The 72,089-nt window shown below is 34.3% G+C and overlaps 3 protein-coding genes across 3 annotated transcripts; 2 read left to right on the forward strand and 1 right to left on the reverse strand.

Annotated features, from left to right (window-relative positions):
• Window positions 1-25,919: 25,919 nt before the first annotated feature.
• LOC139844875 (F-box protein SKIP16) lies at window positions 25,920-33,422 on the forward strand. The gene is made up of 5 exons (XM_071835096.1): window positions 25,920-26,211; window positions 31,249-31,938; window positions 32,032-32,250; window positions 32,855-32,961; window positions 33,059-33,422. The coding sequence occupies exons 1-5, from the start codon at window positions 25,987-25,989 to the stop codon at window positions 33,135-33,137; spliced, it is 1,320 nt and encodes a 439-aa protein (XP_071691197.1). The 5' UTR covers window positions 25,920-25,986; the 3' UTR covers window positions 33,138-33,422.
• Window positions 33,423-35,259: 1,837 nt separating this feature from the next.
• Window positions 35,260-36,192, forward strand: LOC139844876 (metalloendoproteinase 3-MMP-like). The gene has a single exon (XM_071835097.1). It carries the CDS (start codon window positions 35,260-35,262, stop codon window positions 36,190-36,192), a length of 933 nt encoding a protein of 310 aa, XP_071691198.1.
• A 1,087-nt stretch (window positions 36,193-37,279) lies between these two features.
• On the reverse strand, window positions 37,280-40,233 carry LOC139842511 (uncharacterized). Its single transcript, XM_071832643.1, has 5 exons — window positions 40,165-40,233; window positions 40,039-40,078; window positions 39,505-39,934; window positions 38,326-38,926; window positions 37,280-37,741 (listed from the first exon to the last, which is right to left on the reverse strand). The coding sequence occupies exons 1-5, from the start codon at window positions 40,231-40,233 to the stop codon at window positions 37,280-37,282; spliced, it is 1,602 nt and encodes a 533-aa protein (XP_071688744.1).
• Between the last annotated feature and the right edge of the window lie 31,856 nt (window positions 40,234-72,089).

Below are 72,089 nucleotides of genomic sequence, written 5' to 3' on the forward strand. Positions count from 1 at the left end.
ACGCAAACAATTCAATTTTGTTTTTTATTAATGAGAGTATTTTTAGTTTATATAATTATGTTATTATTTATTAAAGATAAATAAAAAAATGACGAAGTATGTCATGGTTGAGAGTGTTTAGTGTTGAGTTAGTCCCGATGAGAAAATGTTGATGTGACAATGTGATGACCCGGAAATTTCCGACCAAATTTAAACTTAATCCTTAAATGATTTAATGTTCCGAAACGATAAACAAAGTCTGTAAAACTGAATCTCAATATTTTAAACTACTTTCATATGTTCAAATACCCTTCGTTTGTTCTAGACGATTCGCGAACAATTATATGTAAATAGATACATATATGCACTATAACTTAAAAACGTTAACAAAGTATTAAGTATATGATACTGTGCATTAAACGTATTGGTTTAAATATCTATTTGGATATATACGATAAGTTAGAATTTTGTTGTTAAGAATTAATTGTATGAAGAACTTGCAACGTGTATTTAAAACGTGTTCATTAAATATATATGTTTTCAAATTTGTTATACACACGATAGTAACACTCGCTTAGTGATGCGATTGATATTTAAAACGCTAGTACATAAATAAACTATATCTATTAAATTGAAAACGTTATATGATATAATATTTTCTATTACGTAAATGATCTAATTTATATTTTGAAATATAATTGTTTTTGAAAAACTAAATATTTTAAATATTTCAACTATATATAAATGTACAATTTTTATTTTTAATATATATATATATATATATATATATATATATATATATATATATATATATATATATATATATATATATATATATGATTTTAATTGGATACAAAAACGTTTTGGATTTTAATTAATATTATCACTTTAAGGAATATCGAGATCTTGATTTATAGAAGCAAATGACCACAACACTTAAATGTAAAGATTATACTTTGAGTAATATAATCTATCAGTGATTGGGTCGAATTATTAATAAAGGTACACGTCGCATAACGTAATGCGCTAGTTTTCTTAGCATACGAAAGGACGTTCGAAAAACCGGAACAGGGACATAAGTCGAGCGTCAACGTACAAGTTATCGGAACTAAAATTGCAGGACATCTATACACGAGAATATAATATAATATATAATTAATTAAAATAAATTATATATATTATATATAAATATAATAATATGTCGACGAGGTAGCAAACAAAAGTTTATGAGCTGTAAGTTGTGGCCATGCGATCGCATGAAGACCACACACAACATCCATGCGATCTCATGGATTGGAATCTCAGGACACATCTATAAATCTAACTAGTTCGTTCACATATACACACACATATTTACCTCTGTCTCTCAATCTCTCTTTATATTATTATTATTATTATTATTATTATTATTATTATTATTATTATTATTATTATTATTATTATTATTATTATTATTATTATTATTATTATTAAGATTAATATTATTATTAATCTTAACTAGTAGTGTAGGTATTATTATTATTAGTAATATACATAAAATACTACGACGGAGTCATGAGCGAATTATTTCAATACAAGCTTTTCGAACGGGATAGAGCTAAGGAAATAATGGGTTATAGCAATTGTTAAGACCCCGAAGTTGTATAGTGTTAATGTGAATTAAGCTTAAATGAAGGTTCCTTAGAAGAGGGCTATATACGGAACCTAAGTAGTCCTAATTAGATAGCCATTGTATTGTAACTGAGTTCTAGAAGCTGTGGAATGTAATTTGTACTAATTCTCTCTCATACCGAGTCTTCTTCCTACATACCGAATCTCACTCTATCTTATCATTTCTCTCAATCTCAACATGATCTGACCTATCATTTGGTATCAGAGCTTCCAGGAAGTGATTCTACATCACTATATCGATCCAGAGATTGTAGATTACAGAATCTGAATACTCTCGGTAAAATGAATCAGATTCGATATTATCGAATTTGATAATCTGACGTTCAGATTCTTGTGATAAGTTCAGCGAAGGTGTATTAGGTCTATTAGAAAGAGTTTCGATCATCATTATAGCTTATTAACTTCAATTATGGAGAATCAAGTTGATTTTTAGAGTTTGTGGCTAAAACTCTCGGTATTGCTTAATTCAAGCTTGATTCTGGATTTTTGTGAAGATTTAAAGATTCAGTTGTGTTCGTGAGGTGTTAAATCACATTTCTGTTGGTTCAATTTCTTCAATTCTTCAAGTTTTGAAGATTTGATCAACATTCGGTATCATAACCGTCATACCGAGTCTGCTTCATTACTGAAAATTCATCTTAAGTGTTGCAGATTGTGGTGTGTTTGTGATTCTATCACATTCAGTTTGATTATATGCAGCTAATTGGTGTGGTTTGAGAAAGGATTCTATTATATTTCTAAGTTTTAGACTTAGACTCGGTATTGTCAACTGCTACAGTTGACATTCGGTATCCTGAATCTTCGGTATCATTGATATTTTGTTTGTTACTAACTTGTTTTCTTGTGCAGCAAGGTTACCGAATCTAATTCAAGGGAATTGAATTGAGTTTACACATAATATTTTACAGAATTTGACTACCGAGTCATTTACCGAATCAGAATCTCGGTTTCATTTAATTCTTTAGTTTTAAGTATTCTGAGGCTTCAAGTTGTGTGGTTACCGAATCCATACCGAATTTGGGTGTGTTACTTGTGATTCTTATCAGTTTCTGATACAGAATCTAGTTTACCGAATTGTTACCGAATCTGCTACAGTACCGAACCACTTACCGAATCTGCTACTGTACAGAATCTTTACCGAATCTGACATTCTTGTTAGATTTTATACTGAACCCTGATCATAGATTGTGTTTATTACCGAATCTATACCGAATCTACCTCAATTTAAGATGTCTACTCAGGACACTCTTATCATTGGATCATATTCCCGACATCCAGTGTTGTTTGATGGCAAGTACACTCAGTGGCTTCATCGTATCACTCAGTACATAGACTATAAGGGTGAGAAAGCTAAACATATATGGGCTTCTCTGAGAGATGGTCCAGTTGTTGATTTTCATCCAGATACTGGTATGCCAATTCCAGTCTATGAACTTTCTGGTGATAAACGTGAAAGAGCTCAGGGTGACATAGAGGCTAAGAATATTGTCATGCAAGCTATCCCATATGAGCTATTTGAAAATGTTGATAGCAACACTACTGCAAAATATATATGGGATGAGATCAAACAACAACAAGAAGGTTATGACATGTCAGATGTTACTAAATTGAATAAGGCTCTGGGATTGTATGAAGATTTCAAGCAGGAACCAGAAGAACTACTCAAGGACACCTACCGTCGTTTTAATGGTGTTCTCAATGAGTTGAAAAGGTGTAAGATTGTAAAAGTACATACTGAAGTCAACATGAAATTCCTCAAAAAGCTCAATGCTGATTGGCTTCCTTATGGAACCATTGTTCAATCTACCAAAGAGATTGACAAGTTGACTATTCATGAGCTTGTTGGTGTTCTTATGCATTACCAACCAGAGGTGTCTAAACTTCAAGAAGGAAGGAAAGAGTCTTCTCCGGGTCATCCTCTTGCTCTAATTGCCAAAAAGAAGAGCAAATCATTTTCCAAAAGCTTGTCCAAGAAAGTGCTTGTTGAAGAATCAACTGATTCTGAAGAGTTGAATCTTTCTGATGTTGATGATTCTCACCTTGAATTAGTCAAGATGGCAGCCATGTTCACAAACGCCGGTCAAACACAAGTTTAAAGGCAAATCAAGCAATCAACGCAAACACTTATCATCTTCCTCGTACTACAAGAAAGCTGATCAATCCAAACAACAACGTGCTGATGATTCCAAGAAGGAAGATTCAATCTGTTTCAATTGTGGCAAAGCTGGTCATTACTCTCGTGAGTGCAAGATGCCTAAGAAGAAGGACGCAGCTTACTACAAGAAGAAAATGTTGATGGCTAAGATTGTGGAAAATGGGGGAGAGCTGAAACCGGTTGATGATACTTGGTTTAACTGAACTAATGATTCAGACTCAGAGGTGGAACATGCAAATGTTTGCAAGGTGACTAAACTCATCAAAGCTAAGGAAGCATTGGAGAATTCTGACTCAACATCTGATGATGATGAGGTACAATCAACTGAAATCTCACCTGATTTTATAAAAATGTAAAATGACTTGATGAAGAATCTGGTCTCAATGTCAAAAGAAGTCAAAGGCTTAAAATCTGAAAACAAGATTTTAAAAGATAAAATCAAACTAAATGAGACCAGACCTTCCTCATCCAAATTGCAAACGGATGTGCAATGATTGACTCTCCAACTCAACTCTACGAAAACTGAGTTGGAAGATCTTAAGAAGACAATTCATCCGATTAAAGTCGAACGAACTGATTATCGTTTAAAATCTAAACGACTTGCAGAAAAAGTTCAATTCTTAGAAAAAGATCTTTCTGATTTAAAAAACCAACATGAACCCACACTTTTAAAGCTAAACAAGAAAATTATTCATTTGGAAAATGCCATAATTGAAAAAGACACTGAAATTTCTTCGTTGTCAAAAGAGTCTGTTATAATGAAAGCTCAACTTGCTCGATATGAGGAAAAACTCTATCGTACAGAGCAATCTAAAGCTATCATTGATTTAGAACTTTCAAAACAAACAATTTTCATGAACAGACCAAAAACGATTCATGGTGAAAAGTGGGGGTTGGGTTTTGAAGATCCTAAGATCTTAGATGGAGCTTCCAAAAAGATTCCAGGATTATATCATTCTGATTACTTTCAAGCTGGTTTACCACTGCATTTTTTGCATTCTTCTGATGCTGATTTTGATGATATTATTGTTAATCGTAAATCTAAAAAATACCATCAAATTAGCTTAATGTATGAGAAAATTAATGCAAAAATGGGTAAATCATTCCTGATTTCTTGAAGGAACTTGTTGAAACTGAAAAGAATGTGCAATGTGCTAATTATGTGTCGACACGTAGATTGGTTTACATTCCTACACTCATGCTAGAGAAATACATTTTAATGCTTGAGAATGAAGTGTTTAACAAACCTAGTTCCAGCATTGTTAACATAGATGAGGTGTTTGATGAATCAACTTTTGATGTGAAACCAATTCTACCTGCTTTACCTGCATGTTCTGATAATGTTTTCCGTGAAGATCTAGCACATGAACTAATTGTTTTCTTTGAGACAGAATCTCTAGGTCAAAATTCTTTAGATGAAAAAATAGAACCTCATAATGAACCGATCATTGAACCTTTGATATATTTTAAAAGTCAACTTGATCCTTTGCACGATTATTATTTGCATTTATCTGCTGTACGTAATTTGAATCCTATAGTAGCTCAACTAGAAAAGGAGAATATTGACTTGCAACTTAAGTGCCAATCATTAGAATAAATGCTTACTTTGTTTGATAAATTGCCTTCACTACCTAAGAAAGAATGTACTTATGCTTTTAAGGAGGGTGAAGTGATAGTTTCTGCTGAAGAATTATGTCTTGAGGTTAAAAACTTAAAACAAAAGATAATTCAACTGAAACAGGCTAACACACTTAAGCAATCGTCTAATGTTGAAACCAATGTGCTTGAATGTATTGGTGGGATTACTAAGAAGGGGAAGGGAACAACAACATCTAAGGATGTAAAACCCATTACTATTCTTAAAAATCCTCTACGTTCTTAATTTGGCAATCGTGGTTCAAAAGTTGTTTCTATAACTCAATTTGTTGTCAAAAAGGTTCATTCTCCCGATGGTTCTGTGTCAACTGAAAAGATTCCTATGATTCCAATGACAAAAACTTCAAAAGCGAGTCTTTTAACGACATCAGTTAAGTCCACACAACACACAAGTCCTAAACCTGATTTAAGTGAGTATGATGCAAAAGAACGTAAAATCAAATTGGAAATTTTGCAAAATCAATCATCTCATGTGTCAACTGAAAAGTTTGGACGTCTAACTAACAAAGGTGTTTTTCGTGTCACAGGTCATAATCCAAACTTGAATTACAAATCTGTATGGGTTCCTAAGTCCACGACTAAGAAAGTAGCAAACAAACCAACGCAATCTGCTAGTCGGCCTAGGAAATCATCTCATGTTTTTCAATTTTCATCTGTGAACAAAACATCTACTTGGAATAAGTTGTGTGTTAAGACTTCTGATAACGATGTACAACTTGATATTGCGTATGTTGCTTCATGTAATGTGGTTTTAAATGATGCTTTATTGTCTAAACTGCATGATGCTTTACGTGATTATCTTGTCGTTGATCCAAAGTTTATTGTTGGTACTAACCGTAGAGGACCCAAGAAACTTTGGGTACCTAAACTCTAGGAAATTTACATTTACAGGGTTTTAATGTCTGTGTTTAGTATATCAATTTTGGTTGTTCTCGACACATGACGGGCGATAAATCCTTGCTTGTCAACTTCATTGACAAATTCCTAGGAACGTTTACTTTTGGAAATGATGAAATTGCAGTGATAACGGGTTACAAAGATTATGTGCAAAATGGCATAACAATCAAACGGGTTTCATATGTTGAAGGTTTGGGGTGCAGTTTATTTAGTGTGAGTCAATTCTGCGATGGAGATCTTAAAGTTCTGTTTGAACGTCAACAATGCTCGGTGCAATCCACCGAAGGAAATGATCTTCTTGTTGGTAAACGTTGTGCTTCACTATACACTATTGACCTCAATGATGCACCTTCTCATGCAACCATGTGTTTGGCTACTCGTTCTACCAAAAAAAAAAAACTCATGGTTATGGCATCATCGGATGTCACACCTGAATTACAAGGGTATCAATCGACTAGTCTCTAAAGACTTAGTTGATGGTATTCCAACCTTTCACTATGATAAGCATCATGTGTGTCCATCATGTGCGATGGGTAAGCTGAAACGGACTAATCATCCGCTTAAGCAAAACCCTAGTACTTCATCGTCTTTGCAATTATTGCATATGGACTTATGTGGACCCATGCGTATTTCTAGCCTCGGTGGCAAGAAATATGTGCTTGTTATTATCGATGACTATACCCGGTTTACATGGATTTTTGTTTTGCGAACTAAGTCAGAAACCCCCGCCATTATCATTGAGTTCATTAAAAAGACTGAACGCTCTTTTAACAAACATGTTAAGAGCATTAGAACTGATAATGGGACGGAATTTAAGAATGCCCTGCTTGATAGTTATTTGAAATACCAAGGCATTGAACATCAGTTCTCTGCTGCTCGGACCCCCCAACAGAATGGAGTAGTCGAACGACGTAATCGTACGTTGTGCGAAGCAGCTCGAACGATGCTTGCTTACTCCAAACTACCTCCAAAAATGTGGGGGGAGGCCATTTCAACTGCACGCTATACCCAAAATCGTTGTATTGTTAATAAACATTTTGATAAAATTCCATATGAGTTATTATATGGTAGACGCTCGAATGTCAAATATTTCCGTGTCTTTGGTTGTATATGCTATGTGCTTAACGATTTTGACAGCCTCGGAAAGTTTGATCCAAATGGCGATCAAGCCATATTTCTCGTTTATTCTTCGAACAAAGTTGCTTATCGGGTTTATCACAAACGGACAAAATCGATTAAAGAGAGCATAAATGTCAAGTTCGATGAATTTTCGGGAATGGCTGTTGAACAACTCAGTTCAAAACCCGATCCTAACCTGGCTAATTCTTCTTCCGCGCAAAACTCAATTTTCTTGACGAAGGATGTTCCTATGGTTACATCAGATGAACTGGATATCTTGTTTGATAGTCTTTATGCTCCTCAATGGAATTCAAATGTTCAAGCCGTAACGGTTACACCGTCACAATCAACTACTGTAGAGACTCAACAAAGTCTTTTTGATGAAGATACAACACCAACTGATTCACCTGTTACTTCTTCATCCTCCCTATCACCTCCTGTTACTGATAATCTTGAACCAATTCAAGATTCATCAGTTGATACAACTCCAGTTGTTTCTCCAGATACTCAATTGAATCCATTAGATAATGTTACATCAGATCAAGCGGATCAAGGCTCAACGTCAACAACGGTTGATGTTTCAATGGATACCACTGATGTACAACCTCTTCCACACAACCGATGGACTAAAAGTCATCCAATAGATCTTATTATTGGTGATGCATCTGCTCCAGTCTCAACTCGAAGGGCTACTTGGAATATGTGTCTATACACTGCCTTTCTTAGTAAGATTTAACCAACAACAGTTGCTCAAGATTTACTAGATCCGAACTGGGTGGTTGCAATGCAAGAAGAGATCAATCAATTTGAACGATTGAAAGTATGGCGATTAGTTCCAAGACCAACGGGTCAACGACCAATAGGGGTTAAGTGGATTTTTAAGAACAAGAAGGATTCTGATGGAATTGTGGTTCGGAATAAGGCACGTCTTGTGGCCAAGGGATATCGACAACAAGAGGGTATTGATTATGATGAAACGTTTGCTCCGGTTGCTAGGATTGAGGCTATTCGTCTTTTCCTTACCTTTGCTTCTTTTATGAAGTTTACGGTATTTCAAATGGACGTCAAAACTATTTTTCTGAACGATCATCTTCAAGAGGAAGTCTATGTCGATTAACCAGAAGGCTTTGTCGATCCCATTCATCTAAATCACGTATACTACTTGGAAAAGGCTTTGTATGGTCTGAAGCAAGCACCGCGTGCATGGTACGAGACCTTAACAAAGTATTTGCTGGATAATGGCTTTTCTCGTGGAATGATTGATACAACGCTATTCATCCGTAAAAACCACGGTCACATTCTCTTAGTTCAAATTTATGTTGATGACATTATTTTTGGTTCCACGTCCCCGGCCTTATGCAAAGAATTTGGTGACCTTATGGCAACAAATTCGAAATGAGCATGCTTGACCAGTTAAATTTATTTTTGGGGTTACAAGTAAAACAATTACCAAACGGGATTTTTCTCAGTCAAACAAAGTATATCAATGATATGCTAAAACGTTTTAAAATGACTGCTTTAAAACCAATGACAACCCCAATGAGGACTTTACTGGATGCTGATACTAATGGGGAACCCTTTGATATTACACTTTATCAAAGCATGGTTGGTTCTTTAATGTATCTGACTGCAAGTCGACCTGACATTACACTTGCTGTAACTGTCTGTGCCCGCTTTCATTCAAACCCTAAGAAATCTCATTCCAAAGCGGTTGTTAGGATTTTTCAGTACCTTAAAGGTACACCTAACCTTGGGATCTGGTATCCTCATGGATCCGATTTCAATCTCACTGCTTACACTGATGCGGATCATGGTGGTTGCCATGTTGATAGAAAAAGCACATCTGGATCAATTCAGATGTTGGGGAATAGGCTAGTTGGTTGGTCATCCAAAAAGCAGAACTGTGTGTCTTTATCAACAGCTGAGTCTGAGTACATTGCTGCAGCTCATTGTTGTTCACAAGTTTTGTGGATGCAAATTCAACTTTCAGACTATGGCTTTAAGTTTTCTAAGACCCCGATTTACTGTGATTCACAAAGTGCTATTGCAATTACAAGCAACCCGGTCCAGCATTCTAAGATCAAACACATAGATATTCGCTATCATTTCATTAAGGACCATGTAGAAAAAGGGGATGTAGAGTTATACTTTGTGCCTACAAAAGTGCAATTAGCTGACATGTTCACTAAGCCCTTAGATGAACTTAGGTTAAAGTTCTTGATCAAAGAGATTGGCATGGTAGAGTATAGTGCTTGATATTCCTTAGATCTATTGGGACTTATTCTTGGGATCTTGTGTTTAGGGGGAGTAGATACTTTCTAGGGGGAGCAACTACTTTTATATGCTTTGGATATCATCTTTTAAGGGGGAGCCTTTAGACTTATGATATAATTGTTCAATGGTTACGTAAGGGGGAGGTAACTCATTGATATCATATTTCAAGGGGGAGTTAATTCATTTTCTTGGAAATTTTATCAAAATGCTGATTTACATTCTTGTATATCACATTTTGAGGGGGAGAAAATGGGAGAAAATTTACTAAAAAAAAAATTGTTTTTCAAAAGTGAATTCATAAATTCTTTGTTTTATATCTGAAATAATTCACTAAGGCTTGTATACATCTCAGTATGCAACTCGTTTTAACAATTGTATCACTGAAGATTTGTACTTTGTTCACAAATTCAAAGTTCTTTTAAGTACAAATCTTATTTTGAAAAATTCATAAAAATTGGAAAAGATAAAATCCAAAAATATTTGTTTTTTTACTGAATAAATGCTATTTTAAGCATTATACCGAATCTGATATCCAACAGTACAGATTCGGTAAGTTCAAAGTTTTCAAAAATTGTCTCAGAATTGTTTACCATGAAAAGATTGAAATGAATTTTAATAGGAAAAATTAATTTGTCAAGATTTTGAAGTTAAATTGATAAAGTTTTGAAAAGTGGACTGTATTCGGTAAAATAGGCCCATTCGGTAAAGCCCATTCGGTATTTTATCTTCGGTATCTATATAAGGAGGGTCAAAGTCAAACTAACTCTCTTACTGTGCTTAATTACCTACCGAGTCTAATTGAACATACCGAATCTGCCTAATCTACCAAATCCGTTCTTCTGTTTCTTCAAATCTTTGGTATAATTTCATTTTAATCATTGCTTTAGATACATTCGTGTAGATCTGAGATAATTAAATATTTTTTCAACCAGAAAAGATCAAAAAAACTGGATTGCGACTCTCAATTTTGAAATTTTGTTGATTATACTGAGTCTGAGTCGTATTCTACTAATCTTTGATTAAACTCAATTGATTTGGTTAATTAACATGAATTCTTGTCTACTCTGAGTTATATTAATTGATCTATCATTTGACCAAGTTTGATTACATGTTTAATTGATTGTTTGATGGATTCTGTATCTACCGAATATGTTCTGTCTACTGTACCGAGTCTGTTCATACGATTAACATGTTGATCTGCTTCTAATTGAGTGGTTAATTGATTATGGTTGTGATTTTACATGATAGAATATGCATGTTTGAGTGACTTTATGCTAATTTTGGAGATACCGAATCTGTTCTTCTCTTGATACCGGGTCTGACTTTTGGTACCTTGAAACTTTCTGATTTTTATCTTCAAACACTTAACATGTTTATTCTATATCTTTCTGATCTGAAAACTCAAGCTTATTTGGTTACAGAATCTCAAGTTTTCATGACTACCGAATCTGCTTGAATTGTGTTTAAAAATTGACTAAGTGTTGTTCTGATTCTTTGTGTTATATAATTGATTTTGCATGATGAATTTGTATTGTGATGAATATCATATGAATGTCATGATTGTCAATTACTTGTTCATATTTGAGAATAAAGGATTTTTATATCTTTGAAAAACCATAAAAATCATAAAATATAAAAGATAAAACATATACAAAGGATTTCAAAGGCAAATAAGAATAGAGATATATGCTTTATGTTAAATATCTTGTGGTCTTCTATTTCTTATTTATACAGCTAAATGACGAACAATCAATTCATCAACTCTGAAACCAACATTCCCTACAACTACTGGACTGCAATTCTAGAGAGACACACTCTGTGGCCTGCTCTAAACTCTACAGTCAGTGTACCTATAACAGATCTGGAGCTACTTAACAGAACAATTAGGTTTGTGGAAGCTACACAACCTACTGCTGAAAATCCAGATGGAACACAAGCTCGTTTTGAATTTCAACTGAGAGGAGTTCAAGGGAGGAGGAGAATCACTAAGGCTGATTTCAGGAGGATATTCAGACTTCCTGTTGTGCAGAATGCTCCTGCTTTTCCTGCTACTCAGCAGATGATGTCATCTGTCTTCGATCTTGGTTATGTTGAAGCCCGCAATGTTCCTCCGGCTAAGTTTCAGAAGAAATATCTGCACTCAAGGTGGTATGTGATCTTGTCAATCATCAACAGATGCTTGCTGATGATAAGGAGTGGATCCGATAGCCTGACTGTGCCTATGCTGAAGTTGTTCTACTCTTTCATAAGAGTAGAAGCTCCTAACTATGCAGAACTAATATGGGATTTGGTTCAAGCTCAAGTTGATAAACCAAGTGGTTCATACATCCTTTGCGAAAGGTTTTTCTGTATCTTTATCCATGATGCTATAAATGCTTGCAGAAATGCAAATATATTTGTACCAGGTACACATGGATTACAGATGAAACGATTTGGGGAGCTGAAGATGAATACCCCGATGGTATCTGATAATCAATTCACTGCGCCGATTCCAAATTGGCTAGTGAGGCTAGCTGAACCCCAAGACGCTTGTATGCGTTCTTATTTTGAGGCTGTAGGAATACCTCTTCCGAACCCGGTACAACAAGAACAAGTTGAACCCGCAGCGATTCCAGTCCCAGAGGTTGTAGAGGAACCTGTAGTACAACCACCTGGACCAGCTAATCCTCCACTTAGGGTGAACCTTAAACGATCTAGGGCAGCACACCAAGCTCAACCCGTGAGGATCAGGGAACCTAGTCCAACTAGGATTGAATCAACCCTTTCCACAACACCTGAAGTGAGCAGTGACACCGATACTTCAGCAACAGCATCTGAATCGTCTCCCGAACATTCTCCTAAGAGAACTTGATATATACCTGATGAGATGATTCAGACTCCACCAACCCAACGAGTAATTAGATCTAGGACTTCGACACCTATCGTCCGCCAAACAGTTACTACAACCATTGGTGATACGGACCAAGACCTAGAGCCAATTAGGTCACCCTCACCCATCTCCGTATCACATCCAATAATAACAGTAAGCCCTACGCTAAATGAAGCGCAAGCTTCGGTAGGCAAGAGATTTAAAACGCACGGATGGTACAAAGACCACTAAGCCCATCCAATCTAAACAGGACTTAAGAATAAATCCTACAAAGCAAGGTGCTTCGGCATCTAAGGAAGTAAAGTCTTCCTCTGCAGTAAAGTCTACGTTGACTCAATCAATTGAGGAAACTCAATCATTGAAGTCCAGAACAGCCGAAGGGGAGCCAAAAAAATCTTGAAAAGGCACCCTGCGTATCGGCCGGAAATCCTCCTGTGCCTCAACGTACAACAGGGTCTCGAGGTCCGGCTTATCTTGATGAGGGAGATCTGCCGCGTCCCATGGAAACGAGTCAACATGACAATCCTTCGGGATATTTATCAAACTTTCAGCAGACTAATCCCTTGGTTCATGAAAGTGATCCATTGGATCAAACCACTTCTCTTCCGAATTCTGAATTTCAGGGTCTGGAGGAAGAGTCCTTAACTAAAAGAGATTTGCCACTCATGGTATATCAATGATTTCGGGAGTCAGAGATAGCAATATTTCTGTGAGAGCTAAACCGACGGGTAGTTCTGCTACTCTGTCAGAGTCCCATGAGACTCAAGTCATGGAGGCGGATGCTTCGAAAGAAACTTCGCCGGTGACAACTCTGGTTGTTACCCAACCTCCATCAGAAGGGGATATCACGAATCTGACTAGTAGTATGTCCAGCCCTACATATAAGAATAATACCGTACAATCATCCTTACCTGCCCTCACGGCAACTCAAACACTTCCATCGACATCGCCTTCAACAGATGCTGCTGCTTTTGTTCATGGTTACACCATTGTTTCACCAACTGGGTCACCTTCTCGTATTTCAAATAGATATGGATTACAGTATCTCTCTGACAATGAGGTGGAGGAGCTCTATCTTGCTGAGTTTGCTAAACGGATTGATCTTGATGAAGTTCGTGAGACTATGATGATTTATCTTGAACAAGCAAGGATAGTGTATCCTTTCTCTCCATGCAAGTCACCTGGACCAATTCACATGCCTGATCATGATAATTTCGATCCCGACAATCTTCATGAGGGGGAGAATAGACAAAGTGGTCATCGGTCCAGTGGTTATGAAGCTGGTACATCTAGTCAACAGAAGGATAAAGATGTTGTTGATATATCTGATTCCGGTAGTGATGAAATTGAGGAAATCCAGTGTGAAAGTTTTTTAGATGAATCAGAAAGTCAGAGAGAGGGTGACGCAGTGATGTTAATGATTATGGATACAGATGATCAATCAGAGAATAAGTCATCTCAAGAGAACAATCAAAATTTTGACAACATTGAAGATATTTTGAAGGGGTCATTGAGTGTCGCCAATGAATTCAATGATCATCAATTTGTTAACTTGACATCTCCAACTGATGAATTTGGAATACACTTCGAAAAGGAGATTTTCTCTAATGGCAAAGAAGATACTACGACTCCTCCTGATTTGAATGTTCCATTTCAAACTGCAGAGATTGTTCTTGAGCGTGATGCTGATTACCAACTAAGTGAGGATGAAGAGAAAAAGATTCTTCATTCACCATTCATTGAACAACAAGCGTATAGAATTTATGGTGATTCTGATCTCGTCCTTTCTGCATCAATGAGTGTTCTGGGTGCATGGAAATATCATAAGAAACCAGAATATCTCAAAGCTTATCTGAGTGTTCGCAATAAATTCAAATTGAAGAATGAAGAGAAACTTCAAATTCAGCGGAATTCAGAGATCAAAAGCATAAATAAGATTTTGATAATTAATAAGGATGAAGTGAAGATGCCATTGTTTCAAGTTACAAGAATGGATGATGAGGATTATCAGTTTTCAGAAGCGGATTTTGATAAACTGAAGATGGACGACATTATTTTCATTTACAATTATTTGATTAACTTGAATGAATCTGCAACAACTTATCATGCTACTGCAATGAAGGCAGTCTACAGGTTTATTCTTGATTCGATGAGATGGATGTCTGTTCATGATTTTCAAATGGGATTGGAATCTGGACACAAAAAGCTCGGAATCAAACCGCCAAATCAAGTGATTGAAGAGCTAAGATACATGTCCTTACTTGAAGTGAGCGACTGTCCATATGGGTTTGCATTTGTCAATTCTCACTATACAAAGATCTTCATCAGAGTCTCAGATTTCAGAAGATACTCTCAGACGAAACGTTGATGTATGCTTTCAAATACATGAGATGGAGACTGATCAATAACTGCTATTCAACTGAAGATAATGAGATTTTCAAGTACATTCTCACAAGATTGAAAAGTCGTCTCAAAACAAGAGTGAATATACGAATATATGAGAATCTCAAGGGATTCAAATCTAAAGTTCACTTCAGAGGAACAAAGTTCCTTTAGATGTTTTCGATAGGATTATATTGTAAATTTCACATTTAACACTAAGGGTGAGATTGTTAGGACCCCAAAGTTGTATAGTGTTAATGTGAATTAAGCTTAAATGAAGGTTCCTTAGAAGAGGGCTATATAAAGAACCTAAGTAGTCCTAATTAGATAGCCATTGTATTGTAACTGAGTTCTAGAAGCTGTGGAATGTAATTTGTACCGATTCTCTCTCATATCGAGTCTTCTTCCTACATACCGAATCTCACTCTATCTTATCATTTCTCTCAATCTCAACATGATCTAACCTATCAGCTATGGAGGTTATGGGTATAGTTCGGGAGTATAGCTCGTGAGTCAAACTAGTGTTTATCATCTCCATTGCGTCTACGTACTTTTCTGCAATATTGAATCTCAATATTGATACGTGAGCACTCATATTTTATCTTTTATATATTAATAGTGTATCCCTGACTAGTGCTCGAGTATATTTGATTATCCATGCTTGTATATTTAATTTCGTCATTATATAGTATATGTTGAATCACGAATTTAATACGTATATTAATGATATAAGGTATATGATATGCATGTCGTTGGAAAGCTGTAGAAAAATTTATAACTTTTCATTTAGAAATCGCGTGATTTCGATGAACGGATTAAAAGATATGATCAACTGAATTATGGTTGACGTTAATTGAAATTGTGTTTGAAACTGTAAATTAATATTTAAACAACTTGTCTGTGAAATTGATAAATTGGATTTTCAAATACTACTAATCGAGTAAATGAATTTCTATATAAGACACGTCTCGTCTTATTGAGCAATTGTCAAAGTTGACTGTCTTATCATGTTTTAAAGCTTTATAAACACTATAATCTGATTTTACAAGTATTGGAAAGCTATGTGAAATAGTAAATTATGTTCGATTGTCATGATAATTCAAGTATAATATAGCTCCTGAAATAAATAATATTTTGAGTTTGATAAACTATAAATTCGTTCAATTATCAAGACTTATAATATGTTAATAAACATGTATAGATTTAAAGACCATATTGGTGTAACGACCCGACCAAAACCGTTATTGACGGCGCCGTTAACTTAGGTCCCGTTGCGTGGTCGTAGTCCCTATATGAGACTCGTTTGACCAAAATTATGTCGCATTCATTTGAAAGGTACAAGACTTGCAAGTTTAGTTTACAAAACCGTTCGACAACAAGTCTAAGTTTACAAAAGTCATAAAGTATAAATGAAATAACTTGCGACATAATATAAGTTGAAAAACACAGCTGCTATAAATAGCGTAAGTATGTATGCTTGACCCCAAGCAAGAAATCAGAGTGTATGCATGTATGCTCGACTCCAAGCAAGTATGAGTGTACGCGGAAGCATGTATCAAATAGCCAAGTATGAACCTGAGAAAACATGTAGAAAACTGTCAACGAAAAACGTTGGTGAGATCATAAATGTATTTGTAAAAGTATATTTTGAACCACAATAGTTTGTATAGATGATTATCCAAATCGTATTTATTCCGAAGAATGTAGTTTGTATTGCGAGCACCCAATTACCAAAGCTTAACTGAATCTTCCCTCTGAATTTTGAATATAGTGTTAGAACATACACTATGCACGTTGAAATTATATTTCATCCACTAACGGTAGCGAACCGTCTGAATGAGGGTTCGTTAAACCCGTATGGCCACACAACATAATCACTCGCTTACACTTACACCCTGCAAGTGGAACTAATGATAATTGGATTGAGGACTTTTGTTCTAACTCGCCTGTATCTTTGTATTCGTATTTGTGTTCAAAGTATAAAAGTATGAAAAGTATATATACATGTGAAATGTATATAAGTATGTAATGTATATGTTTCTCAGCCCACGATTTAAAAGAATAAAAGTTGTTGAAAAGGGTGGGACTATGATCTCACCTCGAGTGCACGAGTATAAAAGTACTTCACAAAGTAACGTATGCATGAACGTTGCTTAGCCTTGACCTAAACAAGTAAGTTGTATCAATTAACCGGTTACGACACAAGGTCGGGTGAAATGTGTTCAATTAGTCCTATGGCTCGTTACGACTCGATTAAGTATAGCATGTGAATCACGTTGTCAAGTTTCATACAAGAAACAAGTGTAAAAGCATGTTAGAATGGTTGTATAAAAGTTTGGTTAAGTTTGACTAAAAGTCAAAATTGGTCAAAGTCAAAGTCAACGATGTCGGGTCGGGTATCCGACAATTTTTCTAAGTTATATAATCATATATGAGCATGTTGGCCAAGTTTCATGTTAATCGGAGGTCCGTAGCATATCAAACATTTTACGTCAAATGACCAAGCAAAACAGCCAGTTTTAGTACAATGGGACGGCGTCCCAAATGGCTAGACGGCGTCCCACATTGAAGGGTGGGACGGCGTCCTGATAACCTAGACGGCGTCTAGGTTCAAAAGGTGGGACGGCGTCTAGGAGGTTGGGACGGCGTCCCAAGAGGCTTACAGGTCCTGTTTGCAGAAAACACAAGGCACGAGCCAAACTTCAATCAATCTTAGTTTATGATCCGCAAACAATCAAGACATGTATTTTATATCACCGGAAAGCTCTTTCGACAAGGAACACAACTAGATACATTTCCTAAATCAAATTTATCATTTTAGACAACAAAAATCTCGTCGAAAGTTCGTTAAACGTTCCAAAACAAGGTTTCAAGTTCATCAATTGCAATTCAAGTTTCGGGAATCCGATTTATACATATGATATGCCGTTTTGAAGGTAATGAAACATGTAATACAACTAAACACTTATCAATAACATTAATAAGCATTCAACGCATCAAAAGTTCGTTTTAAGAGTTGTCAAACCCTAACCAAACCTCAAAATCACTAATCATGTTAATGTAAGGTTTTCATGTCAATCAACACACCAAAACGAAGCTATTGAAGTAACTAACACTTTGAACACACAAACATTAACATCTAAACACATTTCATCATCCAAAATCAAAGATTAAGCATACACTTTTCATTTTCAAGCTAGTTACACCAAAACATCAAGATCGAGCATACAAATCATATAATCATGCTAGACACGAGCCATAGACACTAACTAACAACATTTCAAGTCAAAAACACGAATTTAAAGAAATTTAGTGTTTTAGAAATGTTACCCAAAATGGATGAAATTGGTACCAAATCGAAGAGGATGATGAGAGGATCACGAATATGTAATTTGTTTTGAAGTTTGCTTCCCGATCCGAATTTAGATGATGAATTATGTTTGTGTTCTTGAGAGAAAAAGAAAGAAAGAGAGAGATGGAGGGATTGAATGGTGGTGATTGGGGTGGACTAGTTGACCTAGTCAACTAGTTTGCCCCGTGTCAATTTTAGTCCCTCGAGTTTAGAAGCGGGTGCGGGATTTAACCAAACGAATATTTTAAAAACGCTCGAGTAGACGAGTGATGTTATAATTAAATAACGGGAATATTATAAACGTTAGTCAACGGAAATTGGGAATTTAAATAGCGAAAGATATTATTTAAAAAAAAGACGGTGTTAAAAATAAATTTAACGGAAAAACGCGGGATGTTACATTATCCACACCTCAAAAGAAATTTCGTCCCGAAATTTAGTTGGAAGTAGTAGTTGTTGAATCTTACTCGAGATCTTGCGTTGTAAATTCTACGAATAAGTGAAGGTACGTCCTTGAGTATTTCCACGAATTTTGACGGTCGGGATCATATGTTGTTTTAAGGTTTGGCTTCCATGATTCATGGTTTCAATCGGTCCTCCTAGGAAGTGAGGTTTATCGTCGATAGTGAGTTCATCAAAGGAGATAACAAGTTCTCGTTTCGCAAAACACGTCTTTGAGTTGATACATCGAATGTAGGATAAACGAAGACTCAAAATGGGTCGGAAAATCTAAACGGTTAGCAACGGGTCCAAAACACCCCAAGAATTTAAAGGATCAAAATATCGCGGATTTAGCTTCCTACGTTTCCCGAAACGGATTAAACCTTTCCAAGGTGCGACTCTTAACGTGACGCGGTTTCCCACGTGGAATTTGAAATGTTTACGTCTAAATCGGCGTAGCTCATTTGGCGACAACGAGTCGTGTTGGGTCTTTCTTGGATATGGATAAGTTTTCTCGGTCGCTCATGCATAATCCCGGTCCCGGTGAATTGGTCATCGTTTACTTGGTTCGACAAAAGAGAATGACGTTTCCGGTCACATGTGGTTTCAAAAGGAGTGACGCTAAAACTCGAATGAAAATCATTGTAGTACGAGGATTCGGTTAAAGGAAAATACTTTTCTCAAGTAAATTTGAAGTTAGTAATACAACTCGTATTATGGTTTCCAAGGTTTAAATCGCATGTTTGTTCGGTCCGTCGGGTTGTGGATGGTACGCGGTACTCATGTCTAAACGCGGTCCCGAGGCTTTTTGTAAGGTACTCCAAAATCTAGAAGTGAAACGAGGATCTCGATCCGAAACGGGGTACATTTCCCTAAGGCATATTGAACAAGTTTGCTAGGAATTGAAAACGTTAGCTAGGACAAGTTTCTCAAGAAAATTCGCGTCGCAGAAGATTTATCGGTTTCCAAAAACGTTCGTCGGGGCAAGTTCTTATCGGGTTTTGAAAACGATTGTTAGGACTATCCACCCTCGCGGCGAATACTTGTATGACGTGAAGAGTCGCTCTCCATTGAGAATTTAGAATAAGGACCTCCTGAACCGGAAGTACGAGGGTGATGCAAGAGAAGTTCCCGCCCCGATGTGAGCATAACGAGTAAATTGTAGTTAGTCAATAAGACTGCGCGAGAACGAGCTAGTATACCCGTGTGACATACGGTTGAAGTCGAATGGAATCGGTAATTCATTCGGAAGCATAAATATAATTTGACAATAATTGAAGGTGTGTCCCAGGTATGGTTGTTATAAATATTCTCGGAGTTTTCGGATGTCCAACCATGAAAAGATGAAGTCATGTACATGGCACATGGTGGTGTTTAGGTTGATCGAGTCTAACCACCATCACGTGTCACTAGAACTTTGGTATGTCTTACCGTAATATAACCACGTTGATCGAGTGTCGTTATATTACGCTAACTCATACCTCCATTCCCACATCACTCTATAGATTCAAGTTCGTGTCATCGCGAAAATCTAAAATGAACAAAATGTAACGACGTCTCAAACGTGACTTGTATTAAATCGAAATAGTTTCTACAACTCTAAAGAAGCGTTTCCCCGCGGGAAGGGTATAAACGATTCAAACAATAATGTATTTAGGTATGAAAAGAGTAACAAGTCATGATAACAAGTACTACGCAACCGTAGCGATAAATGGTGATGACGATACTCATCTAGAGTAGTGACAGTGACTTTACAATATTCATGGATAGTAAGATGAGACGGGGGAAATAACAACCAAGGAGTCAGAGTTCCCGAACTAAAGTGGCAGGATACGAGTTCGTATAATGAAGGTTGGGTACCATTAAAAAGTTTGCCTAAGAATGATTCAAGTATAATGCACAAGTAGTCAAGTAAGTGCTATCTATAGCAAATGTATGTCAGAATGCAATGGCTAACTATCCGGTTGTAGTCTAGACTCACTAATGCGTCCTAACGACTCTGTTAGACACACTAATGCATCCTAGTTCTCTACAACCAACGCTCTGATACCATATGTAACGACCCGACCAAAACCGTTATTGACGGCGCCGTTAACTTAGGTCCCGTTGCGTGGTCGTAGTCCCTATATGAGACTCGTTTGACCAAAATTATGTCGCATTCATTTGAAAGGTACAAGACTTGCAAGTTTAGTTTACAAAACCGTTCGACAACAAGTCTAAGTTTACAAAAGTCATAAAGTATAAATGAAATAACTTGCGACATAATATAAGTTGAAAAACACAGCTGCTATAAATAGCGTAAGTATGTATGCTTGACCCCAAGCAAGAAATCAGAGTGTATGCATGTATGCTCGACTCCAAGCAAGTATGAGTGTACGCGGAAGCATGTATCAAATAGCCAAGTATGAACCTGAGAAAACATGTAGAAAACTGTCAACGAAAAACGTTGGTGAGATCATAAATGTATTTGTAAAAGTATATTTTGAACCACAATAGTTTGTATAGATGATTATCCAAATCGTATTTATTCCGAAGAATGTAGTTTGTATTGCGAGCACCCAATTACCAAAGCTTAACTGAATCTTCCCTCTGAATTTTGAATATAGTGTTAGAACATACACTATGCACGTTGAAATTATATTTCATCCACTAACGGTAGCGAACCGTCTGAATGAGGGTTCGTTAAACCCGTATGGCCACACAACATAATCACTCGCTTACACTTACACCCTGCAAGTGGAACTAATGATAATTGGATTGAGGACTTTTGTTCTAACTCGCCTGTATCTTTGTATTCGTATTTGTGTTCAAAGTATAAAAGTATGAAAAGTATATATACATGTGAAATGTATATAAGTATGTAATGTATATGTTTCTCAGCCCACGATTTAAAAGAATAAAAGTTGTTGAAAAGGGTGGGACTATGATCTCACCTCGAGTGCACGAGTATAAAAGTACTTCACAAAGTAACGTATGCATGAACGTTGCTTAGCCTTGACCTAAACAAGTAAGTTGTATCAATTAACCGGTTACGACACAAGGTCGGGTGAAATGTGTTCAATTAGTCCTATGGCTCGTTACGACTCGATTAAGTATAGCATGTGAATCACGTTGTCAAGTTTCATACAAGAAACAAGTGTAAAAGCATGTTAGAATGGTTGTATAAAAGTTTGGTTAAGTTTGACTAAAAGTCAAACTTGGTCAAAGTCAAAGTCAACGATGTCGGGTCGGGTATCCGACAATTTTTCTAAGTTATATAATCATATATGAGCATGTTGGCCAAGTTTCATGTTAATCGGAGGTCCGTAGCATATCAAACATTTTACGTCAAATGACCAAGCAAAACAGCCAGTTTTAGTACAATGGGACGGCGTCCCAAATGGCTAGACGGCGTCCCACATTGAAGGGTGGGACGGCGTCCTGATAACCTAGACGGCGTCTAGGTTCAAAAGGTGGGACGGCGTCTAGGAGGTTGGGACGGCGTCCCAAGAGGCTTACAGGTCCTGTTTGCAGAAAACACAAGGCACGAGCCAAACTTCAATCAATCTTAGTTTATGATCCGCAAACAATCAAGACATGTATTTTATATCACCGGAAAGCTCTTTCGACAAGGAACACAACTAGATACATTTCCTAAATCAAATTTATCATTTTAGACAACAAAAATCTCGTCGAAAGTTCGTTAAACGTTCCAAAACAAGGTTTCAAGTTCATCAATTGCAATTCAAGTTTCGGGAATCCGATTTATACATATGATATGCCGTTTTGAAGGTAATGAAACATGTAATACAACTAAACACTTATCAATAACATTAATAAGCATTCAACGCATCAAAAGTTCGTTTTAAGAGTTGTCAAACCCTAACCAAACCTCAAAATCACTAATCATGTTAATGTAAGGTTTTCATGTCAATCAACACACCAAAACGAAGCTATTGAAGTAACTAACACTTTGAACACACAAACATTAACATCTAAACACATTTCATCATCCAAAATCAAAGATTAAGCATACACTTTTCATTTTCAAGCTAGTTACACCAAAACATCAAGATCGAGCATACAAATCATATAATCATGCTAGACACGAGCCATAGACACTAACTAACAACATTTCAAGTCAAAAACACGAATTTAAAGAAATTTAGTGTTTTAGAAATGTTACCCAAAATGGATGAAATTGGTACCAAATCGAAGAGGATGATGAGAGGATCACGAATATGTAATTTGTTTTGAAGTTTGCTTCCCGATCCGAATTTAGATGATGAATTATGTTTGTGTTCTTGAGAGAAAAAGAAAGAAAGAGAGAGATGGAGGGATTGAATGGTGGTGATTGGGGTGGACTAGTTGACCTAGTCAACTAGTTTGCCCCGTGTCAATTTTAGTCCCTCGAGTTTAGAAGCGGGTGCGGGATTTAACCAAACGAATATTTTAAAAACGCTCGAGTAGACGAGTGATGTTATAATTAAATAACGGGAATATTATAAACGTTAGTCAACGGAAATTGGGAATTTAAATAGCGAAAGATATTATTTAAAAAAAAAGACGGTGTTAAAAATAAATTTAACGGAAAAACGCGGGATGTTACAATTGGGTCAGGTTGACTTTTGAGATGACTTTTGTTAACTTCTGCATGTCGGTCTCGAGCATTAGGATTGTGATACACTATGACCCAACCTAGCTTGTTAAACATCTATTGACCAACATATATTCTCTAGGTTGAGATCTATGGTTACTTTGCATTCCGAGTTTTGGTCACATTTCGATGAATGAATTTATGTGCTGCTAAGGTGAGTTTCATTACTCCCTTTTTATATATATTTTTGGGCTGAGAATACATGCACTTTATTTTAAACACAATGGATACAAGTACATACTTAATTCTACACTGAGTTTGAACCGAAAATCCCTTAGCTTTGGTAACTAGTAACTGCCGGTTATAAGAACTGGTGGGCGCGGGTAGTTATATATGGATCCATAGGGCCTGACATCCCCGTCTGTTCCAGGTATAGAAACCCTAGCCTGAACTATAAAACAGATGTATGCTATTTGAGTTTAGTACACGTTGGTTTGCGTGTATTGTACATGTTGGTTGCATGTATGTTAAAACAGGGGTACTTATTATATATACGTTAAGGTTAGTTACCAGGGTGCTCAATTTCGTAGAATATTTTGATAAACATTTTGGATGAAACTACTGAAATCTTGTGGTCCACCTTTATATACAGATTATGCGAAACATTAAAACTATGAACTCACCAACCTTTGTGTTGACACTTTCAAGCATGTTTATTCTCAGGTTCCTAGAAGTCTTCCGCTGTTTGTTTATATGTTAGACAAGCTTTGTGCATGGAGTCATACATGTTTTATTCAAGAAAACGTTGCATTCACAAAACCATCATCATGTATCTATTTTGACTGCATTGTCAACGGATGTATTATTGTAAACTATTATTTACGATGATTGTCTATATATAAAAATCATCAGATGTCGAAAACCTTGGATTAAAATATTTATTTATGGTATACCTTTTCAAAAGAATGCAATGTTTATAAAACGTATCATATAGAGGTCAAATACCTCGCAATGAAATCGATGAATGACGTATTCGTCCATATGGATTTGGTGCGATCGTCACAGACAATTAATCCTGAGAGGAAGTATGTCATGGTTGAAAATGACCTTATCAAATTTGATTTATCATTTTAACTCATCACACTTTTTATTATTTTAATTCTTTTCTCAACATTTTTTAATCTTTCTTTAATAATTTTTTTTCTCTCTATTTTCAGAATTTTTCAAATTTTTAACAAGATTTTACTATTATTTGATTAAAGTTATTCAAATTACATCAGTTTAATTACATTAATTGCTTACAATTAAATTATGTGTTAATCTATTAAAGTGGATTACAATCTTATTGATATCGTTAAAAGTAGTTCAATCGAAAATATATACTTATGTAAAAAAGAACTTTCGCCAGCAGAGCACGTTGACCTATGTCAATCATAAATTCTTAAACTTATTAAGCCCCGTTGTCAAAAGAAGTCTTTCAATACCACTCATTTTCCTATGACTTAGGAATTAGGATTTTTTGAATCCCACTTCTCACGCTCCTCTACCACCATAACACTTATCTCCTCTGCCACACTCCACCACTTTAAACAACCGTCCACCTCCCTCGTGACACTCACATCTACCTTTCTTTTCCTACTTTTCAATTTCTCACTTCAATCGTTGCCCTATTTTTCCGCCATGCCTTTTCTTGTAGCCGTCCCCTTCCTCCATTCCCCATCGATATCAGGGTTATTTTGTAACTGGTGGTGCCCGTTGTTCTCCAACTATCGGCATCTCGCCGGTGCTCAGTTTGTTAGCCGCCATGTCTTGGCTTTGCCACAACGTAGTCTCATTGTCGGTGGTGGTTGGAGGTGAGGTTCTTGTTTACCGGTTTCTTAGCCGACTTTATTCAGTTGTTAGTTTCAGGAGGCTTCACCTTCGAACAGATATGGGTTATGGTTATTCCGTCGTGTTTAGCTTTGTACTGAATCTATTTTTCATCGCTAACGGAGCTTCTTACGACATACTTTCTCCTTGGAAATCAGGCGGCGAGTATCTATATTGATGGCGTTGGTTTGTTGGTTTTTTGGTGTGGCTCCGGTTCTGTAGGCAATAATGTCATGGTGGCTTTGGTTCTATCTCCCGCTGGGTGAGTTTGATGGTTTTTTTCGATCGGTACTTTCTGTCCGGATTGTTACTGGTTGTTATGTTGGCGGTTGGATTTATTTTCCGGCTGTTATTCTAGTGATTTTCCGACGGGTGCCCCGTTGTTTTGTTTACTGTTTCTTTATTAGTGTAGCCGTTTTTAAGTTACAGTTAGTTATTGCCTTGGTTTTGCTTTGTTTACTGCATTAGACATACTAACTGCATTGGTTTTGCTAGTTTACTACATTAAACAGGTTTGTTCACGAGCCGTTTTATAACGGTCGTACTGTATGATGACTATGATCTCCAAATTCATTTAACGTAATCGATTTTTAAACAAAAAAATAAAAATAAAAAATAAAATAAATAAGCCCCGTTGTCACCACCGACGAACATTGCTCCTTGCCCTTGGTCTATTTTTCATTTCATTCTTTAAATAAACTTAAAACTCATGACAACAAACTGATATTACTTTTTTACAGATTAGTATGGCGACGAAACCACCGAATTTAGGGTTAGAAAGCGTGGGAGGATTAGCTATTCACATCATCGTAGCTAAACTCGGTCCGTCTGAAGCAGCAACTATCGCATGTGTCAATAAACGCTTTAAAGATTGGGCTTCTGATGAATCACTTTGGTCCAGTTTCTGTAATCAAGACCTCAATATCACTTCCCCTATTGATCCTAACGGCAATCCATGTCCTTCTTTTAAGGTCACCAATTCAATTTTACCCTTATTACTGTAATTCTTTTATTTTCACTTTTTGTGCCCTAGCTAGGGTTTCTACGGTATCTGAATTTCTAAGGCTTAAGTTATTATTATTTTTTGTATATTATTGGTCAATTAGTGAAAAATAGTGATATCTGTGGGAAAATGATGCCTACTTTTAAGGCTGCAAGACACTTGAAGAGTCCAGCTATGTGTAATTTTTTGAGCGTCATTGATATGGACTTCTTGGATTTGTAAGAATCAAAGTTGTTCAAGAATCAAACTTGAAGTCGTCAAATTAAGAATCGGACTAAAAAAATGAATTGATTATAGTTTTTTGATAAACAAACGATTTAGTTACAATGCTAGAGAATAAGAGGAAGGATATGGTGTTTACATACATATATACAACCTGCTATTTATAGGTGGTCGTCAAGTTGGTTAGGAGGGGTCACTTGCTCGGCATATGAGTTATAGGGAAAGCTCATAACAATCCCCCTACTTAAAATGATTCTTGTCCCCAAGAATCTTCCTTTGTAATGGACTTCAACGACGATCCTTGTATGCAAATAACTAGTTGTAGTCCGAAATTGAGTAAAAAATGCGTAAAAACCTACCACGGTAAAAAACAAACGCGCTATTAACAATAGTCGCATGTTTTTCCCAGTCAAAAACAATATTGCGGTTGTGAACAATATTTTTCCAAGTATGTCCACGTTTAGTCTTCCATTTAGGCCATAAATGCATCTCAACCTTCACCTTGACTCGGGCTTTACAATACTTAACCTGACCAAATTCAATTCAATGAATGCAATTAACTTTGTATGGAAATTGAAATGAGTTTGTTGTCTAATCTCGCAGAAACTCTTAGATTATGGCCCTTCATTAAAAAGAATGCACAACTCTAATTTGTGTTGCTTATTCCAACATCTTGATGCACGTTCATATCACAATTTTTTTTAACCTCGATTGCCATTTCTTTTTCATACTTTCTTATTGTTGGGTGAAACTCACTTTGTTCATCTTTTAAATCTAAAAGTGAGCTTATGAAAATAGTAGTTTATTAGAATTCATACGCATTTTGAAATGTTGTAATTTGCATGTGTTAAGCTTCATGTTTCCATCTTCTTTATTGTTTCGTCACTGCACGATTTTGACATGTATAGCATCACGTGGAAACAACAGTATCAACGGGTTCATGTCACCCATAACCGTCTCATCATTTGTATCAAAAACAATCTTCTTCGGAGAGATTAAAGCATCATTGCCAATGTCTCAGTCGGTTCTTGCGTAGCATCCTTATCATCTCTCATTGTTTGGTATGCACTGGTTCCACGTAAAGCATTCACAAGAAGGTGCGGCATGACTTCGTTAGTGTTATCCTGCTTTTGCACCACCACCTTTTTGTCTCGTTTAACATTCTCGACACTAATTTGCATTTCACTCATTTCTCTTTCCCTATAGCTCATGTGGCGTGCACGTGATCCATTCTAACCAACTTAACGACCACCTATAAATAGCAAGTTGTTAGGGATAGTTCATTTAGCTTTGGATTTACGTTTGTGTGTGTGTAAACACCATATCCTTCCTCTTATCCTCTAGCATTGTAACTAAATTGTTTGGTTATCAATAAAATTATCCTCGATTCATTCTTTGAGTCTGATTCTTAATATGCGACTTCAAGTTTGATTCTAGAACTACTTCGATTCTTATGAATCCAAGAAGTTCATATCATTTGGTACCAAAGCACTTCCGAGCCCTTACTACCTGTGCAAATTATCGAGAAAAATCAAAAAATATATGGGGTTTCTAGGTTCCGGAGGTTGTTAACTGTGATCGATCCGATCACAGATTGTTTTGGTGTAATTTGGATAAGATTCGGTGTGCGGAAGGTTAAAGAAGTGATTTGGAACAGATTCTACGGTTGATTTGGAGTAATTTGGTGATAAATCGAACAAATTTGACAAATTCAAATAGAACTTCCGAGTTCGCGTATGAATTTTTTGCGGATAAAGGTTGGTGGAAAAAATGTTTTACGGACAAAGGTTCGCGGATGTTTGCGAACAAATGTTTGCGGATTGTTTGCGAACAAAGGTTGGTGGATAATTCAAGAAAACTTTGCGGATTTATTTTTTTATGAAGATCTTTTAAACCAAAATTATACCAAATTGTTTGAAGAAGAAGAAGATAAGACATTTAAGAACGTACCTGTGAGTAATGTCAATTTAATTTAAAGACTGTTGTCATTCTCTTTTTTGCTTTCGAGTCTCGGTCGCATACTCGCGTTCATTAATCAACAGCCGGATTCTTAGAAAATTTTCAATTGTTGGAAACCTAAGTTTGGTAGTGATGTGATGGTGCGTTGGTGAAGATGGAGGAGTCAAGTTCATACCGTGTTGTACGTTTGTGAATTAGGACGCTTGGCCTTCAGCTATCATTTAAAAGTTGTCACGTATTGGGGTTGATTAGGCTGAAGCGTATTATGGTCTAAGGATGAGGATAATTCATTGAAGATGAAAATAGTGGATCAGTTTGATGAGTGAAACAAATTAAGATTTTGTTGGTGGCTAGTGTGAACATGTGGGTCATCATAATTAGTTTTAAGTGAATCTGGACTTTCATACCGAATGAGCTTAATTTCGTCCAGCCTTGGACCCAATACATCACTTTGAGCCCAACGAAATTAAACCCACTCAATATGAGTATAGGTTCACTTAAACTAATTGTAATGGCCGACATTGTTTACACTTGGGTGATGGTGGTGTCGCGATGAATCTGGAAGAGGGGGTTTGGGTTATTTTCAGCTTATATATTTTTGGTAGATGTTGTTTTGATCAATGGGTGTGAGGAAGGGTGACTAAAACGACAGAATTCCGCCTGCCTATTAGTATATAGCCACCAACAAAACCTTAATGTGTTTCACTTATCAAATTGATCTACTTTTTACATCTTCAGCGAATCATCTTCATCTTTCTACCTTAATACACTCCAACCTAATCAACCCCAACATGTGAGATTTTTAAATCTTAGGAAAACAAAGGTTCGAATTCACAAACATAATTCAGTTACACTTGATTCCTTCATCTTCACCAACGCACCATTATCATCATCACTCCTAAAATTAGGGTCCAACCATTAAAAATTAATTAAGAATCCAACCGTTGATTAATAAAAGACACCAGATTATAGAAGCAAGGAGCGAGAATTACAACCAAATTCCTAATGGTGAAATGAGACTTATTTCTAGATTTCAATGAGATCATAAAAGAAGTAAGTTGGAAGGAATCCACCGGTTAAACGGAGATCTCTAATAGTGCACCGAAATGGGGCCGCTCGCTGCCCGTTGTTGTTGGCCAGTTGAGTACGAGTGGCACCGTCTTGTTTGGTAAGACGGAATTTTACAAAGAGAAGAGAGTGCTCGCCCCGGCCAACGAAGACCGTAATTACATAGATAACTGCTCATCCCTCTTCTTTAAGGCGAACCGTATGGCGAAATAAAGACGACCTCACCTTCTCGTAGATAAGCAAGGAACAAGAATCACAACAAATTTCTTATCTTTTTCTTCTTCAAACAATTTGTTACGGAGCATATATTTAGTTTAAATGATCGTCATAATAAAACAAATCCACAAAGTTTTCTTGGTTATCCGCCAACCTTTATCCACAAAAAATCTTCCACAAACCTTTTTTTGCAAAAATTTCAAACGCAAACTTGGAAGTTCTTTCCGATCTTGTCAAAATTGTTCGATTTATCTATGAATTTATCCAAATCAATTGTAGAATCTGTTCCAAATCATTTCTTTAACCTCCTGCACACCAAAACAAACTGTGATTCGGTAAATCACAGTCAACAACCTCTGAAACCTAAAAACACTAAATATTTTTTGATTTTTCTCAATAATTTGCACATGAAAGTGCTTTGATACCAAATGATATGAGCTTAGTAGATTCTTAAGAAGCGAAGTAGTTCTAGAATTAAACTTGAAGTCGTCAAATAAAGAATCAGACTCGAAGAATGAATTAAGGATAGTTTTATTGATAACCAAACGATTTAGTTACAATGCTAGAGAATAAGAGGTAGGATATGGTGTCTACACACACATACACAAACGCAAATCCAAAGCTAAATGAACTACTTCTAACAACTTGCTATATAAGGGTGGTCGTTAAGTTGGTTAGGAGGGGTCATTTGCTCGGCACATGAGCCATCTAGAAAAGCTCATAACAGTCATATGTATGGAAACATACATATATATTTAACTTTTGCAACTGATATTGTTGTTGGATTTTAATATTTACATTATGTGCTGTGCTTGAGCCTAGTCTAAGTCGAACTCGGCATGTTTTAGTGGTATGCAAGTTTAGGTACTTACAAAACTAAATGAGCAATTTCTTGTGTATATATATCAAAGTTTAAAGGATGTGAAATGTGGATTATGGGTGCTGCTAGTAGCTAGCTAACTTTTAGTGGCATCTATGCAGTGTGCTTGGGTGCACCCTCAAAAGACCCATAAAGTTACAGTAATATAATCATGGGAATATAATGTATGCAGTTGAAAACACAAAAGTTTTCATGATATTTTTGTTATTGTTTTTATGTTGGAAAATGTTTTGTTCGGTTAACTGTACCGTTGTTATGTGCAACAAGAGAAAATCGAAAGGCCAACTTTGTAAATATAAAAATCTTAGAGGGTTGAAGTGTATTGCTATTTATCATGACGGCAATATGCAGGGCCGTCTCATTGATTCTGATGGCTCTAGACATAATTAAGGGCCCTTACATGTTAATTACTTTTTAGGTTAAACTTATCCGATCCGTTTTGTGAACCAACACTAAATCGGTCCAACACTATTTTTTGGATCAAATGTATATAATTATAAAGGAATTACAAAATTTTGGGCCCCTTGAAGTTTTTGGGCCCTGTAATTTGCACATGTCGTAAGACGCCCCTAGCAATATGTTACCCTTTTCTGACTTCTTTTATCATGACGACCGTTTATTTCATATTAAAAGTTACAAGATGTTTTTTATATTTATTAGGAGGCTTATGGAGCATGGAGGGAAGCTTATGGTATGTATCCATGGTCACTGGTTAGACGAGTGAAAAATGTTTGGGATAAAATTAAAACATGGTTAACTAATAATTTCCCCGAGGTTCTTCCTACTCTTCGTAAAGGTGTGTCCGAGGATGACTTAAACGAGTTAGAAAAGTCATTAGAAGTCAAATTACCTACTCCAACTCGTGTCATGTACCGGTTTTGTGATGGACAAGAACTAGTAAGTGATAAATCAAGCGGGCTTAAAAGTCTATGTGGACTAATTGGTGGTTACTCTTTTTATAACTATCTCGCGAACGTTTTCTTGTTCCCAATAAATGTTGTGATTAGAGAGACAATGGATTTTGTACATCACCTTGGATTCAAGACACCAAAGTATATTGCTGTGGCTGCGGCTTCTACTTCTGCTGAAAAGATCTTTTTTCTTGATTGTGAAGATGGTCAACTGTATGTTGGCACAAAGAAGCTTTTATCCGATAGACAAATGATGCCATGTGTGCCAAATGGATTAATAAGTACCCAACAAGATGCTATGTTGTTATGGTTAGAAGAACATGCCCGTCGCCTTGAAAACGGGATTATTAAAGTACGTGAGGAAGATGGTGTTCGAAGCATTAGTTTGTTCCCTGAGCTACCTCCATTGTGCTCATCGGCTACAACATGTGGCGTCCAGGTAGTTAAATTAAATGCTAGTTTATTTGTTGGTCTAATTGTACTGCTTCATATTATGTGATATATAATTTTTTTGTATATTTTCTTATTACAGGTTCGTGCTTCTGCTGTATTTATACCTGAGTTTAGTGACCTTGTGGAAGAAGCCGAGAAATATATGTTTGCTTACTCAATTCGTATGTCACTTAAACCCGAGGGATGTTTTGTCCATGGAATGTCTGTTGATTCCTGCCAACTTTATTGGAGACACTGGATTATAAAAGAAAATGATCGTGTTGTGGGAGATATTAATGGAGAAGCTGTGATAGGCCTGGTATCCTTTCTTATCTTTTTGCGTGATAATTAGATATTAAGTAATAACCAATAACTAATAATCATACAATATAGTATGACTGTATGAGGTTGGTGTACTTAGCTACACATAAGTAGAAAACAATCACCACTTAGCCAATTGGATTATTCAAATCATGGGCCAATGTGATCCAAGTTCCAACCCAGAGGTTTTATCATTGTATCAGCCTTCTATCTGTTTCAACCCATTTGGTAATTTTCTATAGCCTAAGGTTTTACGTTGATAGTTGCGCCAAATGGGACAATCTGTCATTATTAATGACTGGCAATAAAATTTTCAGGTTCACTATTAACAAATGGACGCTGATGGTTTATGAACCATTTTGAAGTAATACGTTGATAATGACAACCTAGTAACCTGCTTGCCAATATTTACCCATAACACTTGCTGCAGTTGTTTTATTTCATGTTTTAACCATAAAAATGTTCTATTCAAGTTTTGTTGGATTTCAAAAACCTGTCTGCTTCATCTCGCCCATTTTGAATTCTGTCAAACTGATGGTTACATGATAATTATAGGCTCTCAACTAAAAAGCCATTTATATTTGTCTTGTGTTCATCTACAGTTTCCCCTGTTACGTCCAGGGGAGAAAGAATTTGTTTACGAGAGCTGCACAAGTGCCAGTGCTTCACCAGGATCTATCGAGGGCTATTTTACATTTGTCCCTGGCAGGTTTGTGCACCAAGTTTTCGTTTTTTTTTAGAATTCTGCTAAACACATATTACTTTTATGTGGAAAAACAAAGTGAACTTTTATATTCTGTTTGTAGGTTGGCAGATCCAAAAGGAAGCCCCTTTGAGGTTGAAGTTGCTCAATTTCCTCTCCAGTTGCCAGACTACATCTTCTGATGCATGTGGTCTCCAGGATCGATTTCTTAACGGGTTGTTTGTTCTATCTCCAGTTCTATAGAGAAATCCTTTTTTTTAAAATATGTATGCTAGATGCTGGATTAAACTATGCTGTTATTATGTAACGTGTCACGTAAGATCTGTTTGTTTTACAAAATAAGCATACACATGAAAAACGATATGGCATCTCTCGTTGCCCTGCTTCTGTAGTAAGAGTTGCCCATATCTTACCGTAGTTAGTGATGTGACCTTTGGTATTTTTCTATTTCAATGTCGCTTCTTGTATTTTGTGTAATTTGAATTTGATCAACTTCCTTATATGCCGACTCTCCAATAACAACAATGCCCAATCTCACGAACGTGAGTTATGGGGTATAGGAGGTGAAATGTAAACAATCATTTTTTTTTTACCCTAATAGTAAGTCATATAAGGAAGTTGATCAAATTCAAATTACGAACAAAAAGCTAACGGTTCATTTAGTCTACAAAATCCACGAACAAAGTTGATCCAATTGGTTAGCGCTCTATAACTTCAAGTAGCCCTCTGTGAGGGCTGAAACAAAGTTGCAATTATGCAGAACAAATGTGATGTAAGTTTATTGGAGTATTATTAAATCTGCTAATTTCTGTTCGCCGTTGGGCTAAATAACCGATCTAATCTTTCTATGATATGAGATTTTCATTGTATAGAAATTATTACTTCTTGTTCTTAGTGTTTAACATATCAATGTATACAACATGTCCACGTATATCTCTGTCTTAACCAAGTATCAATCAAGACTTAATTACATGAATGATCACTGTGGTTTGTTAAATATTGCAATTTTAGTCACTATGGTTTTTTTCTTGCAAGTTTAGTCACTGTGGTTACAAAAAATACAATTTTAGTCACTGAACCTCATTGACGTTTATTTGCTCCGTTAAAACACATCATGTGCTGTTCACGTGAGGGGTATTTTCGTCAATTCAAACCATATTTCCAGCCTTTTACGTTTTCCCTTTTTTTAGCTTCATCTTCTTCAACCAAAATAAAAAACCCTAAACTAACACAAAATCTAAAGTTCAACAACAAAAATAATATCGATCCTCGTCATAGCAACACATAGATCTAATAATTAAAATTAATATATGACGGAGTATATATGTAAAGCTTACTTTTTTGTAATCAAAACCCAAATGAACAGATCCAAATTCAAAATATCCATTCTTCACCCAAATCCAAATCCAAATCCGAACTTGACAATTACCCTCTGATATCATCAATATTTTATAAAGACATCAAAAAATGGTTGGTGGCGTCAGGTGTATTCATTTTGAAATTCAAATCATACAAAACATACGAAGACTCAAATATGAAATCCAGTTATATACAATACATCAAAAAAGGTTGGTGCCCAGATCTCATTAATCTACGATTCGTAATCGTTCCGTCACCGGAATTTCTATTGTTTCTGAATTTCCATTCCAGGTTCACAATACACTATGTTGTTTGTTGTAGAATGAATTAGGGATTGATGAAATGAAATGTGAAGATGGCAACGACGCTATTAATTCATGTATGGATTGTTTAGACCTGCAACTTTGTGTTTGAGAGGTTTGTTTTAAAATGGGAGGATTTGAGATCTAGATCTGAAATGAGATGCGGTTCATATTAGGTGGAAGATAAGAATAAAGTTTTTTTTTTTTTTTTAATTTAATATATGTATATAAGAGGACCAAAATACCCTCACATGACAAGCACGTGACTGATACTTAGTGGATAATATTAACGTTTGTTTGCTGGAGTGACTAAAAATGCAAGATTATCAAACCACAATGACTAAACTTGCAAGAAAAAAACTTTAGTGACTAAAGTTGTAAAATTTAACAAACCATAGTGAACATTTTTGTAGTTAAGTCATCAATAAATAATGTTGGCAATAGGTAATATACAATCAAAAGCTTTGCCATAGAAACATCAAGTCATGCAGGCATGTCTCCTGACCTTTCTAATTGAAGTCAACTTATTGACCTTTTCATCAATTGCTCATAGGGTTTAGTTATAATAACAGTTTTTCATAACTATTTTCATCCATTTTCTTGGAGATATAGAAATTGCTTACATGTTGTGCATCATTTTGTAATGATGTCTAAACTCTCTTTTTCTTGTACTTTCTTACTTTTTTTCTTTGCTATTCCTGTACTCTCTCATTTTCATTACCCTGAAATCCAAACAAATGTGTTATCGATTAATAACACAAACTTGTCACCTTTTGCGTTTCTAAAAAACATACAAGGATGTCGCAAGGGTGATAAGGTAAAAGGGATTCGTAACCTTAAACTCTATCTTACTCGTTTTGGATACTTAAACTACCAAAACCACCTTAATGTCTCAGATCCTATAGGAGATACTTTTGAAGATGAGCTCGAAGCGGCCCTCAAGTCGTACCAAGTTTATTACTATCTCAACGCAACTGGGGCGCTTGACGAGCCAACCGTCACCAGAATGGTCATGCCTCGTTGTGGGTTTCCCGATATGGAAACTCTTCAACACAGTCATGATCAATATTTACATACAATCTCTCATTATCGTTTTTCCGCCAGCAACACAAAATGGCCCATGGGAAAAAAGCATCTAACTTATGCTTTCGGATCAGGTTTCCCTACTCGATTCATGCCTCCTATTGCACGAGCGTTTATCAAATGGACTATCGCGTCTCAACGTTTCACATTTTCAAGAGCTAGAACTTACGAAGGTGCTGACTTAAAGATTAGCTTTCAACGTGGGGACCACGGAGATGGGTCCCCATTTGATGGACCTGGTGGTGTGTTGGCTCATGCTTTCGCACCTACAAACGGAAGACTGCACTATGATGCAGATGACAGATGGGCGGTTGGAGCCGTACCAAATGCTTATGATGTCGAGAGTTTGGCATTACACGAAATAGGACACTTACTTGGACTTGGTCATAGCCAAGTTCAAAATGCAATAATGTGGCCTAGTTTCAATTCAGGTGTAACAAAAGGCTTGAGTCCAGACGACATTCATGGTATTAGGGCTCTTTACGCTAGTTAATTTGTAACAATCTGATCAATGTGTGTATGATTCTTTTATTTTAACTTTATTATTGTAACGCTTTTATCTGTTTATTTTTATACAACCTGTTTTTGCTACGGAAAATGCACAAGGCAAAAAGTGTTGTTCTAGTACCAGTAGTGTAAGTAGGATTGTAGAATCCTGTACATACTTTGTAACCATTTTCCACATAAACACAACCAGTAGTCAAACTTGGTAAACATCCGAGTACTTCCCAAGTTGCCAAGTACTCCCTAAAAGTCTCGACCGAGTACGTACTCCTTGAGTAGCGATTTGTGCTACATGCTTTTATGACTGGATTGACTACATATAAGAATTCAGTACAAAAGTTCTTTATTCTATGGGTGGTCAGTATTTGGTTTGAAACCGTGGAACCCGAAAACCAAACCGAAACCAAACCGGAAAAAAAACCAAACTGAATTTGAAAAACGGTTTTCGGATCGAGTCAAACCGAAACCGAATTTGAATTCGGTTTTCGGTTCGGTTTTCGGTTTTCGGTTTTGAAAATTCTAAATTCGGTTTAACCGAAAACCGAATTCAAAACCGAATTCAATGTTTTTATATATTTAATTTGTATATTTATGTTTTAATGTCATTATAATTTGGGATCCAATCAATAAAATATATTCTCATCCATATGACGATTTGGTAACTCACAATATAATTATGTTACTCAAATTATTATGTTCTTCTTCTTAATTACAGAAGCGGTAAACGTCATAATTAAGCTGTAAATATTAATAAATCATCGAATTCTTTATAATTTAATAGTACGTCAATGTTTTAGGATATAAATAACTAAGACATTAGTAACGCTACAATTAAACTACCATCGTTCTCAGTTTTTTCATAATTTTCGGTTTTAACCGAAAACCGAACCGAATCCTAATTTGAATTCGGTTTTCGGTTCGGTTCGGTTTTAACTTTGAATTCGGTTTTCGGTTCGGTTTTCGGTTTTGCCCAAAAAAATTTCAAAACCGAATACACCGAACCGAATAAACCGAACAAACCGAAAACCGAACCGATGAACACCCCTACTTTATTCGGATATATGTGTATTATTCAATTACAGGGGAATGCAAAAGGCGAATAATGTTGTTCCATGAGTGTAACTTGGAAAAAAAACTCCATAATTTAATTTGTAGCCATTTCCCACATACACACAACCGTTGCTTATAGACAAACCACCATATACCGTTGCTCCAGTGTTATACGACCATAATATTTTTCCGGTTGCAGCACTCATAGCGTAAATGGGCCCGGTCCCATTGGTTGATCCAGCAAACAGAACATTATTGGCTAAACTTACGGGACCCGTTGCAGTTGCTTTACTTGGATTTTCTGTCGACCACAAGACGTTGCCAGTTGTGGCATCAATCGACACCCATCCTCCACTTTTTGTTGTGTTGTTTGATGGTTTCAATGTAAAATTACGTTTCAAACTATTGGCAATGTTTGTGTAAACCGTCTTTCCATCTGTCGCCGATCCCCATGTACCTCCTCCAGCAACACCTCCAGGTCCAGCTTCCTAAAATAACAGTTATGAATAGTTTGTCAGTTACCTTTTTAGTTATTCTATGTATCTAAACTAAATAATTATCACTAAAGTGTCACTGCTATACTCATATCAGATGCCCAAATGATTTTGGGTAACGAGTCAAAACGATTTTGGGTTGAAATGGGTCATTGGTCATGTCGGGTCGAGTTGGGTCACGGGTCATAACAGGTCACGTTCAAATGGGTCATATAATTTTACATTTATTATATTATTATTTATTTATTATATATATGAAAAGTATAAATATACATAATAAATAATATAACCATGAATGTTTTCATAAATATTGGCAGATGAAACTTGTTATGTTTGATCCATTCACAAGAACCATTAGACATATCTCTATTTATGGAGATTTAGGAATTGATACCCAATAGACCTGCTCCTTTTATATTATGTCTAGGACCCAATAGATTGGAAGAAAAATCATTGGACCTTTTTTTTAAGTTATGATTTTTATTGCCAGGCCTAATTTTTTTTAAGACCCAATTGACCCAAATTTGAAAGTATGAGTATCAACTGTAAGGTATAATAATAATTTTAAAGATTGTTACCGTAGACCAAACAATGCTACCATGATTTCGATCCAAAGCCCAAGCAATCCCACTCTTTTGTACCGCTACAACAATGTCACGCATCATACCACGGACAAAAATTGTTAAAATCATAGGTGCTTCTCCAAAATCTGCATCTGGATTAGGCCCGGGTTGACACCCTAATGTAGTAACATTGTTACAAGCCAAAAACCAGACATCATAACCACCTAGCTGTTTATACCATTTGATGTGTCCTGAAAACAAGTCAAGTGACAGGATCGAATTCGAATGGTTATCTGGTACCACACACTTATCTTTTTCAGTTGGTGTAGTTTGATTATTTTGTGCTTCTTGGCATTGTGTGACATTTAATGGGGCGTGATACATGTTCCCAGTGCCAATATAGATTGCATTCCGTATAATATCGATTGATGGACTACTGCCCCATACACCGGCACCCGCATATTCATCGATGCTACCGTGGTTATCGGGCAACATGTAGGTTTGCCACAAGATTTTACCATTTCTGGCATTTAACTTTAAAAAACTCCCTCTAAATGAACAACATTTTTGAATACTTACAAGTTCTTCTAGTGAAGATGTTCCCACATAGAAGGCACTGCACACAATCATATCATATTATCTTGTAGCACAATTAAATATAATTTTACAATTAAATATATATAAGCATGTTATAAAAATGAAATAAAGTTGAAGTTTCTAGAAATACATCAAAAGATTACTCGTTCATTATTTTAGTTGGCTAAATAACACAAAGCCAACGGTCAATAAGACTATTTTAATCCTAACGATGAAGTGTGGCCAATTGCGTGAAAAAGTGAGATTGACTGTGATTGGAAGATAAGTATAAAATAATTAATTAATACGGAGTATTATATAAAAATATTTGGTGGATTCTGATTGGCTTGAAAAAAACTGACGCCCATCTTTTTATTTGTCAGATTGGTGACTGACGCCCCATGCATCAGATGTCGTAAGACTTGACGCCAGGGGCGCAGGGCGTCAAATTTTGTGCCACTTCATATGCCAACTCGGATTTTGAGGCGTCACATGTGTTAAGTGATGTTGGGTTAATATCAGTCAAATAATTTCAACTTTCCATTATACAAGATACAAACAAATAATTCTACATATAAACAAGCTAGCCATTTCAAAATCAATAATTGAATAACATACCTTCCAAAATATGTTCCTGACATGGTGACAACACAAGCATAATGCGTATCGAGTTGTGTAGACCACACAAGGTCTCCATTGCAACGTTTAATCCCTATAACATAACCCGGTCCATAAATTCCAATAATCAAAAGATCATCGGCAACAGTAGGGGTAGCCCTTGACACGGTGTAGTTAACACCTTGTACGAGCCCTGTTGGATTAAGCCCGGTTAGCTTTCCAAGATTCTTTACCCAGATAACTGAACCATTTGATGCATTGAGCGCGTATATGTTTCCATTCCAACATGGGAAATAGATTGTATTGTCATATATTGCTGGTGTGGCAGTTATATCGAGTCCAGCGACAAACTTCCATTTTAGAGTAAGGCTATGCACGGTTTCAAGACTAATCTTTCTTTCACCGTACGCGTATCTTCTGTTTCTCAAGTCTCCACCATTATACTATATATCTAATTGAGATAGTCCAAATGAATAGTACTATTTGAACTATCTCACTATCACACTAATGGACCCCAAACTTTATCCAACGTACGAATCAGAAAGTCTCCACCATGGTTAGTCCAATCAGTTGGCTACAATTGATCATAAGATAGTAAGTATTAAATTACAACTTTTTGACAATTATTATTATTATAAAAGATTGAAAGAAAAAACATACATTGGCTGAGGTTATGAGCAGGATATGCAACCAAAGGATGGTAGTCGAAAAGAGGCAATTAGACACCATTGGTTGTGTTCCAAGTGAAAGAGGTTAACTTTTGTATCTATTTATAACTGTAAAATTTATTTTTTTAATATGACACTCAGGTTCAAATTTTTAAAGTTCAAAGTAATGATACATTTGGTTCAAAGGATGAAATGATTTATATTGGCGGAGCTTAAACAAATTTTGTGAGAGGAAAAAATAATTAAAATGTAAAGTGTAGTTTGACAAAGAATTTCCCACTTTAAAAGATCTTTAAATGATTTTGTACTAAAATAGTAAGTAATCTATCTATTGAGTACCATGTGGTTTGAACTTGCGTTTTGAAAATAGATACTCCCTCCGTCCCATAATAAATGTTCTGTATTAATTTTTCAAAGTCAATTCTTTTCAACTTTAACCTCGACTATCTTTATTTGTGTTATATAATAGTTGGTGATACCCGTACCAATAAAAAGTATATTTAAAACTCAATTCACTCATATAATTTTTTTATCAAATTTTATATTATATAAATAAATATATTTAAAGTCAAAATTGCGAAATATTGACTTTGAAAAGTCAAAATATGACACTTGTTATGGGACGGAGGGAGTATTTTGAATAATTATAATTAAAAAATGAGCAACAGTGAAACGTGTTACAAAAGAATAATATTAAGTTTTATTTATGTTGTTTTATTTCAGTTTTTTGGTGTTGGTGATATCTATCTATAGTTAATATTAAAATGCTATAATGATGACATCATAAATAGTCATTTTCCTTCATTGAAAAAATCAAAAAGAAATTAAAAAAAATCTAACTCACTTAGATGACATCATAAATCAATTTAATATACAATTAAAATTTAATCTTTACAATTAATTATGATTAAGATATAAATTAACACCAAACGATGCAGCCTTTATTCCTTTTGTAATTTACGGAGTATTTGTTTTTTTATATGGTAAATAAAATTACCCCAGTGCTTCGCAATATATTCGCTAAATCAAAAATCATATACGGATACAAATCGCCATCCTTAAAATATCTCTTTTTTCCCGAATCAAATTAAAACCCTATACAACTCAAACGAATTGCACGCCTTTACTTGCTCTCTTTTACAAAAAAATTCAAATTTATCTTCTTAAAAAATAGTTTCATTAATCTTCTACACCATCTTTTAATGGACCTTTTCATCTACTCTAAGCTTCATCACAAGTTTTTTCTGGTGAATTAATCTTTTGATTAAAGAGTTTATCAATTAGATTATCTTTGTTTAATTCTTGGTTATGAGTTTAAGGCTCATATCATTTATTACTTCATGATATTTTTGAATTTGGATAAATATATTACATCATAATTTTTTTTTTTTTATAGTTTTTTACTTATCTTAATTTATTGGATGCATACCTCATGTTCAATAAAATGACATGAATGAATTTGATTTTTGTTAACATGAGTTGCTCTTCGTAAGGTTATGAATCCAGAATATAGATGTCATCATAAATAGTCATTTTTCTTCATTGAAAAAAATCAAAAAGAAAATAGAAAAAAATCTAACCCACTTAGATGACATCATAAATCACTTTAATATACAATTAAAATTTAATCTTTACAATTAATTATGATTAAGATATAAATTAACAAAAGATGCATCCTTTATTTCTTTTGTAATTTACGGAGTATTTATTTTTTTATATGGTAAATAAAATTAACCCGTGCTCTGCAATATATTCGCTAAATCAAAAAGCATATACGGATACAAATCGCCGTCCTCAAAATATCTCATTTTTCCCAATGAACAAATGTACAAATTTTAAAACATATTGTACAACTTTCATATAACAATTGCATTTTAATTTTTAAAAAAATTTCGAAAGGCATTCATTATTATTAATAATTATTATTAAAAATATAAATACTCAATTTTTATGTAAACTTTTTTATAATTATTATTAATTATTATTATAATTATAATAATAATAATTATTATTAGAATATGAATATTCAAATATGGATTCTCTTTACGGGATTAATTACGTTACATATGTATGCGAAAATACATGTATATATATGTTTGTAAAAACAACGACAAGTTTCTTGGTAAGAATCCGTAGTTTTACGAGTCATTAAAATAAACGGCTTTAACATTTACATTCACTTAATTTCTAAAACATATTATCAAACTGTTTCGTTTAACCAAACCCGTGATTCCACGGGTCATTTCACTAGTGTTAGATTAACCAACATTTAATGGTAAAACGCCTAAAATAGACATAAACAATATATTATTAAAATATGGAGTAGTCAAGGAATTATTAGATATTATAATAATTAATATTAATAATAAAATAATAAGAAAAGAAAGATATACTCCGTAATAAATAGACGAATAATAAAAAAACTCATAACAACTGTAACTTCCTAACATTATCACACCTTTAATTATGACCACTCGTAAATCAAACTGTGTGTGTCGCATTTTTTTTTTTTTTTTTTTTTGGAGAATAAACAGCACTAGCCGGTGGCAAAAGAAATTTAAACGTAATATTAGAGGGTCATTACACTAAAATTGCTAGTAGGTAGTAGGTTGGTAGTCCCGTTTTCTTTTTTCTTTTTTCTTTTTTGAAAAGCAAGGTAATTTTTATTAAACTCAACGAATAATACACAAGAACAACACGAGAACTAGATCACAATATGAGAACTAAGGTCGTGAAGGGTGCAACCACAACCTCCTACTTTAACTCGAAAGATATATATGAGGGTTGCTCAACCAAGCAAACCAATTAACCAATCAAATTTCTTTCCTCTTGATCTATGTGAAATCTATTCGAAAGACTTAACTTGTATTTTATATAGAGTAACTGGAGCAATCCACGAAATACCGCGAAAGACATTATTATTACGGTTTTTCCAATTATAATACGCACTAATCTATTCAGCTTGTCAAATGATATGAAGTGTTTTTGAAATATGAAATAGAGTGTGTTATTTATATAGAAAAATTAAATTAATTTTTATTAATTATCAACGGATACATCTCAATTTGAATTTTCAGTCAAACGTGTCAATCAATTAGAGCATGCCACGCGAACGAAAGGGCTGTTGTAACCATCGTGGTCCTCCCCCACAACGGCACAACGGTTTCGACCACAACCCCCCACAACCCTTGGTGATCGTTGTTCGAAAACAAATTTGGTCCGTTGAGGACCGTAGTGATTAGTGAATGGTCTTAGTTAAAGATTCTCCATCATGTACAATAAGTCAATCTCCGCAAACCTCTGACCAAGAGTCACCTAAACTACACCATAGAGAATTTGTAACACCATCACATTCCTAACGCTAAACTCAAAAATTAAATATGAGGGATATGACTGAAAAAAGAATGATGTCGTCGGAAATTAACACAAACTAACGGATGCCAAAGCATCTTGAAAACCCCAAACCACCATTAACTTTGAAAATCGGGAAGCCATGAGAAGATGTCTAGGAAGAGAGTAGTGCCTATTTGAAAAGGCAACATCAAAAAGATTAAGCCGCTTACGTTGGATAACAAACCAGATGAGGCAAACGTGAAGTACGAAGAAAACAGAAAACGAGTTCAATGTGTAACCAAACAACATAGATACCTTTGAGAGGGGACAAACAAACATCTATCCATCTATATATTGTAACGACCCAACCCAAAAATAGACACGAAATATGTATATATATATATATATATATATATATATATATATATATATATATATATATATATATATATATATATATATATATATATATATATATATATATATATATATATATATATTAAACAAGTCAGGCTGGCCTGACAGGCTTAACCGCGGCGCGGTAAGCCCAGCCGCGACGCGGCTTAACTAAATTCCACTTGCTTAGGATCATTAAAACCCTCGACATCCAAAACAAGTCTTATCCCGCGGCGCGCCCATAAGGGCCGCGGCGCGGCTCAACTCTGATGCTGATTCTTACTTAATAAAATTTCACAAGTGCCAAATTCCGCAATTGCGAGAACCAACATTTCAAAAGACTTCACGCCACATCAATAAGTAAAGTTTACATGTTTTAAGACTCCCGTTCAAATATTTGACCACCGAGCATCATTAGCTCATACAATTCAAAATATAAGTTTCGACCACAAAAAGTTTAACTTCCAAACGACACTTAGAGTATGGTGTTTGGGGTTTAAACTACCCATATCTTGGTCGAACTTCCAAAAGCTAAATCCCTAGAGAGTCACTATTCCAACCGAATACCTTTGCCCTTATCCACGCCGGTCTAATGACCCGTCCTAATCCATCTGGACGAATACATTACATTTGGTTACATCGCGGGGTACTTGACATCTATATGATACATTTTACAAACATTGCATTCGTGTTTGAAAGACAAACTTTCATTACATCGAAAGTTGACAGCGTGCATAGCATTTCATAATATATCTAATTATAATTGACTTAATAATAATCTCGATGAACTCAACAACTCGAATGCAACGTCTTTCGAAATGTGCCATGAATGACTCCAAGTAATATCCTTAAAATGAGCTAATGCACAGCGAAAGTTTTCTTTAATACCTGGGAATAAACATGCTTTAAAGTGTCAACCAAAAGGTTGGTGAGTTCATTAATTTATCGTAATCAATCATTTCCATAATTTTAATAGACCACAAGATTTCCTTTATTCAATAATCATACACTCGCAAGTGTTTAAAAATCATTCATATGGATTGAACACCTGGTAACCGACGTTAACATAATGCATATAGAATATCCCCAAAATAGAAATCCATCTGTATTAATAACTCGAAGTACTAAAGCATACCATTTTCCAGTATGGGGGGGGGGGGGGGTTGTTAGGGCCCGTAGATCTACCTTTAAGATTCGCGTCAATTAGGGTGTCTGTTCCCTAATTCTTAGGCTACCAAGCTAAAGGGGTGATATTCGATTCGATAATCCAACCATAGAATGTAGTTTCGATTACTTATGTCTATTACGTAAAGCATTTATAAAAACAGCGCATGTATTCTCAGTCCCAAAAATATATATTGCAAAAGCATTTAGAAAGGGAGCAAATGAAACTCACAATCCAATATTTTGTAGTAAAAATATTCATACGACGTAACTGATCAATGCAGGGTTGGCCTCGGATTCACGAACCTATAACATTTATATGTATATTAACACATATAGTGGTAATCGAAAAAATTTAGGTATTATTATTAATTGTTATTTTAGTAACTTGCATGTTTCATTAATAACTAAATTAACTATATTTATTTTTATATACATTAAATAGATAATTAATATTTATTACAAACATATTAATATAGTTATGTTTTATGTCGTAATTATATCTTTATATAGAAAATCTTTATTTAGTATATTAATAATAATAATAATAATAATAATAATAATAATAATAATAATAATAATAATAATAATAATAAACATAATACTAATTTTAATAAAAATTGATAAATTTAAAAATTATTATACTTTTAGTAATAATGACAATAATAACAATAATACTGATAATAATAATAACTTTGATAATAATTTTACTAATAATGATAATAATATTACTAATAATAATACTAATACTTATGATAATAATAATAATAAAAATAATGATATTAATAATAATAATAATAATAATAATAATAATAATAATAATAATAATAATAATAATAATAATAATAATAATTTTGGTATTGAAAACTACCTTCCAAGCTTTTCTAAAAAGAGATGCCCCGAACCAGGCTCGAACCTGAGACCTCTCGCTAATCAACATCATTTCCTAACCATTTCGCTGTTCATGCTTTTCTGATCAAATCCCAATATTAATTTTATTCAACCTATATCTTTCTATTTCCCTATTTCTTATCCTTCTAAAGAAAAATGCTACAAGCCAGGTTCGAACCCCCGCCTCCTCTTTATAAGTAAACACCCTCAACCATCCGTCCATCCTTGCTTTTTGAAATAATTACCATTTTAATTTGTTTAACTCTTTTCTGTCATTTTTTTTCTTCTTCTTCCTAAACTTAACCTATCACCATAATCATAACAATCAACCTGATCATCTTATCATCATCATTCTATCATGATCTAAAATCATCACAGTTCGTTCACTCTTCATCATTTTTGTTTCCATCATTATCGTTTTCACATACATCAATATCAATATCGTGAATCATCATGCATCATCATCTACTTCATATGATCGCCATCATCATCATAAAATTATAATTACAACCGTAACCATAATAATGATCGTAATTATAATCATCTCGCCTTTAAATCATCATCATTATCATAATCATACGGTTTATCATCATCTTCAACACATCATCTCATCATTCAATCTCATGTCATGTATCGTCATACATGACTTCGGAAAAACAGGAGAAATAGAAAAATAAAAGGGTAGCGAGCAGTTAACATTTCTTCATTCATCATTGTTTCTAATCTTCATCATCATCTTTACTTTACACCATCGTTATCACGTATCATATACATCATTATACACAGTAGCAATTAGCAACCTCGTTTTATTTACCATACTATAGCAGCAATCTTAAAGATCTCGGCCCAAAAGACAAAATAAGTTTATGGCCCAAAGTTTTAAAAAGAAATCCTCGGCCCAGATATATTTAGCAAAGCCCGATAACAATTCAAACAAGATTTTGGCCCAACTGGTTTTCGGTTTATTTTAAACAAAAGGTAACAAGGATGATTCATAATTGAAAAGTGGGGCAGCAACGATATATAAAAAAATTGGTGATGGCTGTTTGTTGTTTACGAAAAGGAATATAATAATGGAATTGAACAGCTGTATAGCAGTAGGTACCTAGCAGTGTAAAGGTAGGTATTTCCTATTTTAATCATCACTTCATTGACACTTTTTATCGTCTTCATCCTATCTTCATCATTCATGTTTCATCATTAAAGCAGGCGAAACAAAAATGGTTTGTAGTTGATTTCTGACGTGTACAAAACAGAAACTAAATAGGTGATGTTCTTCTTTGTTTATTCCTTCTTCGTTGATCAAGACAGGAGATAAAAATTATAGTAACAGGAGTGGTTAATGGTGGCTCATTGGTTATTTGATGAAGTGATTTTAGGACGGTTTGAACATGAAGAAGTACATCAGTAGTAATAGCGAAAATGGTAGTCATAGAGACGGTTTTGGGTGGGTTTTGGACAGGAAAACAGACCGGTTATGGCAGCACGATAGGGAGGTATTCAGGTTGATCTCTCGGTCATAAAACAACAACCATGTTCAGTTTTTGGGAGTTGTAAATCGATTAGAAACAGTAGCTGCAGTTGCAGTAATTTTTCAAGTGATACTCTTTGTTAGAAGATGATGGTGGCGAGATGTTCTAGTGATAGATAGATGGTTGTTTATGGTGGTGATCCATGGTTGTGGCCTCGATGGTTTTGAGTTGGTTTAGAATGATGCCCAATAGGTTGTAATTAGAAGTGGGTTTTATGCCTTGTAAGCTATGTAAATATACTTTATATAATATATAAAATATATCTCAAATTTGTGAGGGAGTAAGAAAGTAACACAGTACCCTTCAATCATAAACAATTATTATGAAAGGAATGTGATATATAGACGATGATAACATGTGAATTGAATATTTGATGCAGTGTAATCAGTTGTTATTTAGTGACAATTGGTCCACAAGAAGTTCTTTTGATCAAACAAGAAGGACGAATCAAATAAGAATGATGTTGACAGATAACAAATCACAATTATATATACCTGCTATCATTTTAATAAATAAAATATAAATATATTAATAATACTATTAATATTAATAATAATAACTAAAAATAATAATAATGGTAATAATAATTATTAACATTAATGTAAATATTAATAATAACAAGAATGTTATTGATAAAGATACTTATAATACTAAATGATAAATAAGAATATGATAATATTAATGCTAATAAGAATGATAAAAAATAAGTTTAATAATAATTAATAGTAATGATAACTATAATAATAAAAATGATGATTTTTATTGATAATAGTTATAATAATTATAAAAGTAATAATAATAATAATAATAATAATAATAATAATAATAATAATGTAACAATTTACATGTATCATACTTTATATTCATATATTATAATTTTAATAGTATTAAATAATACTGGTATTATTATTTATTTAATATTTAATAATTATACAATATATATTATATGATAATATATTTTAAATTTTCAATATTTATGCATTTTAATATAAACACATTATATAATATATGTTTTCATTTTCATAATAAAAATATAATTGTCTTATATATATATATATACATACTTATTAACAACAATCTGTTCGTGAATCATCGGAAAGGGTCAAAGGTCAATTGAATATATGAACATAGTTTCAAAATTTTCGAGACTCAACTTTACAAACTTTGCTTATCGTGTCAGAACTATATAAAGAATTTAAGTTTAAATTTGGTCGAAAATTTCCTGGTCGTCACAGTACCTACCCGTTAAAGAAATTTCGTCCCGAAATTTGAGTGGGATCATCATGGCTAACAATAAGAATGTTTTCATGACGAATATGAGCTGAAAAATAGAGTTTTATCATCATTGAGTAATATGGATAAACCAATTCGATTACGCGAAGAGTATAAGTGAAGCTATCGCAAAAGATTGAAATGAATAAATGCAGGTTTATCTTAACTGGTGACGTAGTCACGGTTGATTTCCGAAATTCAAGGGATTTAGAGAAAATCTTCATAATAAGATTTGGTTCTTCGGTAATTAAGGAAATATGATCTTCTTTGGTTAAATGCGATAATCTGTTTTGATCGTTCTATCTGATATTTTACTATAAATCCACCCTCTTCATTTCCTTTATATTATGGAGTTCTATCCTTTTGTTTTCTCTTCCCGACTTTAATTCAAGCGAAGTCCAGAATTCGTAGGTATGAAATTTCGAATGAACATGACTAATGTTCTAGGAGAGAGATTGTAATAGCACGATCTTGATTGGTTAAATTACCAGAATCACTGAGAATAGAACTATCAAGAATATACTTTATTGATATGTTCAGAAGTTAAGCAGAATGAAAGGGTTATGTAACATGGCACATGATGGCGTTATGATCTGTGAATCATCACGTTCCATCAGAAACTCAGCATGACTTACTGTAATATAATCACGTTGAGCAAGTGTCATTATATTATACTAACTTATGCTTCAGTTTCCAACACTACTTAAAAAATATTCATATTTTAAATTCGAATCTTTCAGAGTTTAGAAACTAAAATAGTTTCCTTTCTGATGTAATACAGATAGCACGAAGTGATAAATGATTTCGGACGAGAATATTTATGAAAATATCTTCAGAAATATCGAAGATATTTATGATGATATTTTGGATTTCTAAGTTCGATGGTTGATGAAGAAAGATTTTCCGCAAGATTTTAACACGAGTACAGAGCAAGATATTCGTTGGAGGTTTCATCGGAATCAGAATTACCTGGATTCTTTGAATATATGGTATGATCCTTATATTTGGCCTTGGTCTCCTTTATGGTTTGCTCAATCTATTTTTCAGTACCAAATTTTCTATCGAGCGTTCCTAACACTCCCTTCTTTATCATCAAACTTTTGACCGTTTAGACCATCTACAATTTTTCTGTTCCCTCTGTATTTAATGCTACGATATCTGAATCATCGGTTATCAATCCGAGGTGGTTTCAGGAGAATTGTGTTTTTAGATGATTAAACGCTGATGGTAATATGGTGAAATATAAAAGGTTCCCCGGTAACAATAAAAGAGCATACATATAAATCAAGGTGATAATAAGGTTGTTTTGAACGAAAAGTCGAAGTTGACTTGCTGGAGCTGTGACAAAATTTGCTACTTTGAAAGGAATTACCAAGTTATTTTGGGTAATAATAATACTAAAGGAATTAGCACAGATACGTGTTAAACGTTTACTCAGGTTCTGAGAGTTTTTAAGTGCATAACTGTAGTGACCCGAACTTTTCCATGTTTATATATATTAATTGAGATTGATATTTACATATTAAATGTTTCCAACATGTTAAGCAATCAAACTTGTTAAGACTTGATTAATTGAAATATGTTTCATATAGACAATTGACCACCCAAGTTGACCGGTGATTCACGAACGTTAAAACTTGTAAAAACTATATGATGACATATATATGGTTATATATATAGTTAACATGATATTATGATAAGTAAACATATCATTAAGTATATCAACAATGAACTACATATGTAAAAACAAGACTACTAACTTAATGATTTTGAAACGAGACATATATGTAACGATTATCGTTGTAACGACATTTAATGTATATATATCATATTAAGAGATATTCGTACATCATAATATCATGATAATATAATAATTTAAAATCTCTTTTGATATTATAAACATTGAGTTAACAACATTTAACAAGATCGTTAACCTAAAGGTTTCAAAACAACATTTACATGTAACGACTAACGATGACTTAACGACTCAGTTAAAATGTATATACATGTAGTGTTTTAATATGTATTCATACACTTTTGAAAGACTTCAAGACACTTATCAAAATACTTCTACTTAACAAAAATGCTTACAATTACATCCTCGTTCAGTTTCATCAACAATTCTACTCGTATGCACCCGTATTCGTACTCGTACAATACACAGCTTTTAGATGTATGTACTATTGGTATATACACTCCAATGATCAGCTCTTAGCAGCCCATGTGAGTCACCTAACACATGTGGGAACCATCATTTGGCAACTAGCATGAAATATCTCATAAAATTACAAAAATATGAGTAATCATTCATGACTTATTTACATGAAAACAAAATTACATATCCTTTATATCTAATCCATACACCAACGACCAAAAACACCTACAAACACTTTCATTCTTCAATTTTCATCATCTAATTGATCTCTCTCAAGTTCTATCTTCAAGTTCTAAGTGTTCTTCATAAATTCCAAAAGTTCTAGTTTCATAAAATCAAGAATACTTTCAAGTTTGCTAGCTCACTTCCAATCTTGTAAGGTGATCATACAACCTCAAGAAATCTTTGTTTCTTACAGTAGGTTATCATTCTAATACAAGGTAATAATCATATTCAAACTTTGGTTCAATTTCTATAACTATAACAATCTTATTTCAAGTGATGATCTTACTTGAACTTGTTTTCGTGTCATGATTCTGCTTCAAGAACTTCGAGCCATCCAAGGATCCATTGAAGCTAGATACATTTTTATCTTTTCCAGTAGGTTTATCCAAGGAACTTAAGGTAGTAATGATGTTCATAACATCATTCGATTCATACATATAAAGCTATCTTATTCGAAGGTTTAAACTTGTAATCACTAGAACATAGTTTAGTTAATTCTAAACTTGTTCGCAAACAAAAGTTAATCCTTCTAACTTGACTTTTAAAATCAACTAAACACATGTTCTATATCTATATGATATGCTAACTTAATGATTTAAAACCTGGAAACACGAAAAACACCGTAAAACCGGATTTACGCCGTCGTAGTAACACCGCGGGCTGTTTTGGGTTAGTTAATTAAAAACTATGATAAACTTTGATTTTAAAGTTGTTATTCTGAGAAAATGATTTTTATTATGAACATGAAACTATATCCAAAAATTATGATTAAACTCAAAGTGGAAGTATGTTTTCTAAAATGGTCATCTAGACGTCGTTCTTTCGACTGAAATGACTACCTTTACAAAAACGACTTGTAACTTATTTTTCCGACTATAAACCTATACTTTTTCTGTTTAGATTCATAAAATAGAGTTCAATATGAAACCATAGCAATTTGATTCACTCAAAACGGATTTAAAATGAAGAAGTTATGGGTAAAACAAGATTGGATAATTTTTCTCATTTTAGCTACGTGAAAATTGGTAACAAATCTATTCCAACCATAACTTAATCAACTTGTATTGTATATTATGTAATCTGGAGATACCATAGACACGTATACAATGTTTCGACCTATCATGTCGACACATCTATATATATTTCGGAACAACCATAGACACTCTATATGTGAATGTTGGAGTTAGCTATACAGGGTTGAGGTTGATTCCAAAATATATATAGTTTGAGTTGTGATCAATACTGAGATACGTATACACTGGGTCGTGGATTGATTCAAGATAATATTTATCGATTTATTTCTGTACATCTAACTGTGGACAACTAGTTGTAGGTTACTAACGATGACAGCTGACTTAATAAACTTAAAACATCAAAATATATTAAAAGTGTTGTAAATATATTTTGAACATACTTTGATATATATGTATATATTGTTATAGGTTCGTGAATCAACCAGTGGCCAAGTCTTACTTCCCGACGAAGTAAAAATCTGTGAAAGTGAGTTATAGTCCCACTTTTAAAATCTAATATTTTTGGGATGAGAATACATGCAGGTTTTATAAATGATTTACAAAATAGACACAAGTACGTGAAACTACATTCTATGGTTGAATTATCGAAATCGAATATGCCCCTTTTTATTAAGTCTGGTAATCTAAGAATTAGGGAACAGACACCCTAATTGACGCGAATCCTAAAGATAGATCTATTGGGCCTAACAAACCCCATCCAAAGTACCGGATGCTTTAGTACTTCGAAAATTATATCATATCCGAAGGGTGTCCCGGAATGATGGGGATATTCTTATATATGCATCTTGTTAATGTCGGTTACCAGGTGTTCACCATATGAATGATTTTTATCTCTATGTATGAGATGTGTATTGAAATATGAAATCTTGTGGTCTATTGTTACGATTTGATATATATAGGTTAAACCTATAACTCACCAATATTTTTGTTGACGTTTAAAGCATGTTTATTCTCAGGTGAATATTAAGAGCTTCCGCTGTTGCATACTAAAATAAGGACAAGATTTGGAGTCCATGTTTGTATGATATTGTGTAAAAACTGCATTCAAGAAACTGATTTTGATGTAACATATTTGTATTGTAAACCATTATGTAATGGTCGTGTGTAAACAGGATATTTTAGATTATCATTATTTGATAATCTACGTAAAGCTTTTTAAACCTTTATTTATGAAATAAAGGTTATGGTTTGTTTTAAAAATGAATGCAGTCTTTGAAAAACGTCTCATATAGAGGTCAAAACCTCGCAACGAAATCAATTAATATGGAACGTTTTTAATCAATAAGAACGGGACATTTCAGTTGGTATCAGAGCGTTGGTCTTAGAGAACCAGAATTTTTCATTAGTGTGTCTTATCGAGTTTGTTAGGATGCATTAGTGAGTCTGGACTTCGACCGTGTTTACTTGAAAAATGATTGCTTAACAAATTTTGTTAGAAACTATATATTTTTAACATGTGAATATTATGTGATATATTAATCTCTTAACGCGTTTGATATTATGTGATAGATGTCTACCTCTAGAACAAGCCCCATTGACTCACCTAATAATAATGAAGAGTCAAATGTAAATTGGAATGATTCGTGGACTGATTCACAAGTTCCCGAAGAGGAACCGGAAGAAGAGTCGGAACCGGAAGAAGAATCGAAACCGGAAGAAGAATCGGAACCGGATGAAGAAATAGAACCGGTGGGGGAAATAATAAAACGGTTAAGTAAAAGAAAATCCTCAACCAACCGACCAAGGTTAATTATGGTCAATGGTGTTTCCGCCAAGGAAGCAAAATATTGGGAGGATTACCAATTCTCTGATGAATCGGATTCCGACGAGAATTCCGATGATTTTATAGAAATTACCCCAACTGAATTTAAAAAGGCAAAAGAAAATAATAAGGGAAAGGGCATAAAAATAGAGAAATCTAATTCCAACCCCGATGAACTTTATATGTATCGTCAACGCCCGAAGTCCTTAAGTTGTAACAATGACCCGGGAACCTCTAAACCACCAGGTTTTTCTAAACCAATGTGGACAACGACGGCTCGTATTAGGGGAACATCATATATCCCTAGAAACTTGGCAAAACGAACCAAAACCGAAGAAGAAGAAACGAGCGAATCGGAATAAGATAGTTGTATTCGTGTGGTGTAATATATGTAATATAGTGTTCTTATGCTTTATGATATATGTAAAAATTGCTTGTATTAATAAGTATTTTTTTTATGAATCTAACTCTTGTCTATTTTACAGTTTAAAAACACAAAATGGATAGACAACCCAATATTTTAAGAGACCTACCCGGAGACATGATTGATGAAATCTTGTCTAGAGTCGGCCAGAATTCCTCGGCACAACTATTTAAGGCGAGATCAGTTTGTAAGACATTCGAAGAACGTTCCAAGAATGTCTTGGTTTATAAGAGACTTTCGTTTGAAAGATGGGGGATATCACATTGGGAAACCCATAAGTTACGATGTGTTTACTTTGACGCATATATTGCGGGGAACCCAAATGCTATTTTACGCAACGGGTTAAGAAATTATTTTGACTCAATATATCCGAATATTGGACTTCGTGATTTAGAAAAAGTGGCTAACATGCAACATAAAGAAGCATGTTATGCTTACGGATTAGTAATGTTCGCTTCTCACCAAAGTGAGAACAAGAACATCGGGCTACAACTATTAAACAAAACGTTTCCACAAGTGACGGAGTCGGTAATTGGGGTAAGAAATGAGGTTTTTAGATTATTACGGGACTGTTGGACATTACGTAACCCTCGTCCCTTTGACGACGTTACAACACGCTGTCTTATCAACGGCCATAACGGTTATGTTGCACAAGACCAAGGATGGGAAGTAGTCCTAGTAAAACCAGAATGCATGACTTGTTTCTGGACGTATGAATTACGTGTCTTTATTGCCTTTGCTGAACGACTTGTGTACTAGCTAGAATTATCTTCACAACTATCTTGTATCAAAGTTATTGTGTGCTATATTTCATGCTTTATGTAAAATAAGCGGTATTGTAAGTTTGTAAAATATTGTATAAAAGTTTGAACGCGAAATATTATTATAATCAGTTTTTCATATAGAATTGTAGTAGTTGAATTGTATATTAGCTACTAAGTATGAACTTAACGGGTAGGTACTACCCAAATTTAAACTTATAAAACGCTAATATGAAGAAAAAGCTTTTATAAATGAGTTCATATTATGCTACGAAATACTATTAACTACTCTTAATATTCTGTATGATTAACTTGTTCCATTTAACTATTTTGAAGGAAATGGCACCGACTACTCGACACACCGTGAATATGAATGAAGAGGAATTCCGTACTTTTCTAGCTTCAAACATAGCCGCAGTACAGGCTGCGCTACATACCAACAATAACCTTGGATCTAGCAGTACAGGAAATCGTGTAGGATGCACCTACAAAGAATTCACTGCCTGCAAACCTTTGGAATTTGATGGAACCGAAGGACCGATCGGATTGAAACGGTGGACCGAGAAGGTCAAATCGGTGTTTGCCATAAGTAAGTGTACTGATGAGGACAAAGTAAAGTACGCTACGCATACCTTCACAGGTTCTGCGTTAACATGGTGGAATACCTATCTAGAGCAAGTGGGACAAGACGATGCGTACGCACTACCGTGGTCAGCATTCAAGCACTTGATGAACGAGAAGTACCGTCCCAGAACCGAGGTCAATAAGCTCAAGACAGAACTTAGAGGGTTACGAACCCAAGGATTTGATATTACCACGTACGAAAGACGATTAACAGAATTGTGCCTATTGTGTCCGGGAGCATTCGAAGATGAGGAAGAGAAGATCGACGCGTTTGTGAAAGGATTACCGGAAAGAATCCAAGAAGATATAAGTTCACATGAGCCCGCCTCCATACAACAGGCATGTAGAATGGCTCACAAACTCGTGAACCAAATTGAAGAAAGAATTAAAGAACAGACTGCTGAAGAGGCCAATGTGAAGCAAGTCAAAAGAAAGTGGGAGGAAAACAGTGATAAGAATCACCAATACAACAACAACAGCAATTACAACAATAATCGCAACAATTATCCCAACAATCGCAACTACAACAAACGGCCCAACAACAACAACAACAGCAACTACAACAATCATCCCAACAACAATAATAACCGCAACAACAACAACAATCAGAAGCAGCTATGCCAAAGGTGTGAAAAGAATCACTCGGGGTTCTGCACCAAATTTTGCAACAAGTGTAAAAGAAATGGTCATAGCGTGACGAAGTGTGAGGTCTACGGACCAGGGGTTAATAGAACGAAAGGAACAAATGGTGTCGGAACGAGTAATGGCGGAGCAAGTAGTGTCGGAGCAAGTTATGCCAATGTAGTTTGTTATAAATGTGGAAAACCGGGCCACATTATTAGAAATTGCCCGAACCAGGAGAACACGAATGGACAAGGCCGTGGAAGAGTTTTCAATATTAATGCGGCAGAGGCACAGGAAGACCCGGAGCTTGTTACGGGTACGTTTCTTATTGACAATAAATCTGCTTACGTTTTATTTGATTCGGGTGCGGATAGAAGCTATATGAGTAGAGATTTTTGTGCTAAATTAAGTTGTCCATTGACGCCTTTGGATAGTAAATTTTTACTCGAATTAGCAAATGATAAATTAATTTCAGCAGATAATATATGTCGGAATCGAGAAATTAAACTGGTTAGCGAAACATTTAAGATTGATTTGATACCAGTAGAGTTAGGGAGTTTTGATGTGATAATCGGTATGGACTGGTTGAAAGAAGTGAAAGCGGAGATCGTTTGTTACAAAAATGCAATTCGCATTATACGAGAAAAAGGAAAACCCTTAATGGTGTACGGAGAAAAGGGCAACACGAAGCTACATCTTATTAGTAATTTGAAGGCATAAAAACTAATAAGAAAAGGTTGCTATGCTGTTCTAGCACACGTCGAGAAAGTACAAACTGAAGAAAAGAGCATCATTGATGTTCCCGTCGCAAAAGAATTTCCTGATGTATTTCCGAAAGGATTACCGGGATTACCCCCACATCGATCCGTTGAATTTCAAATAGATCTTGTACCAGGAGCTACACCAATAGCTCGTGCTCCTTACAGACTCGCACCCAGCGAGATGAAAGAACTACAAAGCCAATTACAAGAACTTTTAGAGCGTGGTTTCATTCGACCAAGCACATCACCGTGGGGAGCTCCTGTTTTGTTTGTCAAGAAGAAAGATGGTACATTCAGGTTGTGTATCGACTACCGAGAGTTGAACAAACTTACCATCAAGAACCGCTACCCACTACCGATAATCGATGACTTATTTGATCAACTACAAGGCTCTTCTGTTTATTCAAAGATTGACTTACGTTCCGGGTATCATCAAATGCGGGTGAAAGAAGATGATATTCCAAAGACTGCTTTCAGAACACGTTACGGTCATTACGAGTTTATGGTCATGCCGTTTGGTTTAACTAATGCACCAGCTGTGTTCATGGACCTTATGAACCGAGTGTGTAGACCATACCTTGACAAGTTTGTCATTGTTTTCATTGATGACATACTTATTTACTCAAAGAATGACCAAGAACACGGTGAACATTTGAGAAAGGTGTTAGAAGTATTGAGGAAGGAAGAATTGTACGCTAAGTTTTCACAGTGTGCATTTTGGTTGGAAGAAGTTCAATTCCTCGGTCACATAGTGAACAAAGAAGGTATTAAGGTGGATCCAGCAAAGATAGAAACTGTTGAAAAGTGGGAAACCCCGAAAACTCCGAAACACATACGCCAGTTTTTAGGACTAGCTGGTTACTACAGAAGGTTCATCCAAGACTTTTCCAGAATAGCAAAACCTTGACTGCATTAACGCATAAAGGGAAGAAATTTGAATGGAATGATGAACAAGAGAAAGCGTTTCAGTTATTGAAGAAAAAGCTAACTACGGCACCTATATTGTCATTGCCTGAAGGGAATGATGATTTTGTGATTTATTGTGATGCATCAAAGCAAGGTCTCGGTTGTGTATTAATGCAACGAACGAAGGTGATTGCTTATGCGTCTAGACAATTGAAGATTCACGAACAAAATTATACGACGCATGATTTGGAATTAGGCGCGGTTGTTTTTGCATTAAAGACTTGGAGGCACTACTTATATGGGGTCAAAAGTATTATATATACCGACCATAAAAGTCTTCAACACATATTTAATCAGAAACAACTGAATATGAGGCAGCGTAGGTGGATTGAATTATTGAATGATTACGACTTTGAGATTCGTTACCACCCGGGGAAGGCAAATGTGGTAGCCGATGCCTTGAGCAGGAAGGACAGAGAACCCATTCAAGTAAAATCTATGAATATAATGATTCATAATAACATTACTACTCAAATAAAGGAGGCGCAACAAGGAGTTTTAAATGAGGGAAATTTAAAGGATGAAATACCCAAAGGATCGGAGAAGCATCTTAATATTCGGGAAGACGGAACCCGGTATAGGGCTGAAAGGATTTGGGTACCAAAATTTGGAGATATGAGAGAAATGGTACTTAGAGAAGCTCATAAAACCAGATACTCAATACATCCTGGAACGGGGAAGATGTACAAGGATCTCAAGAAACATTTTTGGTGGCCGGGTATGAAAGCCGATGTTGCTAAATACGTAGGAGAATGTTTGACGTGTTCTAAGGTCAAAGCTGAGCATCAGAAACTATCAGGTCTACTTCAACAACCCGAAATCCCGGAATGGAAATGGGAAAACATTACCATGGATTTCATCACTAAATTGCCAAGGACTGCAAGTGGTTTTGATACTATTTGGGTAATAGTTGACCGTCTCACCAAATCAGCACACTTCTTGCCAATAAGAGAAGATGACAAGATGGAGAAGTTAGCACGACTGTATTTGAAGGAAGTCATCTCCAGACATGGAATACCAATCTCTATTATCTCTGATAGGGATGGCAGATTTATTTTAAGATTCTGGCAGACATTACAGCAAGCATTAGGAACTCGTCTAGACATGAGTACTGCCTATCATCCACAAACTGATGGGCAGAGCGAAAGGACGATACAAACGCTTGAAGACATGCTACGAGCATATGTTATTGATTTCGGAAACAGTTGGGATCGACATCTACCGTTAGCAGAATTTTCCTACAACAACAGCTGCCATTCAAGCATTGAGATGGCGCCATTTGAAGCACTTTATGGTAGAAAGTACAGGTCTCCGATTTGTTGGAGTGAAGTGGGGGATAGACAGATTACGGGTCCGGAGATTATACAAGAAACTAGCGAGAAGATCATCCAAATTCAACAACGGTTGAAAACCGCCCAAAGTCGACAAAAGAACTATGCTGACATTAAAAGAAAAGATATAGAATTTGAAATTGGAGAGATGGTCATGCTTAAAGTTGCACCTTGGAAAGGCGTTGTTCGATTTGGTAAACGAGGGAAATTAAATCCAAGGTATATTGGACCATTCAAGATTATTGATCGTATCGGACCAGTAGCTTACCGACTAGAGTTACCTCAACAACTCGCGGCTGTACATAACACTTTCCACGTCTCGAATTTAAAGAAATGTTTTGCTAAAGAAGATCTCACTATTCCGTTAAATGAAATCCAAATCAACGAAAAACTTCAATTCATCGAAGAACCCGTCGAAATAATGGATCGTGAGGTTAAAAGACTTAAGCAAAACAAGATACCAATTGTTAAGGTTCGATGGAATGCTCGTAGAGGACCCGAGTTCACCTGGGAGCGTGAAGATCAGATGAAGAAGAAATACCCGCATCTATTTCCAGAAGATTCGTCAACACCTTCAACAGCTTAAAATTTCGGGACGAAATTTATTTAACGGGTAGGTACTGTAGTGACCCGAAATTTTCCATGTTTATATATATTAATTGAGATTGATATTTACATATTAAATGTTTCCAACATGTTAAGCAATCAAACTTGTTAAGACTTGATTAATTGAAATATGTTTCATATAGACAATTGACCACCCAAGTTGACCGGTGATTCACGAACGTTAAAACTTGTAAAAACTATATGATGACATATATATGGTTATATATATAGTTAACATGATATTATGATAAGTAAACATATCATTAAGTATATCAACAATGAACTACATATGTAAAAACAAGACTACTAACTTAATGATTTTGAAACGAGACATATATGTAACGATTATCGTTGTAACGACATTTAATGTATATATATCATATTAAGAGATATTCGTACATCATAATATCATGATAATATAATAATTTAAAATCTCTTTTGATATTATAAACATTGAGTTAACAACATTTAACAAGATCGTTAACCTAAAGGTTTCAAAACAACATTTACATGTAACGACTAACGATGACTTAACGACTCAGTTAAAATGTATATACATGTAGTGTTTTAATATGTATTCATACACTTTTGAAAGAATTCAAGACACTTATCAAAATACTTCTACTTAACAAAAATTCTTACAATTACATCCTCGTTCAGTTTCATCAACAATTCTACTCGTATGCACCCGTATTCGTACTCGTACAATACACAGCTTTTAGATGTATGTACTATTGGTATATACACTCCAATGATCAGCTCTTAGCAGCCCATGTGAGTCACCTAACACATGTGGGAACCATCATTTGGCAACTAGCATGAAATATCTCATAAAATTACAAAAATACGAGTAATCATTCATGACTTATTTACATGAAAACAAAATTACATATCCTTTATATCTAATCCATACACCAACGACCAAAAACACCTACAAACACTTTCATTCTTCAATTTTCATCATCTAATTGATCTCTCTCAAGTTCTATCTTCAAGTTCTAAGTGTTCTTCATAAATTCCAAAAGTTCTAGTTTCATAAAATCAAGAATACTTTCAAGTTTGCTAGCTCACTTCCAATCTTGTAAGGTGATCATCCAACCTCAAGAAATCTTTGTTTCTTACAGTAGGTTATCATTCTAATACAAGGTAATAATCATATTCAAACTTTGGTTCAATTTCTATAACTATAACAATCTTATTTCAAGTGATGATCTTACTTGAACTTGTTTTCGTGTCATGATTCTGCTTCAAGAACTTCGAGCCATCCAAGGATCCATTGAAGCTAGATCCATTTTTCTCTTTTCCAGTAGGTTTATCCAAGGAACTTAAGGTAGTAATGATGTTCATAACATCATTCGATTCATACATATAAAGCTATCTTATTCGAAGGTTTAAACTTGTAATCACTAGAACATAGTTTAGTTAATTCTAAACTTGTTCACAAACAAAAGTTAATCCTTCTAACTTGACTTTTAAAATCAACTAAACACATGTTCTATATCTATATGATATGCTAACTTAATGATTTAAAACCTGGAAACACGAAAAACACCGTAAAACCGGATTTACGCCGTCGTAGTAACACCGCGGGCTGTTATGGGTTAGTTAATTAAAAACTATGATAAACTTTGATTTTAAAGTTGTTATTCTGAGAAAATGATTTTTATTATGAACATGAAACTATATCCAAAAATTATGATTAAACTCAAAGTGGAAGTATGTTTTCTAAAATGGTCATCTAGACGTCGTTCTTTCGACTGAAATGACTACCTTTACAAAAACGACTTGTAACTTATTTTTACGACTATAAACCTATACTTTTTCTGTTTATATTCATAAAATAGAGTTCAATATGAAACCATAGCAATTTGATTCACTCAAAACGGATTTAAAATGAAGAAGTTATGGGTAAAACAAGATTGGATAATTTTTCTCATTTTAGCTACGTGAAAATTGGTAACAAATCTATTCCAACCATAACTTAATCAACTTGTATTGTATATTATGTAATCTGGAGATACCATAGACACGTATACAATGTTTCGACCTATCATGTCGACACATCTATATATATTTCGGAACAACCATTGACACTCTATATGTGAATGTTGGAGTTAGCTATACAGGGTTGAGGTTGATTCCAAAATATATATAGTTTGAGTTGTGATCAATACTGAGATACGTATACACTGGGTCGTGGATTGATTCAAGATAATATTTATCGATTTATTTCTGTACATCTAACTGTGGACAACTAGTTGTAGGTTACTAACGAGGACAGCTGACTTAATAAACTTAAAACATCAAAATATATTAAAAGTGTTGTAAATATATTTTGAACATACTTTGATATATATGTATATATTGTTATAGGTTCGTGAATCAACCAGTGGCCAAGTCTTACTTCCCGACGAAGTAAAAATCTGTGAAAGTGAGTTATAGTCCCACTTTTAAAATCTAATATTTTTGGGATGAGAATACATGCAGGTTTTATAAATGATTTACAAAATAGACACAAGTACGTTAAACTACATTCTATGGTTGAATTATCGAAATCGAATATGCCCCTTTTTATTAAGTCTGGTAATCTAAGAATTAGGGAACAGACACCCTAATTGACGCGAATCCTAAAGATAGATCTATTGGGCCTAACAAACCCCATCCAAAGTACCGGATGCTTTAGTACTTCGAAAATTATATCATATCCGAAGGGTGTCCCGGAATGATGGGGATATTCTTATATATGCATCTTGTTAATGTCGGTTACCAGGTGTTCACCATATGAATGATTTTTATCTCTATGTATGGGATGTGTATTGAAATATGAAATCTTGTGGTCTATTGTTACGATTTGATATATATAGGTTAAACCTATAACTCACCAACATTTTTGTTGACGTTTAAAGCATGTTTATTCTCAGGTGAATATTAAGAGCTTCCGCTGTTGTATACTAAAATAAGGACAAGATTTGGAGTCCATGTTTGTATGATATTGTGTAAAAACTGCATTCAAGAAACTGATTTCGATGTAACATATTTGTATTGTAAACCATTATGTAATGGTCGTGTGTAAACAGGATATTTTAGATTATCATTATTTGATAATCTACGTAAAGCTTTTTAAACCTTTATTTATGAAATAAAGGTTATGGTTTGTTTTAAAAATGAATGCAGTCTTTGAAAAACGTCTCATATAGAGGTCAAAACCTCGCAACGAAATCAATTAATATGGAACGTTTTTAATCAATAAGAACGGGACATTTCAGTTGGTATCAGAGCGTTGGTCTTAGAGAACCAGAATTTTTCATTAGTGTGTCTTATCGAGTTTGTTAGGATGCATTAGTGAGTCTGGACTTCGACCGTGTTTACTTGAAAAATGATTGCTTAACAAATTTTGTTGGAAACTATATATTTTTAACATGTGAATATTATGTGATATATTAATCTCTTAACGCGTTTGATATTATGTGATAGATGTCTACCTCTAGAACAAGCCCCATTGACTTACCTAATAATAATGAAGAGTCAAATGTAAATTGGAATGATTCGTGGACTGATTCACAAGTTCCCGAAGAGGAACCGGAAGAAGAGTCGGAACCGGAAGAAGAATCGGAACCGGAAGAAGAATCGGAACCGGATGAAGAAATAGAACCGGTGGGGGAAATAATAAAACGGTTAAGTAAAAGAAAATCCTCAACCAACCGACCAAGGTTAATTATGGTCAATGGTGTTTCCGCCAAGGAAGCAAAATATTGGGAGGATTACCAATTCTCCGATGAATCGGATTCCGACGAGAATTCCGATGATGTTATAGAAATTACCCCAACTGAATTTAAAAAGGCAAAAGAAAATAATAAGGGAAAGGGCATAAAAATAGAGAAATCTAATTCCAACCCCGATGAACTTTATATGTATCGTCAACGCCCGAAGTCCTTAAGTTGTAACAATGACCCGGGAACCTCTAAACCACCAGGTTTTTCTAAACCAATGTGGACAACGACGGCTCGTATTAGGGGAACATCATATATCCCTAGAAACTTGGCAAAACGAACCAAAACCGAAGAAGAAGAAACGAGCGAGTCGGAATAAGATAGTTGTATTCGTGTGGTGTAATATATGTAATATAGTGTTCTTATGCTTTATGATATATGTAAAAATTGCTTGTATTAATAAGTATTTTTTTTATGAATCTAACTCTTGTCTATTTTACAGTTTAAAAACACAAAATGGATAGACAACCCAATATTTTAAGAGACCTACCCGGAGACATGATTGATGAAATCTTGTCTAGAGTCGGCCAGAATTCCTCGGCACAACTATTTAAGGCGAGATCAGTTTGTAAGACATTCGAAGAACGTTCCAAGAATGTCTTGGTTTATAAGAGACTTTCGTTTGAAAGATGGGGGATATCACATTGGGAAACCCATAAGTTACGATGTGTTTACTTTGACGCATATATTGCGGGGAACCCAAATGCTATTTTACGCAACGGGTTAAGAAATTATTTTGACTCAATATATCCGAATATTGGACTTCGTGATTTAGAAAAAGCGGCTAACATGCAACATAAAGAAGCATGTTATGCTTACGGATTAGTAATGTTCGCTTCTCACCAAAGTGAGAACAAGAACATCGGGCTACAACTATTAAACAAAACGTTTCCACAAGTGACGGAGTCGGTAATTGGGGTAAGAAATGAGGTTTTTAGATTATTACGGGACTGTTGGACATTACGTAACCCTCGTCCCTTTGACGACGTTACAACACGCTATCTTATCAACGGACATAACGGTTATGTTGCACAAGACCAAGGATGGGAAGTAGTCCTAGTAAAACCAGAATGTACAGTGTAACTTACTAATGTGAAAACTAAATATTCCTCGGGTATTACCTACCCGTTAAAATATTTTCACCATTAATCGTTTGTACAAAAGACTTTTTAATTACAATCTTTATGAAAATATACTTACATATATATTCTCTTCAGATGTAATCATGGATTTAATGAGTCAATATGATATTAAACTCATTTGATTTACCGTTAGAATAAGAATATATAATCTCTGGAACATTAGATATTACATAATTGTCATGTCGTACGAAGACAAATGATGTAGAACGTCATGTAGAACGATGATTATGCTCGAGATACAGATTGTGATGTTAAGGCGTGTGTTGTTGTGGTCTGTGTTGTTGCTGGTGGTATTGTTGATGCCGTTGATGTTGCTAAAGCTGGTACGTTTTGCACCATATTTTCCAAGGCTACAACTTGGGCGTGAAGCTCATTGACTCCTTCCATTACTCCAGGATGATTGTCGGTCGGAACGAGCGGATGAATAAGGTTTTGAATTTTAGATAGAATATAATCATGGAGAGATATTCGGGAAATGAGGGTGAAAATGGTATTACGAATAGGTTCGCCGGTAAGTGCTTTAGGTTCTTCGCCAAGAGTGCAGTACGGTGGGTGGAAAGGATTACCTTCTTCTTGTCTCCATTGGTTTAGTCGACTACGAACTCATCAGATGAATTGGAGATGGTTGATTGGTTGATTCATTCTGGTAACGCCGCCTCCGGAACTTAGGTGAACATCCATGTCGGAATAGCTGTCGGGTTTCGAAGAACTTGAACTAGTGACGAGTCCCATTTCGTACTTTCGAATAAAGGATTTTCAATATGAAATGATTTTCGGCTATCGGATGGTATTCTAATTACATAGAATATCTATATATATAGAACAAAAGATTTCATAGATTACAGAGGAATTTACGGCATATGTCAGGCAAATCTACAGTAACAGATACGCTAGGATATGAATTTTGTCTATACACTATTCATGCAGTCAATGCAGTAAAACGTGTCTAGACTAAGAATGATAAGTAGGTAATTTCCTAAGGATGATAAACAGGTAATTTTTGATACGAAATGATAAGCAAAACTTTTGACATGCAGACACGGTCGAAATCCAGACCCACTAATGCATCTAAACAACTATCAGTTAGACACACTAATGCAAGACCTGGTTCGCTAAGACCACCGCTCTGATACCAACTCTAATGACCCATCCTAATCCATCTGGACGAATACATTACATTTGGTTACATCGCGGGGTACTTGACCTCTATATTATACATTTTACAAACATTGCATTCATTTTTGAAAGACAAACTTTCATTACATTGAAAGTTGACAGCATGCATAACATTTCATAATATATCCAATTATAATTGACTTAATAATAATCATGATGAACTCAACAACTCGAATGCAACGTATTTTGAAATGTGCCATGAATGACTCCAAGTAATATCCTTAAAATGAGCTAATGCACAGCGGAAGTTTTCTTTAATACCTGAGAATAAACATGCTTTAAAGTGTCAACTAAAAGGTTGGTGAGTTCATTAATTTATCGTAATCAATCATTTCCATAATTTTAATAGACTACAAGATTTCCTTTATTCAATAATCATACACTCGCAAGTGTTTAAAAATCATTCATATGGATTGAACACCTGGTAACCAACGTTAACATAATGCATATAGAATATCCTCAAAACAGAAATCCATCTGTATTAATAACTCGAAGTACTAAAGCATACCATTTTCCAGTATGGGGGAGTTAGGGCCCGTAGATCTACCTTTAGGTTTCGCGTCAATTAGGGTGTCTGTTCCCTAATTCTTAGGCTACCAAGCTAAAGGGGTGATATTCGATTCGATAATCCAACCATAGAATGTAGTTTCGATTACTTGTGTCTATTACGTAAAGCATTTATAAAAGCAGCGCATGTATTCTCAGTCCCAAAAATATATATTGCAAAAGCTTTAGAAAGGGAGCAAATGAAACTCACAATCCAATATTTTGTAGTAAAAATATTCATACGACGTAACTGATCAATGCAGGGTTGGCCTCGGATTCACGAACCTATAACATTTATATGTATATTAACACATATAGTGGTAATCGAATAAATTTAGGTATTATTATTAATTGTTATTTTAGTAACTTGCACGTTTCATTAATAACTAAATTAACTATATTTATTTTTATATACATTAAATAGATAATTAATATTTATTACAAACATATTAATATAGTTATGTTTTATGTCATAATTATATCTTTATATAGAAAATCTTTATTTGGTATATTAATAATAATAATAATAATAATAAACATAATACTAATTTTAATAAAAATTGATAAATTTAAAAATTATTATACTTTTAGTAATAATGACAATAATAACAATAATACTGATAATAATAATAACTTTGATAATAATTTTACTAATAATGATAATAATATTACTAATAATAATACTAATACTTATGATAATAATAATAATAAAAATAATGATATTAATAATAATAATAATAATAATAATAATAATAATAATAATAATAATAATAATAATAATAATAATAATAATAATAATAATAATAATAATAATAATAATTTTGGTATTGAAAACTACCTTCCAAGCTTTTCTAAAAAGAGATGCCCCGAACTGGGCTCGAACCTGAGACCTCTCGCTAATCAACATCATTTCATAACCATTTCGCTGCTCATGCTTTTCTGATCAAATCCCAATATTAATTTTATTCAACCTATATCTTTCTGTTTCCCTATTTCTTATCCTTCTAAAAAAAAATGCTACAAGCCAGGTTCGAACCCCCGCCTCCTCTTTATAAGTAAACACCCTCAACCATCCGTCCATCCTTGCTTTTTGAAATAATTACCATTTTAATTTGTTTTTACTCTTTTCTGTCATTTTTTTTCTTCTTCTTCCTAAACTTAACCTAATTCACCATAATCATAACAATCAACCTGATCATCTTATCATCATCATTCTATCATGATCTAAAATCATTACAGTTCGTTAATATCACTCTTCATCATTTTTGTTTCCATCATTATTGTTTTCACATACATCAATATCAATATCGTGAATCATCATGCATCATCATCTACTTCATCTGATCGCCATCATCATCATAAAATTATAATTACAACCGTAACCATAATTATGATCGTAATTATAATCATCTCGCCTTTAAATCATCATCATCATTATCATAATCATACGGTTTATCATCATCTTCAACGCATCATCTCATCATTCAATCTCATGTCATGTATCATCATACATGACTTCGGAAAAACAGGAGAAATAGAAAAATAAAAGGGTAGCGAGCAGTTAACATTTCTTCATTCATCATTGTTTCTAATCTTCATCATCATCTTTACTTTACACCATCGTTATCACGTATCATATACATCATTATATGCAGTAGCAACTAGCAACCTCGTGTTATTTACCATACTATAGCAGCAATCTTAAAGATCTCGGCCCAAAAGACAAAATAAGTTTACGGCCTAAAGTTTTAAAAAGATATCCTCGGCCCAGATATATTTAGCAAAGCCCGATAACAATTCAAACAAGATTTTGGCCCAACTAGTTTTCGGTTTATTTTATAGAAAAGGTAACAGGGATGATTCATAATTGAAAAGTGGGGCAGCAACGATAAATAAAAAAAAATTGGTGATGGCTGTTTGTTGTTTACGAAAAGGAATATAATAATAGAATTGAACAGCTGTATAGCAGTAGGTACCTAGCAGTGTAAAGGTAGGTATTTCCTGTTTTAATCGTCACTTCATTGACACTTTTTATCGTCTTCCTCCTATCTTCATCATTCACGTTTCATCATTAAAGCAGGAGAAACAAATTGGGTTTGTAGTTGATTTCTGACGTGTACAAAATAGAAACTAAATAGGTGATGTTCTTCTTTGTTTATTCCTTCTTCGTTAATCAGGACATGAGATAAAAATTGCAGTAACAGGAGTGGTTAATGGTAGCGCATTGGTTATTTGATGAAGTGATTTTAGGATGGTTTGAACATGAAGAAGTACAGCAGTAGTAATAGCGAAAATGGTGGTCATAGAAACGGTTTTGGGTGGGTTTTGGACAGGAAAACAGACCGGTTATGGCAGCACGATAGGGAGGTATTCAGGTTGATCTCTCGGTCAGAAAACAACAACCATGTTCAGTTTTTGGGAGTTGTAAATCGATTAGAAACAGTAGCTGCAGTTGCAATAAGTTTTCAAGTGATACTCTTTGTTAGAAGATGATGGTGGCGAGATGTTCTAGTGATAGATAGATGGTTGTTTATGGTGGTGATCCATGGTTGTGGCCTCGATGATTTTGAGTTGGTTTAGAATGAGGCCCGATAGGTTGTAATTAGAAGTGGGGTTTGTGCCTTGTATGCTATGTAAATATACTTTATATAATATATAAAATATATCTCAAATTTGTGAGGGAGTAAGAAAGTAACACAGTACCCTTCAATCATAAACAATTATTATGAAAGGAATGTGATATATAGACGATGATAACATGTGAATTGAATATTTGATGCAGTGTAATCAGTTGTTATTTAGTGACAATTGTTCCACAAGAAGTTCTTTTGATCAAACAAGAAGGACGAATCAAATAAGAATGATGTTGACAGATAACAAATCGCAATTATATATACCTGCTATCATTTTAATAAATAAAATATAAATATATTAATAATACTATTAATATTAATAATAATAACTAAAAATAATAATAATGGTAATAATAATTATTAACATTAATGTAAATATTAATAATAACAAGAATGTTATTGATAAAGATACTTATAATACTAAATGATAAATAATAATATGATAATATTAATGCTAATAAGAATGATAAAAAATAAGTTTAATAATAATTAATAGTAATGATAACTATAATAATAAAAATGATGATTTTTATTGATAATAGTTATAATAATTATAAAAGTAATAATAATAATAATAATGTAACAATTTACATGTATCATACTTTATATTCATATATTATAATTTTAATAGTATTAAATAATACTGGTATTATTATTTATATAATATTTAATAATTATACAATTTATATTATATGATAATATATTTTAAATTTTCAATATTTATGCATTTTAATATAAACACATTATATAATATATGTTTTCATTTTCATAATAAAAATATAATTGTCTTTATATATATATATATATATATATATATATATATATATATATATATATATATATATATATATATATATATATATATATATATATATATATATATATATATATATGTATGTATATATATATATATACATATATATATATATATATACATATTTATTAACAACAATTTGTTCGTGAATCATCGAAAAGGGTCGAAGGTCAATTGAATGTATGAACATAGTTTCAAAATTTTCGAGACTCAACTTTACAGAGTTTGCTTATCGTGTCAGAACTATATAAAGAATTTAAGTTTAAATTTGGTCGAAAATTTCCGGGTCGTCACAGCCGGAGCCTAAAAAGGTAAACAACGAGAGGGTAAGCAAAACGCTTAGTGAATGCAATAATTACACGTACACATATGTAACCCATCTATTTGCAATCACACCCACCAAATACCTCATACGAACTTGAAACTCAAATAGCATGTCATCATACCCGTAATACTAACAAGTCGTACATTAACACCAAACCGCATTAGCATATACTCAACGCAATATATAAAATATGCTAAACAATCACAAACACAATATGGTTAACTGATAATGCTAAAAACGAACATATATTTCATAGCATTATTCCTCAAGAAAGACAAGCTTTTAGTTGAAATTGTTCTATTTACAAGTGATATTCGTTATAATAATAAAAGGTGAAGACAAAAGACAGATTCGACGAATTGAAGACGCAAACGACCAAAAAGCTCAAAAGTACAAAAGACAATCAAAGAGGTTCCAATTATTGATAAGAAACGTCTCGAAATTACAAGAGTACAAGATTCAAAACGCAAAATACAAAATATAAATATGTACGCAAGGACGTTCAAAAATCCGGAACCGGGACCAGAGTCAACTCTTAACGCTCGACGCAACGGACTAAAAATTACAAGTTAACTATGCATATAAATATAATATAATATATAATTAATTATATTAATTATATATATATTATATATATATATTATAAAACCGTCGGCAGAGAAACTCCTAGGTGTGAGCTGTAAATACATTCTCCGCGACTCGCGGAGTTTGAAGAGGATTTTGCCGCGAGTCGCGGAGCCCCAAATTTCAACTCTGGCTATAAAGCAAACCGAATTCTGATCATTTTTCATATTCTATTTCTCTCATCTCTCTATCTATACGATATATATATATATATATAATTTATATTTTAATTTTAATTATAATTCTAATAATAAGGGTATGTTAGCGAATGTTGTAAGGGTGTAAGTCGAAATTCTGTCCGTGTAACGCTACGCTATTTTTAATCATTGTAAGTTATGTTCAACCTTTTTAAATTAATGTCTCGTAGCTAAGTTATTATTATGCTTATTTAAAACGAAGTAATCATGATGTTGGGCTAATTACTAAAATTGAGTAATTGGGCTTTGTACCATAATTGGGGTTTGGATAAAAGAACGACACTTGTGGAAATTAGACTATGGGCTATTAATGGGCTTTATATTTGTTTAACTAAATGAAAGTTTGTTAATGTTAATATAAAGATTTACAATTGGGCGTCCCTATAAATTACCATATACACTCAATCGGACACGATGGGCGGGGTATTTATATGTACGAATAATCGTTCATTTAACCGGACACGGGAATGGATTAATAGCCACTAGAATAATTAAAACAGGGGTGAAATTACATTCAAGGGTAATTGGTGTAATTGTTAACAAAGTAGTAAAACCTTGGTTTACACGCAGTCGATAACCTGGTGTATTCATTAAACAAAGTATTAAAACCTTGTTACAATTCGAATCCCCAATTAGTTGGAATATTTAACTTCGGGTATAAGAATAATTTGATGAGGACACTCGCACTTTATATTTATGACTGATGGACTGTTATGGACAAAAACCAGATGGACATATTAAATAATCCAGGACAAAGGACAATTAACCCATGGGCATAAAACTAAAATCAACACGTCAAACATCATGATTACGGAAGTTTAAATAAGCA

The sequence above is a fragment of the Rutidosis leptorrhynchoides genome, chromosome 4 (genome assembly GCF_046630445.1).
Source record: "Rutidosis leptorrhynchoides isolate AG116_Rl617_1_P2 chromosome 4, CSIRO_AGI_Rlap_v1, whole genome shotgun sequence".
NCBI lineage: Eukaryota > Viridiplantae > Streptophyta > Magnoliopsida > Asterales > Asteraceae > Rutidosis > Rutidosis leptorrhynchoides.

What these genes read in the sequence shown, in the direction of transcription:
- LOC139844875 (XM_071835096.1), top strand. Translation starts at nt 25,987, where the DNA reads ATGGCGACGAAACCACCGAATTTAGGGTTAGAAAGCGTGGGAGGATTA. An exon ending in CTACAACATGTGGCGTCCAG is followed by an intron (nt 31,939 to 32,031) that starts GTAGTTAAATTA and finishes TTCTTATTACAG; the next exon opens with GTTCGTGCTTCTGCTGTATT. An exon ending in GAGAAGCTGTGATAGGCCTG is followed by an intron (nt 32,251 to 32,854) that starts GTATCCTTTCTT and finishes GTTCATCTACAG; the next exon opens with TTTCCCCTGTTACGTCCAGG.
- LOC139844876 (XM_071835097.1), top strand. Translation starts at nt 35,260, where the DNA reads ATGATGTCTAAACTCTCTTTTTCTTGTACTTTCTTACTTTTTTTCTTT.
- LOC139842511 (XM_071832643.1), bottom strand. Translation starts at nt 40,233, where the DNA reads ATGGTGTCTAATTGCCTCTTTTCGACTACCATCCTTTGGTTGCATATC. An exon ending in TGCTCATAACCTCAGCCAAT is followed by an intron (nt 40,079 to 40,164) that starts GTATGTTTTTTC and finishes GATCAATTGTAG; the next exon opens with CCAACTGATTGGACTAACCA. An exon ending in TGGTGGAGACTTTCTGATTC is followed by an intron (nt 39,935 to 40,038) that starts GTACGTTGGATA and finishes ATAATGGTGGAG; the next exon opens with ACTTGAGAAACAGAAGATAC.